Source organism: Spinacia oleracea, chromosome 6 (assembly GCF_020520425.1).
Source record: "Spinacia oleracea cultivar Varoflay chromosome 6, BTI_SOV_V1, whole genome shotgun sequence".
NCBI classification, from domain to species: Eukaryota; Viridiplantae; Streptophyta; class Magnoliopsida; order Caryophyllales; family Amaranthaceae; genus Spinacia; species Spinacia oleracea.
Window position 1 is genome coordinate 39,394,572 of NC_079492.1, and position 72,089 is coordinate 39,466,660.

Consider the following 72,089-nt stretch of genomic DNA (forward strand, 5'->3'; position numbering starts at 1 on the left):
TTCCGGCAATATTTCCGATTCCGGCAATATTTCTATTTCCGATAATATTTTCCGATACGAACCATGTTTCCGTTTCCGGCAACATCTATGACTTGGATAATATTTATATTTCCGTCATGAACATATTTCCGTTTCCCGCAATATCATCATTTCCGGAGTATTCTTTATTTTGCCTTTTGACGATTTCAGCTCCCACTAGAACCGAGATCCGTCGTTTCTGAATGTTCATAAATGGAGTACTTAATGAATAATATATTCACTTAAATACTTGATTCGTTCACGTACTATTTGTGTGACCTTACGGGTTCAGTCTAGAGTAAGTTGTGGATTAATATTATTAATTCCACTTGAACTGAAGCGGCCTCTAGCTAGGCATTCAGTTCACTTGATCTCACTGAATTACTAACTAGATAATTAATACTGAACCACATTTATTAGACTTAGCATTAAATGCATACTTGGACCAAGGGCATTATTTCCTTCAAATACAACATTCTTATTTAACTGAATAATACATTTATTGGAGCACATAAGGCAAAAGGTATTATAAATTACAAATGAATTGAGGGCGGTGGGATTTAAACCTGAGACCTTGTATACAAGGTTTGACTCTCAGTATTAACTAATAGGATAAGACACTATTGGTAACTCAATAAACATTCATTTCATTAATTGAATTTAAATATTAGATTGAAAATGCAATCTAGTTGAGTTAATTGGATACCCATAAATATTTAAAAAGAAAAACCATGGATAATTATATTGTTAGGTTATGAATAATCTAATTCATGCGGAAAAATCATAAATATCCAATATCCAAATTAATTGTCACATAACCAATTAATATAAATTTGAATATTAAATATTGAATATTGAATTCAAGTTGTGTGTTGTATATAAATTACAATCATTGATCATATATTTATTGGGGAATAGAATAGTCATATCCTACTAGGATTAGATTTACCAAAAGCTTTAGAATTAGGTATCTAGTTAATCTCAAATACTTAGTCTTTATGAAAATCCAAAACACTTAAGTATAAGGATGTTCCTAAAACTCTAAGTTATATAGGATAAGGAAAACAAATAACTTGTGGCCCAAGTTACTTGTCAAGCAAGTAAACTTGGCGCCTAAGACTTCGACTTGTGCACGCGAGTTGGGCCTTGGCACTCGCTGCCCCACGCTGGGAGCTACTGCTCGCTTCCTTTCCGCCCACGCTTGGCTTGCAACCCATGCGTTGGGTCTTGCGCTCGGTGCTGGCGCTGGGCCTCGTGCCTGGCGCTGGCCTGTCGAGCCTTGCGGGCTTGCTCGTCGAGCGATGGGCTGACTCACCTTCCGGTCTTTCACTCGTTGTGCTTCTGATTCGTTTTTCGATTCCGGAATTTATTTTCGATTCAAACAGTATTTAGGTTTTCGATAATATTTCCGATTCCGACAATATTTTCCTATTCCGACAATATTTTCCGATTTCGACAATATTTCCTATTCCGATAACATTTCAGTTTCCGGCAATATTTCAGATTCTGGCAATATTTCTATTTGCGTTAATAATTTCCGAAACGAACCATATTTCCGTTCCGGCACTATCTTCGACTTCGATAGTATTGATATTTCCGTTAAGGACCACATTTCCGTTTCCGGCAATATCTTCATTTCCGACAAATATTCTTTCTTTGCCTTTTGATGGTTTTAGCTCCCACTGGAACTAAGATCCATCATTTCGAAATATAATAATTAGAGTATTTAGTGAATATTATATTCACCTAAATATTTGATCCAGTCACGTAGTATTTGTGTGACCCTACGGGTTCAGTTTTGTTAATTAATAATTAACCGCATTTATTAGACTTAGAATTAAACGCATTACATGCAAACTTGGACCAAGGGCATTATTTTCTTCAGTATCCCACTTGTCCTTCGGGACAAGTGTGCATTTTTTAATTCCTTTGTCGTTGGATGTCTGCTCATGAACATAAGGTAAGCGCGCAGGTCCATAGCCTCGCCTGCCTTGCTTGCTGCTTCATCTCGCCTTCTCTCTTGGCAGCACTGGTACACACACACACACACCACACGAGCAAGCTCGTTACTTGTGCGCGCACCAATGCTGGTCGCACACTGCCTGGGCGTTGCATAGGCACGAGCTCCCTTGCTCGTATGCCATGTGCCCGCACAAGCCGCACCCGAGGGTGCTTCGTGCCTCGAACTCGTTGTTTGGGTGTCTTGAACGTTTTATATAAAAATTTAAAATTTTCATATTTAAAATATTATGAAAAATTAATAAAACATATTAATTTTCAGAAAATTTGCATAAAATTTGGCAAAAATTCGGAAATTTATTAATTAAAATAATTTCTGAATACATGATTTCTAGGGATTAAAATCTAGGTTATTAGATTTTAAAGGTCCAAACTTTAAAAAAAAATTGGTGGTTTTTAATCGTAGGATCCTAATCAAATTATCAATTAATTATGAGAAACGAAAGGAAATCTAATTTATTCGTAATTCAACAAATTAATTACAATTAGAAATTAGCTAGGTTGCATAATTAACAAATTTAGACCTTAAAATAGTTAAACATATGCATTAGGTCAATTATTAATTCAAGACTTACATACAGGATTCGCAAATATTTATTTTAACATCATAAAAACTATAAATTTTTACATTCGAAAAAGTAAAACTTCTGGAAAATCATAGTTAGGCTTCGAATTTGGGAATTCTGCGTTCGGCCAAAAAATATTCTTTTTGTAAAAAATTTAAAATGCCGTTTACATGTGGAATTCACTATAACAACATAAGTTTTTGATCAAAATTGACAAAACTGCCGAAAATCTTACGAATATATAATTAAATAATCACACGAATTTGCAATTAATTACACGAAACTAATTCACCCCTTTAATTCTTTGCACATTTATTAAATTTAATCCATGTTAATGTAATTGATTCAAAAATTAATTAGAGGCTCATGATACTACTGTTAGGTTATGAATAATCTAATTCATGCAGAAAAATCATTAATAGACAGAAGCCTTCGACTTGTGCACGAGGGCTGGGCCTTGGCGCTCGCTGCCCCACCCGTGGCTTGCTGCCCATGCCGGAAGCTGTTTCTCGCTTCCTTGTCGCCCACGCTTGGCTTGTAGCCCAAGCGCTGGGCGCATCGCCTGGCGCTGGCACTAGGCCTTGCGCTCGGTGCTGGCACTGGGCCTCGTGCCTGGCGCTGGCCTGTCGAGCCTTGTGGGCTTTCTCGTCGAGCGATGGGTTGGTTCGTTAGCCGGCCTGTCGTATACTTGTATTTCCGATTCGTTTTCCGATTCCCAAATTTATTTCCGATTCGAACAATATTTACGTTTCCCATAATATTTGATTCCGGCAATATTTTCTAATTTCGACAATATTTCCGATTCCGATAATATTTTTCATTTCCGGCAATATTTCCGATTTCGTTAATAATTTCCGAAACAAACCATATTTCCGTTTCCGGCAATATCTTCGACTTCGATAATATTTATATTTCCGTTATGAACCATATTGCCGTTTCCGGCATATCTTCATTTCCGACAAATATTCTTTCTTTGCCTTTTAATGGTTTTCGCTCCCAGTGGAAACAAGATCCATCATTTTCCAATATCATAATTAGAGTATTTACTGAATATTATATGCACCTAAATATTTGATCTATTCACGTACTATTTGTGTGACCTTACGGGTTCAGTCAAGAATAAGCTGTAGAATTAATATTATTAATTCCACTTGAACTGAAGCGGCCTCTAGCTAGGAATTCAGATCACTTGATCTCACTTAATTATTAACTTGTCAATTAATACAAATATTCTTTCTTTTCGTTTTAATGGTTTTAGCTCCCTCTTGAACCAAGATCCATCATTTCTGAATATTATAATTAGAGTATTTACTGAATATTATATTCATCTAAATATTTGATCCGTTCACGTACTATTTGTGTGACCTTACAGGTTCAGTCAAGAGTAAGCTGTAGAATTAATATTATTAATTCCACTTGAACTGAAGCGGCTTCTAATTAGGCATTCAGATCACTTGATCTCACTGAATTATTAACTTGTTAATTAATACTGAACTGCATTTAATAGACTTAACATTAAATGCATTAAATGCAAATTTGGACCAAAGGCATTATTTCTTTCATAAATGATACGTGTCAGCTCATATTTTTATCCCATCATTGTTATTATTATTATTTTTAATTTTTCATGTGGTTGTTTCTTAGTCGAATTATTTTAAAGTTTCAACATCTCTTCCACTTCATCTTGCTCATTTAACATTAATTCACCATTAAATTCATTTATATTCATTTAACCTTTTCCCACTCCGGTCCCATCTCCCTTTTTAATCAATATTAATTTACCATCTAATTTAGATATTTTTCAACTTTTAAATTTCATCTCTATATAAATCATACATTCTCACTAAACGACAAGCTCTCAATAAAATTAGCATCTTAAAGGACGGCTTAACAACCACTAGATAATTTCCCGTTCATTGAACGCGCTCAAAATCTAGTTATTATTTTAAAGACGCAAACAAGAACATTTGATAGATCACTTTCCGAAAGTCCTTTCCCTTCGCTGAAAGGAGCGTAAGGCTTGGAGGAACTCAACTTCTCCAAACTCAGGTGCACAAAGCTCAGTGAAGTATAATTCAGACTGGGCCAATTGCCACATCAAGTAATCACTTACACGTAGGCGACCACCAGTCCGAATAAGCAGGTCAGGGTGAGGTGCACCACGAGTCCATAACTCTTGATCAAACAAGACCTGGTTGAAGGAATAGGGTTCAATCAACCCAGCCTTGACCTTTTCACAAATGATCCTTGTAGCTTCCACTATATCTCTTGTCCCAGAATAACATACTGCTAACATCAACTCTAACTGCCTTGTGTGCTTTGTTATCATTGTTTCATCTTCCACTTGTTTTATCGTGTTTTGCAATGATTTTGGGAGTAGCCACCTTTCTCATATAATTCTCACTCTTATACCTTTCCTGCACTTTCATCATTTGGAAGGAAATATAGTAAGAATCATGATGGATATGGAGGTAACAACAATTTTGAGGATAGCATGAGTGAAGCTATGAAGCTGCTTGGGACATTTTTTTTGGGGAGATTTTGTACCCGGTCTTAGTTGGATAGACCGACTGACCGGTTTGGAAGGTCGATTGGAGAAAGTTGCACAATAGTTAGACGCATTTCTTGAAAAGGAAATACAAGAAGAACAAATTCATCTAAACACTAAGACAAATATTGAGGATAAAAGTTTTGTGGACATTTGTTTCCTTTGGGTAGCTGTAGACAGGATTTAGGTGTCTACAGCTACCCAAAGGAAACAAATGGGTATTCCTTCTACAATACATTTGAGAACAAGGTGTTTGTTGCTCGAGATGGTATCTTTTTGGAAAGAAATCATATTTCCAAAATGACAAATGGGAGACAAGTAGACCTCAAAGAAATTCGAGTCGAACAACAAACTCTAGAGAATGATCAAGATGACATTCAGGTTGAAACTCAGAGATTTTTAGAAGTATCTGGTGAGAATCAAGAACCAACAAGAAATGTAACCCCGCGTAGATCGCAGAGATATAGGTCTCAAACAGAAAGATACGTAGGTATTTTGATGAATGAGAGCCATGAAGTTCTATTGCTGGAAAGCGATGAACCTGCGACTTACAAACAAGCTATGACGAGCCCTAGCTCCAAGCAGTGGAAAGAAGCCATGGAATCTAAATTAGACTCCATGTCTAAAAACCAAGTTTGGGATTTGGTCGATTTGCCAGATGGCTACCAAGCCATAGGAAGAAAATAGGTTTTCAAGGTGAAAAAGGAAAAGGACGGAAAATTAGAAGTTTTCAAAGATAGATTGGTTGCAAAAGGATACAGGGAAGTCCACTATGTGGACATTATGATGAAAACTTTTCACCAGTTGCAATGCTAAAGTCTATTCGGATAATGTTAGCAATCGCTGCATATTACGATTACGAAAAATATGGCAAATGGATGTCAAAATCGCTTTCTTAAACGGCGTTTTTACATAAACTGTGTTTATGACACCGTCCAAGGGTTTTGAGGATCCAAAGAATGCTAAAAAGGTATTCAAGCTTAAGAAATCTATTTATGGATTAAAGCAAGCATCAAGGAGCTGGAATATACGTTTTGATGAAGTAGTTAGTGACTTTGGCTTCGTCAAGAACGGGGACGAATCTTGTGTATACAAGAAAGTAAGTGGGACATATTACTTATCGGAATTGACATTCCTATGTTAAACTCTGTCAAGATTTGGCTTGGGAAATGTTTTTCGATGAGGGATCTAGGCGAAGCACAGTACATATTGGAAATCAAGATTTAAAGAAATAGATCTAAAAAGATGATTGGACTTAGTCAAAACACTTATATAAATAAGGTGCTTGATACGTTCAAAACGGAGGACTCTAAGGGAGGCTACCTACCCATGTCTCATGGAATGACTCTAAGCAAGAATTAGTGTCCAAAAACACTAGATGAGCGAAGACGAATAAGTGGGATTCCATATGCATCATTGATTGGTTCAATAATGTATGCTTTGATATGTACACGCCCGGATGTTACATACGCACTAAGTGCTACGAGTAGATACTAGTCAGACCCAGGAGACGCACATTGGACTGCTGCCAAAAACATTCTGAAGTAGCTGAAAAGGCACAAAGATGATTTCCTGGTCTACGATAGAGATAATGAATTAATTGTTAACGGCTATACGCATGCAAGTTTCCAAACCGACAAAGATGATTTCAGGTCACAGTCTGTGTTTGTCTTTTGCCTCAACGGAGGTGCAGTAAGCTGGAAATGTGATAAGCAGAGCACCATTGCAGATTCTACAACTGAAGCAGAGTACATTGTTGCACATGAAGCAGCAAAGGCAGCTATTTGGCTAAGGAAGTTCATAGGTGAACTTGGTGTAGTCCCCTCCATTAAAGGACTAATAGCTCTATATTGTGACAATAACGGAGCTATTGCACAGGCAAAAGAGCCTAGACACCACCAAAGATTCAAAGATGTACTTCGTAGATTTCACCTTCTATGAGAATTCGTGGAGAGAAAAGAAGTCGAGATAAGCAAGATTGGAACCGATGACAACATCTTAGATCTATTAACTAAACCTCTACAGCAAGCGAAGCACAACTCGCACACTACATCTATGGGAATCAAGCATGTTGGAGAATGGCTTTGATGTCCTTATTGAATGTTTTAAAGTTTTAGAGCTTAATAATTTATAAAACATTTTGGTTAACCATTCATAAAAATGAATAAAATTTATTTTTCCATTTAATTTTGTGGTTTATTAAATGATGAGTCCTTTCAAATTGACAAATATTCAACATAGACTGTCAAGAGCAGTCTTGTGACTAAGAAATGTCTATCAAGTGAACGTGAATGTCAAAAGTTGAAAATGGTCCCTGGTCGGAAGTTTTCTATATAGGTGGACGCATAGAAAACGCTAGATGACTAGAATACAAGTTGACTAGTAGTTCTGTTTCTTGAACTACGTGGACATGGAAATGTCTTAATCATTTGCATAGATACTTACTTGATAAGATTATTATCTGACAGAACTATGAAACTTTACTGTAAGAGATGAAGATCTGTCATAAGTGAATTTCATTATATATTAGACACTAATCCTCAATACCTGAGTGATTTGAGATTACTTGTTTGAGAACTGGTTACTTTGACGTTGTCAAGCGTCGCACCATAAAAGGAGACTATAACGGCAACGCTCAGTAATCACGTATCAAACGAAGTCTAACCTCAAGATCACAAGATTGGGATTGTCCTCCCACAAATCGGGATGAGATGCCGAAAGTTGTACACAGGCCATTCGGAGAGCTAGAAACTGTAAAATGCATAGCCCTGCTCAGATGAATCCTAGGATATGATTATTTGTTTATTTGATCAATTGAACTTTGACACCGACAAATACCTTTGGACATAATAAGAATTAGCAGGCATCAAGCGACAAAGGAATTAGGAAATGCACACTTGTCCTTGGTCAAAGTTTGCATTTAATGAACTTAATGCTAAGTCTAATAAATGCGGTTCAGTATTTATTAACAAGTTAATAAATCAGTGAGATCAAGTGATCTTAATGCCTGGCTAGAGGCCGCTTCAGTTCAAGTGGAATTAATAACATTAATCTACATCTTACTCTTGAATGAACCTGTAGGGTCACACAAATAGTGCGTAAACGGATCAAGTATTTAAGTGAATATAATATTCTTTAAGTACTCTATTTATGGTCTTTCGGAAATGATGGATCTTAGTTCCAGTGGGAGCTAAAATCATCACAAGTCAAAGAAAGGGTATTACCAGAAATGAAGATATTACCGAAATGGAAATATGGTTCATGACGGAAATATAAATATCATCCAAGTCGAAGATATTGCCGGAAACGGAAATATGGTTCGTATCGGAAATATTACTCCCTCCGTCCCAATTTAGTCGTTACACTTACCTTTGCACAAAGTTTTAGGTGATAAGTGGTTGTTTGGTTATCAATTCTTATTTTATTGAAAAAAATGATGTGATAGGAGTTAGTGGGGTATTTTTTTTAATTGAATGAGAGAGGGTGTGGGGACAAATCAAATTTAGTGGGAAGAGAGAGACAACATAATAATTATGGGGTCATTCCTAATTTAGAAATGTAACAACTAATCTGGGACGGACGAAAAAGGAAAGTGTAACAACTAATCTGGGACGGAGGGAGTATCGAAATAGAAATATTGCCAGAATCGGAAATATTGTCGGAAACGAAAATATTACCGGAATTAGAAATATTGTCGAAATCAGAAAATATTATCGGAATCGGAAATATTTTCGGAAACGTGGATCGGAAATAAATTCTGGAATCGGAAAACGAATCAAAATCACGATGAGCGAATGCTCGACGAACGAGCTCGCGAGACGCACGGCCCAGCGCAAGCGCCAGGACCAGCGCCTAGCATTCCCGTACGAAGCAGCTCGCTTGGGGCGAGCAAGTGCAGCAGCGCCCAACAAGTGGGCCGCGTGTTGTGTACTTTGACGCCAGGCCTCGAGCGGCAACATGGGCTTCAAGCCAAACGCCGCAAGGGGCTGGGTCGTCGGTTGCTTGTACGCTAAGTAAAGCTTAGGCGACAAGTTACTTGCGCGGCAAGTAGTTTGGGCCTCAAGTTATTGTTTTCCTAATCATACTGTAATTAGATATTAAGGGTAGATCTGAAATACTTTGTATTTGATTATCCCTAGAATTCTATTATTATTAATTAACTAGAGTCCTAATAAATTTAGTTAATTGATTCCTAATAGGATTACAATTATCTATTTCCCACCCTATAAATATGTGGTTCATGGTCAAAGTTTATACATTACATACAATACAATATATTCAAAGGAGAGTTTAATATTTTCCTATCACATTTGTGAGTTTCCCGAGTGCACAAAAACCTTAGAGAATATTCCAGTCGGTTGAATTTAAGGCGGATCCGGACGTGCCGTGGGCTTGCTACGGAGGGACGACACTTGGAGTCCTTTACTTGTTCTTGTTCTTGTTTGGTTCAGGAGCAGCTAGGGAAGACACGCATCACATAGTATGTATACTAAATTATGCTAATTGACTATGTGGCAATTAATTTGGATTCCTGACTTTTATGGTTTTACCGCATGAATTATATTGTTCATAACCTTACAATTCTATGGCTACATAGCAAACATTTTACACTTTTTTCACTTTTCCATCACACATCAACTTTTATTTGTACTTTATTAATAAACAATTATCTACTTTATCTTTTCTCAAAAACAAAAAAAAACATTCTCAATCATTGTTTTTCTCACACACATCTCATTTTTCTTAATTCCCGCTCTTTCATCCAAATATGACACTTATTTAGGAAAAGAAGGAGTATCTTATTCTTTGGATAAATTGTTCTTACCACCTAAAAATATCAAAAAAATATTTTTTACCACCCAAAAAATTAAATCTTTAATTTTACCACCTAAAAAAAATTAAAACTTTTTTTTGACCACATGAAAATTAAAAAAAATAGATGAAAATGTTATGCGCGGGGCCACAACAACGGTAATACTTTTCATATGTTATCTTCTTTCACGATTTCATGTATTTAACTCTCTGCTCCCTTCCCCTGCTTCCTTATCTTCCATGAATTCAAGTAATTTTTCACTACCTTAATTCATGAAATTGACAAAATTTAATGGTAGTAAAGCGAGAATGGTGAAAGAGTTATAGAAAATCACACAAGAGGTGTAAAAAATGGAGGGAAATCTATACCTAGTCTATAAAAAGGAACACCATAGATTATTAGAAGTCATGTGGCATCTCATTATTAGAAGCCATGTGGCACTCTCATTTCATCCATCATTTTGTTTTGTTTTTTTTCAAATTTTCTTTATTGTTTCTATGATTTACAACTTTTAATGCCTCTTCAACTCCATTTTCCTGATTCAACATCACATTATTGAATTGATAGTCTAATATGCTCATTAGTGTCTTCCACTCCACCCATTTAGCATCCAATATTTATTCAACATGTAATTTTTATATTTTTCCAACCTTCAAATATATTACACCTCTATTTAATTCATATATTACAAAAAAAACACAAGTCTAATTAAAACTTCAAAAGACATTTGAACAACTACTATATAACCGTCCATTCTATTAACGGGCTCAAAAGCTAGTTTGTTGTTCCTATGTTTTGGTTGATGACACACGCATATTGCAAACTTCCTGATTATGGTTGCTAATGACTTTGGACAGGTAAATGCCCAAGTTTCTATTAGGATAGGAACTTGAATCGGATGGTGAAGTTCCTGATGTACACTTGGGACAGTCACTAGAGTTCCAGAGCTGGAAGTTGTATCTGTTCCAGTTTGAAGTCACAAGAGGAGCAACACAGTTACATATCAAGAGTTCCGAATACTCACAAGAACTATTACAGACTCATGGCCACGAGTTCCTATTTAAACATAAGAGGAACTCATTAATGTTCCTGAGCTGGAACAAGTGAAGCTTCAGAGTTGAATGCCTCACCAAAGGAAAGACATATATGTCTAGGTAGTTTATCTTGCTTAGATTATATGTAATATATTAATATGTTAAGTAGTATATAAGGAACTAGAGGAACTTGGATTACTCGTGTGTTTTTGTCAAAATATCAAGCAACACAGTTTTAAGGAAAATACTTTAAATAAAATATCTTTTCATGTTTAATAAAAATAAGATTTTCATCACATTCTGTTAATTAAATAAAAACAGTTTTTATCTTCCTAAAACTTCTCCTAAATATTTTGACAAAATAAATAAACATTTTTTTAGAAAACAACAGTGATTGACATAGTCTTAAACACGTCCAGCAGTTGAGGAAGTTGTGTGGGAAGTGGTCTCCCCTTGTTCCTCAAGTCTAGGGACGTGACAATCAAAGTGTCAGTTGTTGGCAGTTGAGTTTTTGAAGGAAACAAACCCTAAGGACAAAACTCTATATAAGGCCAAGAAGTTTTCTGGAAAAGATACACAAACATTCTAAGAGTTCTTGCTTTCCTAAAAACGTATTGTCAAAGATTTTCTAAAAAACAGTTTGTGTCCTAGTTAATCCAAAGTTTCTAAGTTCCCTATATCCACACTAAAGCATCATTAATATCTAGAGTTATCCAAACACGAATTGTATTTTGTATTAGTGAGGATAGAGTTATCTTGTTTAGACTTAGAGTTTAAGTCTGAGAGAGAGAAGTAAAAGAGTTGTAATCAGAGTAGATTACTGTGAGGAACACAAGTTTGAGAGGAACTTGTGTTTGGGAGATTATTGTAATCGAGGTATTACTATAATAAAAGGAATTCTCTTCTTGATTAGTGTCAAGAAGTTTTCACAATTATTGTTATTGTCTTTTCTATTCTCAGTTCCTTGATTGTTTCTAAGTTCCGCAAGAAACTTTACCAAAGTTCCAATTACAATTCACCCCCCCTCTTGTGCGTGTTCCTACTGGAATAACGTAGTTGAATTAGGTAGCCACACATAAAGATTTAATCTATTTTTTTGTTTTTAGTTTATTATGTCGCGTAATGCAAACTTGAAAAGCATGTTATTTTTGGCAGAAAAAGTTGGCTTAAAGTTTGCATGATGCGACGTAATAAACATAACTTCTTGGTAATGGGCCCAGCACGAACCTAACCCGCCTTTTTTCTGTTCACCTTATTTCCACTTATTTCAGGAAAAAAAATTATGTTCAGATAAGTTCAGTTAAGTTCAGTTAAGTTAAGATAAGTTCAGATAACATAAAATCATGAAAAATAAGGGATGTCTCTGTTTAATGTTTTAAAGTTTTAGAGTTTAAATCTTTGTAAAACATTATTGGTTAATCATTCACAATAAATGAAAAGAATTCATTTTTCCATTTAATTTGTGGTTTATTAAATGATGAGTCCCTTCAATTTGACGATATATTCAAGATAGACTGTCAGGACCAGTCCTGTGACTAAGAAATGTCTATCAAGTGAACTTGAATGTCAAAGGTTGAAAATGGTCCCTAGTCGGAGTTTTCTATAAAATTGGACGCATAAAAAATGTTAGACGACTAGAATGCAAGATGACTAGTAGTTCTGTTTCTTGAACTATGTGGACATGGCAATGTCATAATCATTTGCACAGATACTTACTTTGTGAAGACTAGTATCGGACAAGACCTATGAAACTTTACTGTAAGAGATGAAAATCTGTCATAAGTAAATTTCATTAAAATTATTAGACACTAAATCCTTAATACCTGAGTGATTTGAGATTACTTGTTTGAGAACTGGTTGCTTTGACGTTGACCAACCGTCGCACCGTAAAAGGAGGCTATAAAGGCAACGCTCAGGTAATCACCTATCAAACGAAGTCTAATCTCAAGATCGCAAGATTGGGATTGTCCTCCCATAAATCGGGATGAGATGCATAAAAGTTGTACAAGGCCACTCGGAGAGCTAGAAACTGTGAAATGCATGGCCGTGCTCGGATGAATCATAGGCTATGATTATCTGTTTATTTGATCAGTTGAACTCTGAAACCGAGGAACACCTCTGGACATAATAAGGATGACAACTCTTACCTTATGTTCAAGAGCAAGCATCGAGCGACAAAGGAATTAGGAAATGCACACTTGTCCCTAAGGACAAGTGGGAGACTGAAGGAAATAATGCCCTTGGTCCAAGTATGCATTCAATGTTAAGTCTAATAAATGCGGTTCAGTATTAATTAACAAGTTAATAATTCAGTGAGATCAAGTGAGCTGAATGCCTAGCTAGAGGCCGCTTCAGTTCAAGTGGAATTAATGATATTAATCCACAGCTTACTCTTGACTGAACCCGTAGGGTCACACAAATAGTACGTAAACGGATCAAGTATTTAATGGCATTAAATACTCCATCTATGGATATTCGGAATCGACGGATCTTGGTTTCAGTGGGAGCTGAGATCGTCACAGGCAAGAAATGAATACTCCGGAAACGATGATATTGCCGGAAACGGAAATATGGATCGTATCGGAAATATAAATATTATCCAAGTCGTAGATGTTGCCGGAAACGGAAACATGGTACGTATCGGAAAATATTATCGGAAATAGAAATATTGCCGGAATCGGAAATATTGCCGGAAACGGAAATATTGTCTGAATCGGAAATATTATCGGAATCGGAAAATAATTCCGAAAACGGAAATATTAAATATTTGTTCGAAACGGAAATTAATTCCGGAATCGGAAATGTTAAATATTGTTCGTATCGGAAATGAATTCCGGAATCGGAAAATTAATCGGAAGCGCGTCGTACGAATTAGCATCGGACGAGCTTGCTAGACGAAGGCCCAGCACGAAGCCAGGCCCACGTCCAGCAAGGGAAACGCGCGCCACAACACGTCAGCCCAAGGCTGCGCCAGGCCCACCGCAAGGCAGGCCCAGCGCGCGCCCAAGGCTGCGGCAGTCATGGGCTGCGTTGCTCGGGCTGTGCGCGCGCGCATGGGGCCCCTCGTGGGCTGCTGTGCGTGCGTGTGTGTTTGTGTTCACATACGAAACCTAAAACGTACAGGATTCGTTTAATGATTAAATTCCTAATCCTATTTTGATAAATTAATTAAATAAGAGTTTCATTAGGATTCTAATTTAATTAATTCGTATCCTAATAGGATTCTAATTCTCTTTCCATACCCCTATAAATATGTGGCCTGGGTTCACAATTCATAACGAGTTTTCAAGTATTCAAAGTGAGCTTTTGAGAGAAAAATTCAGTCACATATCTTGTCTAAAAGTGCCGAAATTATTAGTACCTTAAGGGCGATTCTAGTTGGTCAATCTTAAGGCGGATCCGGACGTGCTGTGGACTATCTACGGAGGGACGACACTTGGAGTCCTAAAGACTTGTTCTTGTTCGGTTCGGGCGCAGCTAGGGAAGGCACAACAAAGAGTATGCGTCTAAACTATGCTATATGATTATGTGTAAATAATATGTATTCCTGGATAAATGGTTTTTTCGCATGATTTATGAATTGTCATATGTATCATAACCTAACAACAAAGACCAATGCTGAAAACGAGGTAGTTCCTAAACCAATGTCTGAATTTTCTAAAGAAGACTTTGATAAATATGAAATGAATGCCATGGTTGTCAAAATCTTGCATTGTGGGCTTGGACCTCATGAACACAACAGGGTCATGGGGTGCAATAACGCAAAACAGATTTGGGAATTACTAAAAGTAACCCACGAAGGAACTAATGAAGTTAAGCGTTCCAAAATTGACCTTTTGATGTCTAAATATGAAAGATTTGAAATGCTTCCAAAAGAAACTATTCAAGAAATGTTCACTAGATTTACTAACATAACCAATGAATTAGTTTCTCTTGGTAGAATCATTCCCACAGATGAACAGGTAAGAAAAATACTAAGAAGTATGCCACAAGATGATCGTTGGAGAACAAAGGTCACTGCATTTTTTGAGACCAAGGACTTTACCAAGTTCAACATTGAACAACTTGCTGGTTCCTTGATGACACACGAATTGCATCTTGGAGCTGCTGTTCCTGAGAGCTCTAGAAATCGAGGACTTGCTCTAAAAGCTGAGGAACTCGACGAATCTGAACTAGATGAAGAAGAGGCTGCCATGCTGGTTAGAAGAATGAGAAAGCTCTACAGGAACTTCAAACCAGGAAACCAGAAAGGAAGGAACTTTGCTAAGAAAAACACTAGTTCCAAAACTGAGCAAGGCTGCTTCAAATGTGGAGAAACTGATCATCAAATTCGTGAATGCCCTCTGTGGGAGAACGACAAAACCAGAGGAAAAGGGAAGGAACAGGTCAAGGATTGCTTTAACAAGTCTACCTTCAACAGGCCAAACTTCAAGAAGGCCATGATAGCTGCATGGGGCGAAGCAACAGACTCAGAAGACGATGAGGAACAACCAAATGAAGAAACTGCAAATCTCTGCCTTATGGCTAGAACAGAAGGAACTGATCAAGCTCCATCAGAAGAAGTAAGTTCCTCCACTCTTCAGTGCCTTTCAAAGTCGAAACTAATTGAGCTGTTGCTAGAAACTCTAGATGATTACAAAAAGCTAAGTATGTTAAAAGCACAAAGTGATAGAGCCTTGGAACTCAGTAAAAACCATATAAATTATCTGAACAATACTAGATCTGATGTTCAAGGCAGGTTCTTTGAATTGCTAGATAGAAATACCTCTATTAATGAGTCATTCGAGAAAATTAGAAATGAAAACATCCTTCTACAAGTACAACTCAGTCAATATAAGATGTTTAATCTAAGTTTAGATCCTACAAAATCCTTGGAGATCAACATGGGAGTTTTTAACATCGACTTAGAAAATTTAAACAAAGATCTGATCACCACAAAGGAACAGAAAGAGAAACTAGAAAGGGAACTAGCCATGGCCGGGGCACAGAGACAACCACCTAAAGTTCATCCCAAATGGATTGAGAATGCTCAATCTAAGAGAACAGAAGGATTGGGCTTTAATCATAAAACTAGTCATAAGAAAAAGTATGTGGATCTTCCTAGTGTGAAAGTCTGTTTCTCATGTGGAAGTGGAAGTCATGTAAGTACTGAGTGTTCCAAAATGAAGGAGCAGGATCAAAGAAACATAAATTATGTAAAGCAAAAATGGGTCAAGAAGTCATAAGTTGTAGTTGAAAAGGAACTCGAGGAAACCCGAGTTCCTGTAACTAACCTTTGATCTCTTTACAGATTCTAGTGAAGGGGAACAGCTCGTGGTATCTCGACAGCGGGTGTTCCAAACACATGACAGGAGACAAATCTAAATTCCTCTCACTAGAAGCCTACAATGGAGGAACTGTGACCTTTGGAGACAACATGAAAGGAGAAATTGTTGGAATTGGGAAAGTTGGAAGGTCAAGTTCCTATGCCATTGAAAATGTATTTTTAGTCGAGGGTTTAATGCACAGTCTACTAAGCATTTCTCAATTTTGTGACAAAGGAAACTCTGTAAGTTTTACTTCTGAAAATTGTCAAATCATCAATAATAACACTGGGAAGGTTATTTTGGAAGGAACTCGTAAAGGGAACACGTATTCTGTGGATCTCAATACAGTTCCCAGGAACAATTTAACCTGCCTCAGTGCCTTTGAAGAAGATACCCTACTATGGCACAGGAGGTTTGGACATGCTAGTTCCTCTCTGCTTGACAAACTAAGATCAAAGGAACTGGTTCGAGGACTTCCCTCAATCAAGTTCCTAACTGATAAAGTGTGTGATGCATGTGCAAAAGGCAAGCATGTCCGAAGTTCCTTTAAGTCTAAGAAATTGGTAAGCACCACAAAACCATTGGAACTCATCCATATGGACTTATGTGACCCAATGAGAATTCAAAGCAGAAGTGGGAAAAAATATGTATTAGTTATTGTTGATGATTACTCTCGCTTTACTTGGGTCATATTTCTAACAAGCAAGGATGAAACGTTTGATGAGTTTGTTGCATTTTCAAAGAAAATTCAGAAAACCACAGGTCATCAACTGATCCATATAAGATCAGATCATGGAACAGAATTTGAAAATTACAAATTCGATGAATACTGCAAGGAACAAGGTATGGACCACAATTTCTCAGCTCCCAGAACTCCACAACAAAATGGAGTTGTTGAGAGGAAAAATAGAACCTTAGAGGACATGGCAAGAACCATGTTAATAGCCAGTTCCCTGCCTAGGAACTTTTGGGCTGAAGCAGTCAATACTGCTTGTTATATTATAAATAGAGTTATGATTCGAGCAATCCTAAACAAAACCCCCTATGGGCTACTAAAAGGTATAAAACCCAACATCTCTTACTTTAGAGCCTTTGGTAGCAAATGTTTTGTCCACAACAATGGAAAAAGGAACTTGGGGAAGTTTGATGAAAGAAGCGATGAGGCAGTGTTCCTAGGATATGCCTTAAATAGCAAAGCTTACAGAGTTTATAACAAAAGGTCTATGTGTTTTGAGGAAAGTGTACATATAATATTTGATGAATCTAACAAAACTGATATAGTACAGGAACAAGAACTTTTCGAGATTGGTTTATCTCGTGCTGCAGAAAATGATGAGGAGTTCCAACCAAGCAAACACACAGCCAGAGGAACTGCTCAACAAAATCAAGAAGTTCCCCCGTACTAGTGGAACAAGAAGAAAACCAAGAAGATCCAGAAACAACACCAGAGGAACCCCACAATGACCAACAGGGAACTCAGGTCATAGAAGGAACTGACGAAAATGCCACAACACTAGTAGCTCAGTTTCAACCTAAACCTTGGAAGCATTAAAAGTCTCACCCAATGGAACTCATTATGAGTGACATCAGAAAAGGAACTCAGACAAGGTCACAACTAAGGAACTTTTGTGCATTCCACGCGTTCCTCTCCATATTTGAGCCAAGAAATCACATTGAGGCTCTGGAGGACGCTGACTGGATCATAGCCATGCAAGAAGAATTAAATGAATTCAAAAGAAACAAGGTATGGCACTTGGAACCCAAACCAAAGCACCAGAAGGTGATAGGGCTGAAATGGGTGTTCCGGAACAAGAAAGATGAACATGCAACAATCATAAGGAACAAAGCAAGGTTAGTGGTCAAAGGTTATAACCAACAGGAAGGTATTGACTTTGAAGAAACATTTGCACCTGTTGCTAGATTAGAAGCCATTAGAATCTTAATTGCTTTTGCTGCTTTCATGGGTTTTAAACTTTATCAAATGGATGTTAAATGTGCTTTCTTCAACGGTTTCTTAGAGGAAGATGTTTATGTGGAACAGCCCCCTGGATTTGAAAATCCCGAATTTCCAAATCATATTTACAAATTAGATAAGGCTCTCTATGGACTAAAACAAGCCCCTAGATCTTGGTACGAGAGATTATCAAAGTTCCTCCTTCAAAATGATTTTAAAAGAGGTAGAATAGACAAAACTTTATTCTTAAAATCTAGAGGAACTGACTTGTTAGTAGTTCAAATTTATGTTGATGATATATTATTTGGAGCAACTAATGAGAATTTGTGCAAGGATTTTGCAAACTTGATGAGCAGTGAATTCGAAATGAGCATGATGGGGGAACTCATTTTCTTCCTTGGTTTACAAATCAAGCAAACCGAGGAAGGAATCATGATACACCAACAAAAGTATGTGAAGGAACTCCTAAAGAAATATAAGCTAGAATCAGCCAAAGTAAACCACACTCCCATGGGAACAGCTACCAGATTAGACACTGATCCAAATGGGAAAAGTGTGAATCAAACGAAATACAGAGGTATGATTGGATCACTATTATATTTAACAGCCAGTAGACCTGACATTTCTTTTAGTGTAGGACTATGTGCAAGATTTCAATCCAATCCAAAGGAGTCCCATCTAACTGCGGTGAAAAGAATACTAAGATATCTCAAAGGAACTGATGACCTATGCCTATACTATCCAAGAAGTGGATCATTCGAGCTAAAAGGATATGCTGATGCTGATTATGCAGGTGACTTAGTGAATAGAAAAAGCACATCAGGTATGGTACAGTTCCTAGGTCCATGCATGGTTTCTTGGGGTTCCAAGAAACAGAACACTGTTGCTCTATCCACAGCTGAAGCTGAGTATGTAGCTGCTGCAGCTTGTTGCTCACAAATTCTATGGATAAAACAACAGCTAAGAGATTTTGGTATTATCTATGATTGTGTTCCTATCTATTGTGATAACACTAGTGCTATTTGTATTTCAAAAGATCCGGTTCATCATTCCCGGGTCAAACACATCCACATTAGACACCATTTCCTTAAAGATAATGTTGAGAAAGGTTTGATCAAATTAGATTTTTGCCAAACTGATCACCAAATTGATGATATTTTAACTAAGCCCTTGAACAGAGAGAAACATGAGAAAATGAGGATGGAACTCGGAATGATCAAGCTAAGGTAATTGCTAAATTGAAGTTCCTCTAAGGCAAAAGCAAAAATCATGGTACATATAGACTATTACAAACACAAAATCTTGTGTGCAAACATAGTTGAAGCTTACCATCGTGGCAAATACACTCACACTCCAAATGAGCAAGGTAAGCAGTTCCTTTCAAACTAGTTAAGTCAGAGATACGAAATTAAGCAAGTCAAAGTCAAACACAGTTTTAATTTAATTTATTTCTACATTTTCCTTTTATTTTTTTTATTTATTTTTTAAAATTCAAAACCGAATACCCATATTCAAAGAATGTTTGGAACGGTTCCATTGGCAATAAATAGGAGAAACTCTTCCCTTTCCACATTCAATCCATGCAACCCCCTTTCTCTCTCTCCCACACGCCTTCTCCACTGACACCACCTCTCCTTTCACCTATAAAAACCTTCACCATGGTTCTCACAAGCAACAACACTGATCTCACTTCCCTCAAACGAAAAAGAAATCCTTCATCTCCAGTTCCCATGGATACCTCACCCATTCAATCGCCAATTCCTCTTCGATCCCACAATCCAATACTCGCAATTACTCAGGGGGAACCAATCGACACTGACATCGAAATGAAATCCCCAATTTCAAACCCTAGATCTTCCACAAGGAAATCCAAAAAGCGTAGGGTAGAAACTTTGGGTGAACAACTCGAAGAAACTGAAGAACACCGGGAGGGTGCTCACACCCAGGGGGAAGGAAAAAGCGTCAAGAAACTCGCTGCTAAGGAGAGCAATCTGGTGGAAGGGTTTGCGATCAATTCAACATGGTGTGAAGCTACGAAGTTCAATGAATTGATGGAAATCCTCGAACACCAAAAGTGGGTAAGCTTGTTAAGTACTTATGCCAAATCACCCCTAATTCCCGAAGCCATGAAAGAATTCTGCAAAAACTTTACTTGTGTTGATGATGTGTGCTCAAGTAAAGTAAATGGAACTCGCATAGAATTTGATGCCTCCTATTTGGAACAGCTGTTTGGTACACCCAATAGGGGTTTTGATATGTGGTTGAAAGGTCAGATTACAGTGACCATTGATAGTGTCAATGAGGATGACATTGTTGGTTCAATTGGAGGAAACTCCAAAGTGTCCACCTCCACAACACATAACTGTTTCTCACCCCTTCAAAAACTGGTATTCAATATAGTGTGGAGAGGTATAGTTCCTCGAACCCAGAAGAGAAACATAGCCAGTTTGTTTGATGCATGCCTCATGTATTGTCTGGAAAGAAAAATTCCCATCAATTTTCCAGCTATTATGATCAAACATCTATCCACCTGCATCCCAAAATTCAAAATCCCTTACTCTTCGCTTCTCACTGAAATCTTCAAAAGTTTCTCAGTTGACCTCACTCCCTACTACGTCATCCCTCTAAAATCAACCCAAATCCTACAAAATGAAATGCTCACTCTGCTCAACCTTAAAGTAGTTCAAGGGAAAGTTATTAAGGCTGGAAAAATTGAAAAGAAGGATGAAGAAGAACAAGAAGGTCCAGAAGTTAAAGAAGAAGTGGAGGAGGAGGAGGAACTCGAACAAATAGAGGTAACTTTATCTCGAGGGAAAAGGAAGAGTGTAGGATCCCAAGGGAAAAGAAAGAGCTTGAGGGTGGCAATGAAGGAGAACAAGAAAAGAGGGCCTGTCTTTATGGAAATAAATGAAGAAGGGGAAGTCAAGGAGATGCCCATAGAGGAGGATGTTGTTCCACTCAAACAAGAGAAACTGCCAGAAACTGTCGTGCCAAGGAATAGGACACCCAGATCCTCCCAAAAGTCCAAAGCCCGTCGTTTTCCTTCTGAACAGGAACATGTTCCAGACCATGGAGGTGCCTGGAACACAAAGGACGACCAGATATTGGAGCTGAAGGCAACAGTTGCCCATCTGGTGGAACTGCAGGAGGGAACAGATCACAGGATCAGCTCAATGCAGGCTCACATAGGTGCATTGGTTACCAGTGTCAAGACTCTCCAAACCACTCTTCACCACTACTCAGAACAAGCCAATGCAACTCGTGCCACAATCCTCACCAAGATCAATAATCTGGAATCTTTTGAGGAGACTGTGATAGAAGAAACTGCTGGTTCTGGTTCCCCATCTCAAGCCTAATCACCATGTTTCTTTTATCTTTTGCCATGGAACAATCTTTTTAATTTGCTTTTGGTTTGTATAATTTTCAAACTTGGGTATTTGTTCCATCTTATTTTGACTTGCTTGGTTACACCTATCTGTGTTTTCTAGTTTTGATCATTACTGCTTGCTTTTAATTTATTGTGTGAGTTGGTTTAATACTTTGAGGCTAGCTTAACTTGCCAAACGTTGATCGTGGGGCACTGTGTTTGGAATGGCTATATTTCGTGCTAGGCTTTTTGTTGATGTCAACAGGGGGAAGTCAAGGTGCAAACTTCCAAGGTACACTCAATCCCAGTTCCTGCATCAATCTCTTGTGTGTACTCTCTCTGTATCTCTCTGTAAGTTTTTTTTTTTTCTTTCTCTTTTGTTTTTCAATTTTTGTGTTCTGTTTCACAGTAGTCTGCATAAGTTCCTGTTTGTGCTTACTCTCATTTGTAAAAAGTTTGCAAGTGTTGTCATCACCAAAAAGGGGGAATATTGTTGTTCCTATGTTTTGGTTGATGACACACACATATTGCAAACTTCCTGATTATGGTTGCTAATGACTTTGGACAGGTAAATGCCCAAGTTTCTATTAGGATAGGAACTTGAATCAGATGGTGAAGTTCCTGATGTACACTTGGGACAGTCACTAGAGTTCCAGAGCTGGAAGTTGTATCTGTTCCAGTTTGAAGTCACAAGAGGAGCAACACAGTTACATATCAAGAGTTCCGAATACTCACAAGAACTATTACAGACTCATGGCCACGAGTTCCTATTTAAACATAAGAGGAACTCATTAATGTTCCTGAGCTGGAACAAGTGAAGCTTCAGAGTTGAATGTCTCACCAAAGGAAAGACATATATGTCTAGGTAGTTTATCTTGCTTAGATTATATGTAATATATTAATATGTTAAGTAGTATATAAGGAACTAGAGGAACTTGGATTACTCGTGTGTTTTTGTCAAAATATCAAGCAACACAGTTTTAAGGAAAATACTTTAAATAAAATATCTTTTCATGTTTAATAAAAATAAGATTTTCATCACATTCTGTTAATTAAATAAAAACAGTTTTTATCTTCCTAAAACTTCTCCTAAATATTTTGACAAAATAAATAAACATTTTTTTAGAAAACAACAGTGATTGACATAGTCTTAAACACGTCCAGCAGTTGAGGAAGTTGTGTGGGAAGTGGTCTCCCCTTGTTCCTCAAGTCTAGGGACGTGACAATCAAAGTGTCAGTTGTTGGCAGTTGAGTTTTTGAAGGAAACAAACCCTAAGGACAAAACTCAATATAAGGCCAAGAAGTTTTCTGGAAAAGATACACAAACATTCTAAGAGTTCTTGCTTTCCTAAAAACGTATTGTCAAAGATTTTCTAAAAAACAGTTTGTGTCCTCGTTAATCCAAAGTTCCTAAGTGCCCTATATCCACACTAAAGCATCATTAATATCTAGAGTTATCCAAACACGAATTGTATTTTGTATTAGTGAGGATAGAGTTATCTTGTTTAGACTTAGAGTTTAAGTATGAGAGAGAGAAGTAAAAGAGTTGTAATCAGAGTAGATTACTGTGAGGAACACAAGTTTGAGAGGAACTTGTGTTTGAGAGATTATTGTAATCGAGGTATTACTATAATAAAAGGAATTCTCTTCTTGATTAGTGTCAAGAAGTTTTCACAATTATTGTTATTTTCTTTTCTATTCTCAGTTCCTTGATTGTTTCTAAGTTCCGCAAGAAACTTTACCAAAGTTCCAATTACAATTCACCCTCCCCCCCCTCTTGTGCGTGTTCCTACTGGAATAACATAGTTGAATTAGGTAGCCACACATAAAGATTTAATCTATTTTTTTGTTTTTAGTTTATTATGTCGCGTAATGCAAACTTGAAAAGCATGTTATTTTTGGCAGAAAAAGTTGACTTAAAGTTTGCATGATGCGACGTAATAAACATAACTTCTTGGTAATGGGCCCAGCACGAACCTAACCCGCCTTTTTTCTGTTCACCTTATTTCCACTTATTTCAGGAAAAAAAATTATGTTCAGATAAGTTCAGTTAAGTTAAGATAAGTTCAGATAACATAAAATCATGAAAAATAAGGGATGACCAACAGACCAAGTATAATTTATAACTAAAATAAGTTTTGATAAGTTGTAAATAAGTTCTGACAAGTTCATGTTAGATAAGTTTAGTTCAAATAAGTTCAGTAAAATAAGTGAAAATCATGTGAATAGAACGCAACGTTAATCAGATCTTGTATTAAACCAGTAGGGTAGTCGGTAAAAGTCAAGAATATATGTGTGTTTCTTGTTTTCAATTCCGGCACTCAAATTCTCGCAGAAACACAAACACATGGTAACAATGTTTAGTCTGTATCTACCATATGTTGATAAACTTGTTTTCCATCCTTTCTTCCTCCCTGCAATCTTACTCTTTGTAATCTTGTACTATAAGAGTTTCTCTTCAAATTCCGGCAGCAGCAAAAATAATGCCAAAATCTTACCACCCTCACCACCGAAACTGCCAATCATAGGGAACCTCCACCAGGTAGGTCTGTTACCACACCGTTCTCTTCAATCACTGTCTCAGAAATACGGCAAGCTGATGTTGCTCAAAATGGGCAGCAAACCAACCCTTGTGGTATCATCTGTAGATGCAGCCAGAGAAATCATGAGGACCAATGATGTTGTTCCGGGTGTGGAACTGGGAGGACGTTCCGGAGTGCCTTGGCCCTGTCAAGCAGAGCAAACGTGAGCTAACCTCGGGGGTTTAACCGAGGAAACCCCCTCCGATGCCTAAGTCAGCAAATAGGTAAGAAGTCTTTAGAGAGGGAATATAGAGAGAAGGTGGAGCAAGTACCGTGTGTAAGAATCTGTCCCATCATGAATGATGTGGGTGCTATTTATAGGCGTACTATTCTGTACTTTGGCCTACTCAGATGCCGCCACGTGTATGACGGCGATGTACTTTATTCCTTGTCGTTGTCGTTTAGCCTGCAGGTCCCTTCTTGGACTGATGCAGCTTTGCCTAGCTCTGCTCTGTGTCTTTACACGTGATCTGGGGAGGTTTGATCTGCCTGGGCTGCATATACTTGGCTTGGGGTTTAGAGTCTTTCTTTGACTTGGGTGTGCCCTGGGTGTCAGGGTTTGCTCTGTCATTGATGTTCTGCCCTCTCTGGATATGATCCCGTACAACTAGTCCCTCAAGAGTAGAGCTGACCTTTTAAGTCAGGTCTGCTCTTCTGTCCTTGATCTGGATATGACCCCGTACAACTAGTCCCTCAAGAGTAGAGTTGACCTTTTAAGTCAGGTCTGCTCTTCTGTCCTTGATCTGGACTCTTTGGGGCTGCAATGCTTGTTTTGTTGGTTTTTTGCTTTTGTCCTGGCTGTGTATTTTCTTCCTACCAGTCCCTCCAGAGTAGATCTATTTTTTTTTTTTTTTTTTTTTTTTTTTTTTTTTTTTTTTTTTTTTTTTTTGGGCGGGCTTTCTGAATGGTAAGAAATTTTGGGGATTTTAACCGGCTTTTCCTCGTGCCACGCGTTGCCCATTTGAAGAGTCAATTGGAATCGTCGCTCAATCTGGACCGTCCTTCATCATGATTAAGTTTGGTTGTATTGAGGTCTACACGTGTCCTTCATCCTGCTTGTGCAACTGTATCGTTGCTCGCATCCTAGCCGTTCTTCTTTGGCTTTTAAAGAGAAAAAAGTAACTTCCTTCCTTCTTCATCTTCATTTCTTACCTTCTCTCTCCTTGGTGTTTCTGAGAAAAACATTCGAGTGCTCTCATTTTCCGTTGCTTGTTATTTGCAAAAGTCTTCTCAAAATTCGATCTTTTGCACATTTTTGTGTTTGCCGTCACTTTTCCGGTCGATTGCTAGTGTTCTTGTTGCTTGTGGTGGTCATTTGCCCCTCGTGTTTTCGTTTGCCATTTCGCGAAGGGAGGTTTTCGTTGCTGTGTTTCTTTTGATTCTAACTCTATCTTCTTTTTCCGGTAAGTTTCTATTTTTTGCTGTTTTTTCGATTCTTTTGCACGACTTTTGTTTGTTGTTCGCTTGATTTTAGTGTCTTTCTTTGGGGTTTCAATTTCTGGTATTTTTCGCCATTGTTAAGTCGTTTTTGAACTTCCGCCATTGTTGAGTAGCTTTTCCCCTTTTTTTTTTTTGTTATTTACTTTTGTGCCCTTTTCCCTTGTCCTGTGACTTTCAGTTCATAATGTCTGATGCATCTGATAGCCAAAACCTTAGTAGCTCGGGCGCTAAAAGCGTTTCCTCTGCTTCCTATGTTACCTCTTCTCCCTCCTCTGTCTCTTTATCTTCTGATGAGGAGACTCGGGCTTCTGCTGAGCACAGAACCAAATCAATGCATGATGTTTTGTCTCGCTCTGTGCCTGTTGTGATTCCTTTGTCCTCTGACGATGAATCCTCTGGGGAGGAGCCGCCCCCCCCAGATGCGGGTGATTCTGGGTGTCCTGACTCTACGGCCGACCTGTCCCCATCTTTACGTCAAACTCTTAGGGAGATGCGCCATGATTATCTGTCGCGGATAGTTAGGATAAATCCGCCGTCCAATGTCCCCCCAGGGCTTGATGTTCAGCCTCTGTCTGAACAGGCCTGGTTAGATGATTTTGAACAGCTTGCTGGAGCTAATGAGTCTGAACTGTCTTTGCGTGTTTACAGACGCCGGGAATCTATTTTTCGTTCTATGATGGCCAACCATGTCACTATTTCCGTGGGTGGGCAAGCTGGTGGGGAGGATATTTTGGCCCAGGTGAATGAGATGAGGCCTTTTCCCAACTACGTGGAAGAGAATGTCGTTCCTGGGGATTCGACACCCTACCTTTCTGAAGCCTCTGCTTTTGGTCCCTTACACGCGAAGCTGAACACTAAGTGGACTGATGATGCGCGAAAAGAGAATCACGCTGTTGTTGGTAAAGAGTTTTATGGTCTGCCTGATGGTTATCGACTCATCGTGCCAGACGATGATGCTCGGATTACTCATCCACCAGAGGGGTGCATAGGCGTTTATGCCTATAGTCTGGATTTTGGTCTGCGCTTTCCTCTGGATCCTACCCTGGTGAAGATTCTTCGTGCCTTCAACGTTTGCTTAGCTCAGCTCCATCCCTTCGCTGTTCGTACTTTGATCAGCTATATTTGGGTCTGCCGGTTTTTGGAGTTTCCTGAGACCCTTTCTCTCTGCAAGCGAGTCCATCATCTGCGCAACAGCGGTACTGGGAACAAGATTGGCTGGTTTTCCATCTATTGCAATCGTGGAAGATTGACCTGCCATGGGATGCCTACTGGCCAAAAGGAGTGGAAGGATAGGTTTTACTGGCTCGCTGTCCCTGCTGACTTTCCTGTTGCTCGGGGCTTTGTTAGACCTCGGACTCGGCTAGAGGGAGTCGAGATTTTGGATGGTGCTGTCTTGGAGGAGAGGGCTTTTGAGCATTTTTCATCTGAGCCCAAGTTTAATGCTGCTGGTAAAGAGGTTGGGCGGTTGCCTCGTGTTTGGCTTCCGCATTCAAGTTATGTTCTGCGGAATGACGTGCTGTCCGCTATGTTTCTTTGTTCTACTCACCCTCAAGGTTAGTTCTGTGTTACTTTTTCACTTCACGTTTTCTTTTCTCTTTGTGCGAGTTTTTTTTTTTTTTTTTTTTTTTTTTTTTTTTTTTTTTTTTTTTTTGCTTACTCCTTTTTTTTTTTTTTTGTTTTAGGTCGTCAATTCTTGAATCTTGAGGAATTGGGTGTTCGGGCTGATGGCTCTTTCATCTGCGCTGCTCCCCCCGATCCTGCTGCGAATGGGTATCAAATTTTGGCTGACCAAATAGAGGGCAGCAGGAGAAGTTCTACACGCCGTTCTGGTCGGGGTGGCGGTTCTGGGATCGTTCCCCGAGTGTCTCGAGTGGTTTCCTCTACAAACACTGGTTCTGCGAGCACTCCTATTCGTCGAGGGCAGACCTCTCGCGGAGCTTCCCATCGTGGTGCTCTGTCAGGCTCTCGTCGTGACCGAGCCGATTTCGAGGCTGGGCTCGCAGCTCCGACAGAGGATGCAGGCCATGATTTTGGGGAGGTGGCTGGTGAGGTATGTGACCAGCCAGGTTGTTCGGGCTCTGCGTCGGAGCCTGTGGATATCGAAGCTGAGGAGCCACCTTTTGTTCAGCGTCCTGGGAAACAACCTAGGTTTGATAGCGGAGCTGAGCAACTTCGAGCCTCCCCTTCTGCGGCTGATCCCCATCGTAGCAACACTTCTGGTAGCTCTCTTCGACAGTTTTTGGAGCACGAGCTTCAAGGAAGTGATCTGGCTGCTGATGATCTTGACCTGCATATCACGGGTCGGCATAAGGAGTTTGTTGAGAAAGAATTTCTCGACATTCGTCCCCAGGCCGACCCCGAGCTGGCTGCTATCTTCTCTGGTCCTGCTGCTTTGGATCGTACTTTTGTCCCGCGCTGGGATGTGTCCGAGTCAGAAAGCTTATATGGGAACTACCCTGAGAAAGGCGGGACGCTTGCCCTGAGGATGTTAAGAGGTCTGCAGTTGCCCAGCGACCTGCCGAAAGAGCGTTTGTATACTCCTGGGGCGAATGCCTGCCAGAAGGTCATGGAGGTATACTTGGTTTACTTCTCTTCTCCTTTGGTACATTGGTTCGTTTCTTTTGTTATGCACCAACTTATAATGCTTGTCTCTTTTTCTGTGTTCTTAGTGTGGCAACGCTGTTCGTGAGTTGACAGAAGTCTTCATAGTCTACCAGAAACGACTTGCTGCCAACGTTGCTCACATAGAGGCCCAAAAGAAGAGAATTGAGGAGCTCACTGCTGATCTGGAGTTATCTTCGACTTGTCTTACTTCGGCTAATGATCAATTGAAGCTTGTTACTGAAGAGCGTGATCAGCTGCAGGCTAGCTTTTCTCAGGCCCAAATTGATCTGGTCACCGGACAGCAGAAAATTGAGGCTCTCCAGCAAGACTTTCTCTCTGTTGAGCAGTCTCATGACAATGAGATGGCCCAACTGCAGAACTCCATCGAAGATCAGCTTGCGGCTGCCGTTCGCGACTTCCGTCGGTCAGATGAGCAGTATGCTCTGCGCACTCAGAGCTATGATGGCGGGTGGAAGGCTGCTTCGCTAATAGTGCAAGAGAAGCATCCTGATCTTGACTGGTCTCCAATCGAAGCTGCTTGGTTGGCTGGGCTCCATGTTGAGCTTTTGAGAAAGAAGAGGGAGGCCGAGCAAGCGTCTCTAGCTGCGGGCGGTGCGGTGCCAGAAGATGATGGGGTGCCTGATCATTGTGTTGAGAATGTTCACCCTGGGGAATTGCCTCTGTCTGATGCTGAAGATGATGTTGGGCAATAATGGCACAGGCGGCTGTCCCCATGTTCATCTTGCACTACCTCAGCCAATGCGTAGTTTATTTTCTGGTTGTTTTTGTCCTTTTAAGTTTGAGAGGAACTTGTGTTTGAGAGATTATTGTAATCGAGGTATTACTATAATAAAAGGAATTCTCTTCTTGATTAGTGTCAAGAAGTTTTCACAATTATTGTTATTTTCTTTTCTATTCTCAGTTCCTTGATTGTTTCTAAGTTCCGCAAGAAACTTTACCAAAGTTCCAATTACAATTCACCCTCCCCCCCCTCTTGTGCGTGTTCCTACTGGAATAACATAGTTGAATTAGGTAGCCACACATAAAGATTTAATCTATTTTTTTGTTTTTAGTTTATTATGTCGCGTAATGCAAACTTGAAAAGCATGTTATTTTTGGCAGAAAAAGTTGACTTAAAGTTTGCATGATGCGACGTAATAAACATAACTTCTTGGTAATGGGCCCAGCACGAACCTAACCCGCCTTTTTTCTGTTCACCTTATTTCCACTTATTTCAGGAAAAAAAATTATGTTCAGATAAGTTCAGTTAAGTTAAGATAAGTTCAGATAACATAAAATCATGAAAAATAAGGGATGACCAACAGACCAAGTATAATTTATAACTAAAATAAGTTTTGATAAGTTGTAAATAAGTTCTGACAAGTTCATGTTAGATAAGTTTAGTTCAAATAAGTTCAGTAAAATAAGTGAAAATCATGTGAATAGAACGCAACGTTAATCAGATCTTGTATTAAACCAGTAGGGTAGTCGGTAAAAGTCAAGAATATATGTGTGTTTCTTGTTTTCAATTCCGGCACTCAAATTCTCGCAGAAACACAAACACATGGTAACAATGTTTAGTCTGTATCTACCATATGTTGATAAACTTGTTTTCCATCCTTTCTTCCTCCCTGCAATCTTACTCTTTGTAATCTTGTACTATAAGAGTTTCTCTTCAAATTCCGGCAGCAGCAAAAATAATGCCAAAATCTTACCACCCTCACCACCGAAACTGCCAATCATAGGGAACCTCCACCAGGTAGGTCTGTTACCACACCGTTCTCTTCAATCACTGTCTCAGAAATACGGCAAGCTGATGTTGCTCAAAATGGGCAGCAAACCAACCCTTGTGGTATCATCTGTAGATGCAGCCAGAGAAATCATGAGGACCAATGATGTGAACTTCAGTAACAGGCCTAAATTACGCGTTGCTAGTAGGCTCTTCAGCAACGGTAAAGACGTGGCTTTTGCTCCTTACGGAGATTATTGGAGACAGATGAAGAGTATGTGTGTTATGCAGCTCTTAAGTAACAAAAAAGTTGAATCGTTTCGAAGAATAAGAGAAGAAGTGACTCTTCTAGTGGTTGAAAAGTTGAACAGATCATCTTCTTCAGTGGTTAATCTGACGGAAATAGTTATGTCATATACATTTGATGTGATTTGCAGGGCATCATTTGGAAGGAAATATAGTAAGAATCATGATGGATATGGAGGTAACAACAATTTTGAGGATAGCATGAGTGAAGCTATGAAGCTGCTTGGGACATTTTTTTTGGGAGATTTTGTACCCGGTCTTAGTTGGATAGACCGACTGACCGGTTTGGAAGGTCGATTGGAGAAAGTTGCACAACAGTTAGACTCATTTCTTGAAAAGGCAATACATGAAGAACAAATTCATCTAAACACTAAGACAAATATTGAGGATAAAAGTTTTGTGGACATTTTACTTGAAGTTGGTATGAATAACAGAGATGGTCTTTCACTTGACAGTATCAAAGCTGTTGTATTGGTAAGTGGTTATAATTTATAAACATATACTATGGATCGTTTACCTCCGTTTCATTTTAATTAATTCGCTTTATAATGTTGTTTACATTGTGCAGGATATGTTTGCTGCAGGGATTGACACAATTTACACACTTGTAGAATGGGTGATATTGGAGCTACTTAGGCATCCAGAAAAAATGAGACAAGTAGAGGAAGAGGTAAGAAAACAAATGAAGGGGAAAGGTCGGAGGGTAAATGATGATGATTTGAAGGATCTAATTTATTTAAAAGCTGTGATTAAGGAAGCACTTAGGATGCACCCTGCTGTTCCTTTACTGGTGTTTCGAGAGGCATTGCAGGACACCAAAGTAAATGGTTTCGATATCGATGCAGGAACACTAGTGATCATCAATGCATGGGCAATCCAGAACGATCCTATATTTTGGGAAGAACCAGGGGAGTTTCGTCCAGAAAGGTTCCTGAATGATGGAAGTTCATCATCATTTGATTTCAAAGGACAAGATTTTCAATATATTCCTTTTGGATCAGGAAGAAGAAGTTGTCCAGGGATATCATTTGGCATAGCTAATGCTGAGCTTATGATCGCGACTCTCTTGTTCGAGTTTGACTTGAAATTGCCTGATTGTGAAATGTTAAACATGACTGAAATCGCTGGCATCACAGTTCGGAGGCGGGACCCTCTTATGATCATTGCAGCTCCTCGTGCTTTCTGAATAGACATTCATTTTCAACTCCATTATCATCCTCCTTAATTTTATATTTCCATCAGGGTTATTTTATAATAAGACGTACGATGTATTTTTTAAGTCGCTATGTATTTTGTTGCTTTTTAGCCTATCATGGATTCATGGTGATTTCATCGTACTACGTATTTTGTTTTTGTCTGTTGTACGTTACTTTCTTCAAATAACATTTTATTTGTCTTATAATATTGTTGATGTTGTCATTATCACGACCAATATTCCTTACTGTTTTTATTAATTTGTTACGGAGTACTATTGTAATTTTTATAGTCTATGTATTAATTTGCAGCTATATATCCTGATGGTGGTTATGGTTTCATCGTACTACTCCATGTGTTTTTTATTGTTGTTATTTTCTTCAATTAATATTTTATTTAAGTGTTTTATAGTATTATTGATGTTGTCATCATCATGATCACTACAGGTTTGTCATGTACTCCTTCCGTTTTATAATATTCCTACTTTTTTTTATTATTATTATTATATACTGTCTCCAAACAATACCCCTTCATTTTTAAATATTAGTCCTAACTCGTTTCAACTCAATATTTAAATGTTAACTAGTGTGTGGCCCGGACGATGCCCCGATTGCTACATTGAATAGCTAAAATTTTAGAATTTTCTTAAACCTGATATTTGATAAAATACATGTATACCATAAAGTGAAAAGCCTCCATCCAGTTCGTCAAATACATAAACACACTAAGTCGTTTATCATGGGAAATAATTTTTCAATTACATCTTACAATTTGTATAATTTGTTTTCTAGTGGAACTAAGTGATTCAAATTAATAAACACCAAATTAGATGTATACAGCCATGCAAAGCATTTATGTAGTTGATGCTTATGAGACTTAAGACATCATGTTTATTCATGGTTGTCCTAATTCTTTAATATTGTTTTTTTCCCAAAATAGTCGATAGAAAATAAAAAGTTACATAAAAATTTAGTTGTTTTAGACTTCATTTTAACATTCATTTATAAATTAATGTGAAGAGATAAACCACAATTAGTTATTGGTAAAGATGGTAATGAGAGTTATCATCCACACTTGAGGTCTAGAGTTCGAACCTTGTTGTACGTGTTGATTTTTGGTTGTTTATGATATGCCATTCATTTGGTGAGTGAATGATGTGGCGCAAAGGAAAGAGTACTACGTGGCACATAGACATTTTTCTCAACGCCTTTTAAACATTAAGACGAACAACATAAGATCTCACATGAATATGTTTTGAAGTATATATATATTGGAAATAAATTAGAAGATTCTCTTCAATTGTGAATAGTGTCAAGATTACAAAATGGACTAATATTCGAGAATAAAGGGAGTATTTTAATCATTTAGTTTTAATTTTGCAAAAAATTTAAAAATGTGATATTTATAAATTTTACACTAAAAGAAATCAATGATATCCCACAAGTTCGTATTTTAATTTTGTATACTACTAATTACGATTGTTTTTAAACTTTAACAATATAAATAGTAAATACGAAAACATTATAGAATGGACGAAGTACTCCACATTCCATCGTTCGTAAAGTCTGCAAGTGTTTATGGTTTAGGACCTACCGTAGGTAGTTTAGTTTTCAATTCATTGTTAATTTTCGGATATTCATATAATATTTTTGATTATTTAGTACGCACATTATTTACAAAAAATTTGTACTTCCCTTGCACTGAAGAATACTAGGAAAATAAAATTGAGAGTACAATTTAAATAAGTTGTTAAAAAAAAAAAAAACAATCCATTAAGTTAGGAAATTAATTTTACAAGTAGTAATAGATCGAGCTTCATTAAAATTATAGGTAATAAATTTCACCAAAATCTTTTAGTGGGAAAATTTAATATATGTTAGATCATAGAAATAAGGAAAAGTTATTTTCACTACAAGAATTTGTATCTTTAACGACAACCTAATTACGACGGGTCAAAAATCCCGTCGCAAAAGCCTTTTGCGACGGGGCTAACAACCAAACAATGATGGGAATAACCGTCGCAAATGTCTTTTACGACGGGTTTACGCCGAATTTACGACGGGATTACTATTAACGACGGCCCCCTTTTATAACGGGTTCGCGACAGGAAATCCCGTCGCTAATTAACGATTATTGGCCTTTCGGGACGGGATTTCCCGTTGTTAATAGTACAATTTCTTGTAGTGTTTTTACACCTAAACAAATATAATATTTTTTTACTACCTAAACTAAAACTTTTATTTTAAAACCTAATAAAAAATTAAAACTTATTTTTTACCACCCGAAATTGAAAAATAGATGAAACCGTTGTGTGGAGGGCCACAATAATGGTTATATTTCTGATATTTTTTTCTTCTTTCACGATTTCATGTATTTAACTTCCATCTCTTGCCATGCTTCCTTCTCTTCTATGAATTCACAAAAATTTTCATCTTATTAATTCACAAGGCTGACTAATTCAATTTCAATAAAGAGAGGAGGGTGAAGAAGTTAACGAAAATCGCAGAGAAATTGAAGTAGTGAGCTACACATAACGATTTTATATATATTTCCGTTTTCAGGTGGTAAAAAACAAGTTTTAATTCTTATTTACTCCGTAGGTGGTAAAATACAAGTTTTAGTATTTTATGTGATACAAAACCATTTTTCTATTTATCTAGGTGGTAAAAATAATTTTGGTGAAAAATATTAATCCCTGTGTCCCAAAACATTTGAATCTTTGACCGGCACATAATTTAATATAAAGTAATTAACTTATTATTAAATAGATGGTAGTTGATAATATGGTATTTTTTTTTTAATACAGATAGGGGGTATTTGTCAACTTTTTAAAGGGGGTAAGGGCCGGGGTAGGGTGCATGGGACCACAAAATAACATGTGAAGGGAGTAGTTGATATAATATTAATAAAAGTTTACCATTAATAGAAATGGTCTAAGTAACCCGAGACGATTTTATAAGGAAAGTGGTGCAAGTATTCAGGGACAGAGGGAGTAGAATAAAATCAACCAAAACACAACCTTCTTATTTAACTGGATAAATCATTTATTGGTGTGAATAAGGTACAAGAGCAATATAAATTACAAATGAGCTAAAAGAGGAGGTATTCTAATAATGAGTCTACAGCGAATGTCATGTACCGATATGTACCGGAAGTGATATGCACCGTTATGTATTATAAAATAATAATTAATTACTCCGTAATAATATAGATTGATTATTAAATGAACCTCCTTTCTAAAAAGCATGTATGCGTCTCTTTCCTTCAACTCCCCAACCTTTTCTCCCATTCTGCCTCATTTTCTCTACTAGTTTAAATGGCTGCCTCTCTCTTTCACTTCTTTTTCTTCTCTTCGGCAAGATTTTGGTTCCAATTAGGTCATATTCAATCTTTGACGCTTCACCCTAGACTAGATTTCAAAATATGAAAATTTGATTCCTAGCCTTGATATTTCTTCTGCGGATTGTTTGATCTCTATTCTATGCAATTAATTGGATTTTAGTTATGAAATTAGGCTTTTTATTTAATTATATCATTTCAATAAGGGTCTGCTTATATTATTATGCTAATGGGGATTTTTTGCTGGTTGACGAGATTCCGATTCAGGCAAACGCCTAATTTGCTTGGTATGTTATGATTTGCTACTATAATTGCAAAATTGCCATGATATGTTATGATTTGCTTGGTATTGATTTTTTAGTTGTTCAAAATACAAATGCAAAAGCGGCCTAATTTTCTGATGTTCTACTATAATCGCCATTTTTAGTTGTATAAAATGAGTAGATAACACAGTATGCCGTAAATATGTATGATGTTAGGTTTCATCCCGGAACCTCCAACTATAACATTGATTTAAAAAGCTGCATAAATTTAATTAAATTAATAAATTGATGTAGTACTTAGCGGTGCACGTCATTTATTTAACTAGTGGTAAATAGCGGTGCACGTCATTTATTGTAGAATTTTCGGTATTCATAACTGAGATCTTCTACACAGATTTGACTCTCAGTCTTAACCACTGGCCCATGACATTATTGGTAACTGAATAAAACATTCATTGCATTGAATTTAAATATTAGAATGAAAAGGCAATCTAGTTAAGCTAAATTGGATTCCCATAAATGGACGTTATCATCATCATTATTATTATTATTTTTATTATTAAATAATAATAATAATAATAACGTTACAAGCTTAACAAGCTATAAAGATCAAGTGAACTACAAGAAGTTGGAGGGGAGCCGAGATACAATCTGGGCTATTATTATAATTATCTTTATTATTATTATTATTATTATTATTATTATTATTATTATTATTATTTTATTATTATTATTATTATTATTATTATTTTATTATTATTATTTTATTATTATTATTATTATTATTAAACTAGAACAATTGATAGATCACTTTCCGAATGTCCTTTCCCTTTGCTGAAAGGAGCGTAAGGCTTGGAGGAACTCAACTTCTCCAAAGTCAGGTGCACAAAGTTGGGTGAAATACAACTCAGACTGGGCCAGTTGCCACATCAAGTAATCACTGACACGTAGGCGACCACCGGTACGGATAAGCAGGTCAGGGTGAGATGCACCACGAGTCCATAGCTCTTGATCAAACAAGACCTCGTCGATGGAATTGGGTTCAATCAACCCAGCCTTGACCTTTTCACAAATGCTCCTTGTAGCTTCCAATATATCTCTTGTCCCAGAATAACATACTGCTAACATCAACTCTAACTGCCTTGTGTCCTTTTTTATCATCGTTTCATCTTCCACTTGTTTTATTATGTTTTGCAATGATTTTGGTAGTAGCCACCTTTCTCCTATAATTCTCACTCTTATACCTTTCCTGTAGTTTCATAACCATCATGTACGTATATGTTAATGAATTTGCATAGCAAAATGATAAAAGTCACAACTTGCTACAAAATATTAATGTGGTAAATACGACATGTCATACTGACGTGCCATGTATTTAAATTGCAAAGTAAAGAATTTTAACATTTACAATATTATTAAAATTAATGAGAAGGGGAAGAAATCTTTAATATCTAATTAATGTGCAAATTGCATATGTACATAATTATTACTTTTCTGAAAAATATGTATATGGGAAGTGAAAAAAAATTCCTTTACATAATTTTTATAGGAAATAAAAAATAAATAAATTACATTCACATAATTTTTATACTTTATAGGGGAAAATAATTAAAAGAAAAAAGGTACACCCTCTATTTACTTTTTTTAAGTACACATACAAAAGTATATTACGAAATATTATATTATAATTCTATTTTCAGTTTTTGATTTACGAGATAAAAGAAAAAAAAATATTTACTATAAGCATAATAAAAATATTTACTATAAGCATAATAAAAATATATAGACTATTACAAACACAAAATCTTGTGTGCAAACATAGTTGAAGCTTACCATCGTGGCAAATACACTCACACTCCAAATGAGCAAGGTAAGCAGTTCCTTTCAAACTAGTTAAGTCAGAGATACGAAATTAAGCAAGTCAAAGTCAAACACAGTTTTAATTTAATTTATTTCTACATTTTCCTTTTATTTTTTTTATTTATTTTTTAAAATTCAAAACCGAATACCCATATTCAAAGAATGTTTGGAACGGTTCCATTGGCAATAAATAGGAGAAACTCTTCCCTTTCCACATTCAATCCATGCAACCCCCTTTCTCTCTCTCCCACACGCCTTCTCCACTGACACCACCTCTCCTTTCACCTATAAAAACCTTCACCATGGTTCTCACAAGCAACAACACTGATCTCACTTCCCTCAAACGAAAAAGAAATCCTTCATCTCCAGTTCCCATGGATACCTCACCCATTCAATCGCCAATTCCTCTTCGATCCCACAATCCAATACTCGCAATTACTCAGGGGGAACCAATCGACACTGACATCGAAATGAAATCCCCAATTTCAAACCCTAGATCTTCCACAAGGAAATCCAAAAAGCGTAGGGTAGAAACTTTGGGTGAACAACTCGAAGAAACTGAAGAACACCGGGAGGGTGCTCACACCCAGGGGGAAGGAAAAAGCGTCAAGAAACTCGCTGCTAAGGAGAGCAATCTGGTGGAAGGGTTTGCGATCTATTCAACATGGTGTGAAGCTACGAAGTTCAATGAATTGATGGAAATCCTCGAACACCAAAAGTGGGTAAGCTTGTTAAGTACTTATGCCAAATCACCCCTAATTCCCGAAGCCATGAAAGAATTCTGCAAAAACTTTACTTGTGTTGATGATGTGTGCTCAAGTAAAGTAAATGGAACTCGCATAGAATTTGATGCCTCCTATTTGGAACAGCTGTTTGGTACACCCAATAGGGGTTTTGATATGTGGTTGAAAGGTCAGATTACAGTGACCATTGATAGTGTCAATGAGGATGACATTGTTGGTTCAATTGGAGGAAACTCCAAAGTGTCCACCTCCACAACACATAACTGTTTCTCACCCCTTCAAAAACTGGTATTCAATATAGTGTGGAGAGGTATAGTTCCTCGAACCCAGAAGAGAAACATAGCCAGTTTGTTTGATGCATGCCTCATGTATTGTCTGGAAAGAAAAATTCCCATCAATTTTCCAGCTATTATGATCAAACATCTATCCACCTGCATCCCAAAATTCAAAATCCCTTACTCTTCGCTTCTCACTGAAATCTTAAAAAGTTTCTCAGTTGACCTCACTCCCTACTACGTCATCCCTCTAAAATCAACCCAAATCCTACAAAATGAAATGCTCACTCTGCTCAACCTTAAAGTAGTTCAAGGGAAAGTTATTAAGGCTGGAAAAATTGAAAAGAAGGATGAAGAAGAACAAGAAGGTCCAGAAGTTAAAGAAGAAGTGGAGGAGGAGGAGGAACTCGAACAAATAGAGGTAACTTTATCTCGAGGGAAAAGGAAGAGTGTAGGATCCCAAGGGAAAAGAAAGAGCTTGAGGGTGGCAATGAAGGAGAACAAGAAAAGAGGGCCTGTCTTTATGGAAATAAATGAAGAAGGGGAAGTCAAGGAGATGCCCATAGAGGAGGATGCTGTTCCACTCAAACAAGAGAAACTGCCAGAAACTGTCGTGCCAAGGAATAGGACACCCAGATCCTCCCAAAAGTCCAAAGCCCGTCGTTTTCCTTCTGAACAGGAACATGTTCCAGACCATGGAGGTGCCTGGAACACAAAGGACGACCAGATATTGGAGCTGAAGGCAACAGTTGCCCATCTGGTGGAACTGCAGGAGGGAACAGATCACAGGATCAGCTCAATGCAGGCTCACATAGGTGCATTGGTTACCAGTGTCAAGACTCTCCAAACCACTCTTCACCACTACTCAGAACAAGCCAATGCAACTCGTGCCACAATCCTCACCAAGATCAATAATCTGGAATCTTTTGAGGAGACTGTGATAGAAGAAACTGCTGGTTCTGGTTCCCCATCTCAAGCCTAATCACCATGTTTCTTTTATCTTTTGCCATGGAACAATCTTTTTAATTTGCTACTATAATTGCAAAATTGCCATGATATGTTATGATTTGCTTGGTATTGATTTTTTAGTTGTTCAAAATACAAATGCAAAAGCGGCCTAATTTTCTGATGTTCTACTATAATCGCCATTTTTAGTTGTATAAAATGAGTAGATAACACAGTATGCCGTAAATATGTATGATGTTAGGTTTCATCCCGGAACCTCCAACTATAACATTGATTTAAAAAGCTGCATAAATTTAATTAAATTAATAAATTGATGTAGTACTTAGCGGTGCACGTCATTTATTTAATTAGTGGTAAATAGCGGTGCACGTCATTTATTGTAGAATTTTCGGTATTCATAACTGAGATCTTCTACACAGATTTGACTCTCAGTCTTAACCACTGGCCCATGACATTATTGGTAACTGAATAAAACATTCATTGCATTGAATTTAAATATTAGAATGAAAAGGCAATCTAGTTAAGCTAAATTGGATTCCCATAAATGGACGTTATCATCATCATTATTATTATTATTTTTATTATTAAATAATAATAATAATAACGTTACAAGCTTAACAAGCTATAAAGATCAAGTGAACTACAAGAAGTTGGAGGGGAGCCGAGATACAATCTGGGCTATTATTATAATTATCTTTATTATTATTATTATTATTATTATTATTATTATTATTATTATTATTTTATTATTATTATTATTATTATTTTATTATTATTATTTTATTATTATTATTATTATTATTATTAAACTAGAACAATTGATAGATCACTTTCCGAATGTCCTTTCCCTTTGCTGAAAGGAGCGTAAGGCTTGGAGGAACTCAACTTCTCCAAAGTCAGGTGCACAAAGTTGGGTGGAATACAACTCAGACTGGGCCAGTTGCCACATCAAGTAATCACTGACACGTAGGCGACCACCGGTACGGATAAGCAGGTCAGGGTGAGATGCACCACGAGTCCATAGCTCTTGATCAAACAAGACCTCGTCGATGGAATTGGGTTCAATCAACCCAGCCTTGACCTTTTCACAAATGCTCCTTGTAGCTTCCAATATATCTCTTGTCCCAGAATAACATACTGCTAACATCAACTCTAACTGCCTTGTGTCCTTTTTTATCATCGTTTCATCTTCCACTTGTTTTATTATGTTTTGCAATGATTTTGGTAGTAGCCACCTTTCTCCTATAATTCTCACTCTTATACCTTTCCTGTAGTTTCATAACCATCATGTACGTATATGTTAATGAATTTGCATAGCAAAATGATAAAAGTCACAACTTGCTACAAAATATTAAGTGGTAAATACGACATGTCATACTGACGTGCCATTTATTTAAATTGCAAAGTAAAGAATTTTAACATTTACAATATTATTAAAATTAATGAGAAGGGGAAGAAATCTTTAATATCTAATTAATGTGCAAATTGCATATGTACATAATTATTACTTTTCTGAAAAATATGTATATGGGAAGTGAAAAAAAATTCCTTTACATAATTTTTATAGGAAATAAAAAATAAATAAATTACATTCACATAATTTTTATACTTTATAGGGGAAAATAATTAAAAGAAAAAAGGTACACCCTCTATTTACTTTTTTTAAGTACACATACAAAAGTATATTACGAAATATTATATTATAATTCTATTTTCAGTTTTTGATTTACGAGATAAAAGAAAAAAAAATATTTACTATAAGCATAATAAAAATATTTAGGGTTGCGGTTGTGCTCCCCTTACTGTTTGTTTCTTTGCTTTTGGGTTTGTATCTTAACTGGTTTCTACCATTTTGGTAATAAAATTTGCCTTATTTACCAAAAAAAAAAGACTTTCATAGTAAAAATATGACGTTGATAGAAAAAATATTTAGTTTTTTTTGATATCAAAGAAAAATAATTAGTTGGTAGAGCCTATGTGACACCCTTGTATAGTAGCACTATCAAAAGAGTGACAAATATAATTGTAACACATTTTATAATTGCATAACTTATAATCAGCTTAAGGTATGTACTGCGTAATGTTAGATGATCACCTGATAAAATCTCCCAGATTATTCTCTAGATATCTTTCGAGCTGCCCAAACAGTAGATCATTGGAATCCTACAATTGGATCCCATGCAAATTTCAGTACATTCAACAAGGTTCATTCAGTCATTGAGCTTTTCGCCTTACTCGCATGTACGTAGTTTTTGTTGTTATATACGAAGTACGTACTACTACGTAGTTAGCTACTCGAAGATAGGGTTGTGATTTAGACAAGTGCAAATAACTAAACGTGACAAGCAAGAAGCTATATGAAATAATTAAAACAAGCACGTTCTAATTCGGAAAGAGGAAAGACAAAGATGATCATGCGGACTTTCCTTCACTTACCTTGTGGCTCCAAAGACGATCATGCTTAACACCAAGTAACAACCTATAGCCCTCATTGATCCTCATTTAACCCAACAAATAGTTGTTAGAGCGTACTGCATACTTCCTCCAATTCTTATTAGATTGATACAATTTTATTTTCAATACTATTCACACAAACTTATTTGATTTCTTTTGTGATATATATTTAATAAAAAATATTGTCATGTGGGGTTTTATTATATTCATCTTAATGAACATTTTTTAATTATCAATTTTTTCTAATCCATAATTGAAGATATTAATATTTGATTTCATACTTAAGCAAACGTGGCTAAATAGTTGTGTCGTCTTAATAAAAAAATTAAATTAGAAAGTATTATCTATCTATCAAAAGTCTGAAAACAATTAAAAGGTTCGATCATGTAATCTTGGGCGAAAATAAATCTTTGATTAGTTCCATGAATTAAAGTTATTTTTTTTGTTCTTCTACATACATAAATTTGTAGCATTTCATAACCCAATTTGATCTCAAAAAATCTTATTTTATACTCCCTATGTCCCATAATACTCGCACCGTTTTGACTTTTTACACAATTCACATAATTCATTTTGATCCTATTTTATTTCTAGTATATAAAAACAAATGTTAGTATATAATATATTGTTGGCTTCATCTTAACATATATTTTCAAAATATTAATATTTCTATAAGTTTTTATAATATGAAGTTAAAGATATTGGTAGTCAAAGTTGTGCATTGACAAACGTGTCCAGTCAACACAGTGCGAGTATTAAAGGACGGGGGATATATCTTATTCTAATTACGTACTGAAACTCTAATATATTAAGCTAAATTAATCGATTTAATTTGGCTGAAGTTGGGATGAAGACGATCTAGGATAAACAAGGAATTAAGATGATAATTAAAAATGACTCACTTGGCCTCGTTGTAAGTTTTTGTAAGAATATACAAAAGTGGTGGCGGTTGAAACTCCCCATTTGAGACAAAGGTCAGCAAAGAGGGAATTAGATTGAAAGAAAGGCTCATAAGTTAGAGGTTTATCATGAGCCTTAAGCCACCTCCTACTTCCATCTAATATTATTGCAACATGTTTTGGAATCAATTCTTTTTCCAGACCCAAATTCGAGTATTGATATTCTTCCTCAACTTTGTAGTTCACATTATTAGGAACCACGACACATTGTACTGAGGAGTATCTGTTTGACAAATACAAGCAATTGCTATACATTTTTAGGTTTGGCTTGTTGTGAGGGAAAACAGTACAACGGCTAACCAAGCTCTGCATTTTTTGACAAATGAATGGAATGGGGCATGGTTCAATAAACAAGGCTACAACCTATATTTAAACTCCTCGCTCAAGTACGCCTTCATGCTCCCTCAAAAAATTAAAAATTAAAAATTAAAAATTAAAAACTAAAAGTAAAAAGAAAAAGATGAGTACGCCCTCGTGCTATTTTAATTGTGTGTAAATGTGTATGTCACCCAAAAAGGTTTTGGACTAATGCGTATTACCTCCGTTTTAAAATGACCTTTTATGCTTTACATTTTAGTCCGTTTATAATGCTATTTATTTTATGTTTTATTTTATTTTATTTTATTTTTTGGACATAAACTTATTACCCCTCTTACCCCAACAACATTTATCACTTTTCATTTACTTTATCTTATTTTATTCATTTTTTTTACATCTATCCAACTTTTATGGGAGATGATACACATACCCCAGGGGTAATTAAGTAGGACCTCCATACCCTGATCTCTAGTTTGTTCATGTCAGCAGATGAAAATTTCATTTTCGGGGGGAAAGGGTTTTATTTGGGGGAAAATTTTTGGGTAATTGCGCCTTAAGGGTCTGCTTCAATGGGACAATTTCCGCCCATTCTCTCCAAATTTGTTCCCGCTCATCCCATAAAAAAAAAATAACAAATATGTGCTGAATCTTCACTATTGTTGGTAATTTCTTGAACTTCTAGTATTATTTGAGACGAAACTCATCAGATACAAGGTAATTTCTTGAACTTCTAGTACTCTCTCCGTCCCAGATTAGTTGTAACACTTTTCTCTTCCGTCCGTCCCACATTAGTTGTTACACTTCTAAATTATAATTGACCCCACAATTAATATATTGTCTCTCTCTTCCCACTAAATTTTTTTGTCCTCACACCCCCTCTCATACAACTAAAAAAAACACCCCACTAACTCCTATGCATCTACTTTTTCAATAAAATAACAGTTGATAATCAAATATACACTTATCACCTAAACTTTGTGCAAAGGTAATCACCTAAACTTTGTGCAAAGGTAAGTGTAACAACACACTACTAGAAATGACACCTACAACGACAAATGAATAACGACCAACCAAATAAAGTTATCGTTAAAATAAACTTTGAAAGACTATTAGGAGAAAGTCTTAAATGGCTAAGCAAGCTTTATAGAAGACTCCTGCTTTGCTCAAATCTAAGCGCGGGTCATTGAATAATTTAAAATAAAAAATTGAACCGCATTTTCTCAAAAAGAAGTCGTCGTTAATGCTCAACCTTAGCTTCTGATTGCAGCCGATTCCAAAACCTAGGTCATACCTCAAAACCCCTAAAATTCTTTCAATTTTCTCTCCTCTCAAATTCCAGTTATGGCGGTGGTTACCAATTTACCATTGATAGTTTTTGGAAAACTTAGTCTTAATCAGACTGTTGTCTTGCAAGGATTAGGCGACTCAGCGACAATGGCAACAGGCCACAATGATAGCGGCACCAGCACCACCACAGCGGCGACACGACCAGTTGACACTCTTGCTACAAGTACCGACGTAAGTAACTCAATTTTTTACCCTATCATCCTTTTTTATATTTCTTTGAATCACGATTTTTTTACATTGCAATTTCAAAATTTCTCAACTATATTTCAATTAATTTCTCTATTTATGTAAATGTGATGGATAATTGGTAATTACAATTCAATTACTCTTTCCAATAATTTGATTATCTGAGAAAGAAATTGTGATAACTTTTTTTAATGTGAATGAATAACGGAGTATTAATCTATCTGTAATTTATTTTGTTTCAATTTCATAATTAATAGTCATGTGTGTAGATTGGTATAGGATATTCGTACTAGTTAAGTTGTTGGATGATCAATATGCGTAGAACCTTTGAGTTTAGTCATAACACAAAGTCTATAGGTTTATGTTTTCTGGTTGGTGAGTGAGCGTGTGTGGTATGTGTACAAGACTGGCAGAGGCATGCCTATGTTTATACAAGATACTATGACGGCAAGAAGCTTAATGGGTGTGTGTATGTGTGAGGCTTGCAGGGGCTGCAGAAACAACCATCAGTTGTTTGACTAAGCATGGGTGCGCGGGCAGAGGTAACATGTGCTTGTATGGGACATTCTGCAGGTCTGTAAGGGTGTGATTATATATGGAATATAATCTTACTAATATATGGGTCTGTAAGGATAATGGATTCAGGATTGATAAGATATTATTTAGCAAATGTAGCAGTTTGCTTTAGAAGATAATGAACCACAAACACGGGTGGGTATTCGGTTGGAAGGAAGCTTGTTCCAAAGAAGCCTAAAGCCAAGGATCTCCACAAAAGGGACATGACCGTTGAAGAAAAGCAAAAGCTTAGCACTCATCTTCCGAGTGTTCCTTCAGAGAAGCTTGATGCTATAGTGCAAATCATTCAGAAGAGGAATTCAGCTTTATCACAACATGATGATGAGATTGAAGTGGATATTGACAATGTTGATGCTGATACACTTTGGGAGCAAGATAGATTTGTAACAAATTACAAAAAAAAGCCTGAGCAAACATAAGAGGAGAGCCGAGCTTGCTCAAGCTAGAGCAGCAGCTGTCCATGCTGCTCAAGTAACAGTGAGTTTCTATTCTTAGATTCCAGGTGTATGTAGTCCTTTATTGAATTTCTTTCTTCTTGCTTATTCAACTGTATGTGCATTTGTTGCAGATTCAAGCTCCTGCAACTGTTGAAGCGCCTAGAGAAACCATAGCAGGTAAATGCGTAATAAATGAGTCTGATTCACCAAATTGATTTATTTCTCTATTGTACTATTTGATTGAATGAATTGTCTGCTCGATAAAGGAAATCTTTCCACTCCACCTCGTGTTCAAAAGAGAGGCATAGTGATAATGAAAGTGGTTCAAGTGGCTCAAGAAATTCTAGCAGTGATTCTGGATCTTCTAGTGGTAAGCTTCTAGTACCGAATCGTCCTGCCCTTTTCTTGAGATAGAAAATACATTGGAGCTTACCTTGATTATTTTCTTGCAGATTCAGATAGAGATAGCTCTTCTGGTTTGGAGTCAGATGGAGGCCATTAACGTAGGATCTAAGTATGTTTGTTAAGGTGGGTAACAACTAGCCTTAATTTTTACTTTCTTTTTAGGACCCTGTGGATTTATTCAAGTTTTCAGCAATTTGAGATGCTGATTGGTTGGCTAGCTGGTAAAATATCCTTTTCTTGTTGCATTAGTTTGATGATGTATATGTGAAATTTGTTTCGGACCCACCACAAAAATATAAACCTGGTCTAACCATTCATGTCTAGGGAACGATGTGTAAAGGCCAGCCTAATTTGCATTCGTATTTTAATTACATATATACACTTTGGTATCTCTGTTGTAAATCACATTTTTTGTTATCCCTATGTTCAATCTTGCATCTTTAATTTTGATCTGGACCCAATTTATTTGAATGCATATCTGAGCTGTGCCCAAGGCACTACTGGGGAGCTTTGAAGCACTTCATAAACAAGCCTTTTGAAGTTTGTTTCTCACCTTTCCTCTTCCCCTCTACTCTGATATATGATTGGTAATGGAAGAAAATTATCGTTTGGAAGCAGCGAAGCTATTGTACCACTTTCTTTACACGTCTATATTGCTTGAAGTTCTTATCCTCTATCTCTGCGTTCTTTTCCATGGAACCATTCATTGTTTTAGGAATATTCAATCCAGAAGAAACCTACTAGATTGGTAATTGGACATTGTCTTCTGTACTTCCTTGAGTGTAGCTGCTTGTTTCCAACGCAAAATTTTACTGATTCTTGTAGCGGAATCCTGTTAAAATCTATAGAAATAGGGGAGTGAAAAATAAATATTGTGAAGTGGGCAAATGTATTGAAGGAGAGAGAAAGAATAAAATATTAGAGGAAGTTGTCAAAAACAGAAGTGTTACATTTATTCAGGAACGGCCGTTTAGGGAAAGTGTCGCACTTAAATAGGAACAAGATGAGTAATTCTTTTAAATGATGAGTTGACTTTTGACCATTATCAGGTGGAAACTGTTGAGGGTTCAAAGGAACTGTATATTCCTTCTGGAATTCAGCCTGGAGATGTCGTAAAATTACCATCAATGGGAGTTCCAAAACCTAATGAACGCTCTGGAAGAGGTGACCATGTTTTTATTGTGGACATCCAAATCCCCAAAAGAATCAGGTTTTGCAATTCATCCTTTCGTTTCCTTTCCTTTCCTTGTCCAGACCTTGAAATCTGATCCTAAGTGTTCAACAGGTTAGGGGAAGATATTGTTAAAATAGAAAGGAATATTTTCTCTGAAATGTTGAGTGAGCATTGACAACATATGAAACTGTTCCCATCTTTTTTGTGCTAACCAAGGCTAAAGAATTTTGATTTTACAATGTTATAAGTTGATGGTCAAAAGCTATACCGTCATATTCTTAAATTTATTTAAAGATCTTTTTAGTGAAACATATTTAGCTTCTTTGCTATAATTTATCCGTTCCAATTGTATTTATTGCGTAACTTTCTGAATATGAGATTTCAGCACGGATGGTAGAACCGTAGAACTCCTCCTAAGGTCTAATTTCAGCTGTGGGCATCTAATGGTGCAATTGAAGGAAATAATGCCCTTGGTCCAAGTATGCATTCTATGTTAAGTCTAATAAATGCGGTTCAGTATTAATTAAACAAGTTAATAATTCAGTGAGATCAAGTGAGCTGAATGCCTAGCTAGAGGCCGCTTCAGTTCAAGTGGAATTAATGATATTAATCCACAGCTTACTCTTGACTGAACCCGTAGGGTCACACAAATAGTACGTAAACGGATCAAGTATTTAATGGCATTAAATACTCCATCTATGAATATTCTGAATCGACCGATCTTGATTTCAGTGGGAGCTGAGATCGTCACATGCAAGAAATGAATACTCCGGAAACGATGATATTACCGGAAACGGAAATATGGATCGTATCGGAAATATAAATATTATCCAAGTCGTAGATGTTGCCGGAAACGGAAACATGGTACGTATCGGAAAATATTATCGGAAATGGAAATATTGCCAGAATCGGAAATATTGCCGGAAACGGAAATATTGTCAGAATCGGAAATATTATCGGAATCGGAAAATAATTCCGGAAACGGAAATATTAAATATTTGTTCGAAACGGAAATTAATTCCGGAATCGGAAATATTAAATATTGTTCGTATCGGAAATGAATTCCGGAATCGGAAATTTAATCGGAAGCGTATCGTACGAATAAGCATCGGACGAGGCCTGCCGGACGAGGGCCCAGCACGAAGCCAGGCCATCGCCCAGCAAGCCAAGCGCGCCACACGAACAGCCAAGGCCACGCAAGGCCCAGCGCAAGGCCAGGCCCAGCAGGCCGTGGCAGCGCGCACAGCGCGCGCAGCTCGCGTAGGCCTCGCTGCGTGGGCTGCTGCTCGCACGCACGCGCATGGGCGGCCCATCGTGGCTGCCGTGTGTGTGTGCGTAAGTGTTTGTGTTCATGCACGATTCCTAAAACATGCAGAGTTCGGTTAATGATTAAATTCCTAATTCTATTTGATAAATTAATTAATTAGAGTTCTTGTAGGATTCTAGGTTTAATTAATTTGTATCTGAATAGGATTCCAATTCCCTTTCCATACCCCTATAAATATGTGGCCTGGGTTCACAATTTATAACGAGTTTCAAAGTATTCAAAGTGAGTTTTTGAGAGAAAAATTCAATCACACATCTTGCTCAAAAGTGCCGAAAATTCTAGTACCTTAAGGGCGATTCTAGTTGGTCAATCTTAAGGCGGATCCGGACGTGCTGTGGACTATCTACGGAGGGACGACACTTGGAGTCCTAAAGACTTGTTCTTGTTCGGTTCGGGCGCAGCTAGGGAGGGCACGCAACAAAGAGTATGCATCTAAATTATGCTATATGATTATGTGTAAATAATATGTAATCCTGGGTTAATGGTTCTTTCCGCATGATTTATGTAATATCATATGTATCATAACCTAACAGTGGTATCACGAGCCCCTTATTGTTTTCATAATCTAATTTGCATAAACATGGTTAAATATTACAAATTTGCAAGAATTAAAAGGGGTGATTAATTTTCGTAATTGTTAATTAATTGCAAATTGCGTTTATTTAATTATACGTACGCAGTTTTTCGGCAGTTTCTTCGTTACTCATCCAAATTGAGTGATTTTTGTGTCAATTCCGCATGCCGAACCCATAATTCTCAAATTCGAAGCCTAACTATGACTTTTCGAAGGTTTTAGTTTTTCGAATGCAAAATTTCGTAAATTTAAGATGTTAAATTAAATATTTGCGATTCTTGTTGATAAATCTTGAATTTTTGATTGACCTACTGTATATGTTTAACAAGTTTGAATGCCTAGCCTTGTTAATTATGCAATCTAATTTGTAATTATGATTAATTTGTTGAAAATTAGAATAATTTAGAATTAATTTGATTTTCATAATTAATTATAATTTAATTAGAAACCTATGATTAAAAACCACCATAAAAATTGTAAATTTATGATAAATTTTAAATTTTTATGACCTAGACTTGAATCCATGTAAATCGGAAATCAATTGAATAATAAATTTTCGATTTTTCGCCCTAAAATTATGAAATTAATATTATTTATTAATTTGTCATTAATTTTAAATATAAATTTTAAATTTTTATGCGATTCGTTCATAAAACTTGCACGCACAAAGCAATGGACGCTTCGTGTTACCCTTAAGGGGTGTTGTATAGTGCCTTGCGGTAGGCCTGGGCGCTGCCTTGGCTGGGCTTGTGGCGCGCGTGCTTGCTGGGCGATGGCCCGGCTTCGTGCTGGGCCTTCGTCCGGCAGGCCTCGTCCGATGCTAATTCGTACGATACGCTTCCGATTAAATTTCCAGTTCCGGAATTTATTTCCGATACGAACAATATTTAATATTTCCGATTCCGGAATTAATTTCCGTTTCGAACAAATATTTAATATTTCCGTTTCCGGAATTATTTTCCGATTCCGGTAATATTTCCGATTCTGACAATATTTCCGTTTCCGGCAATATTTCCGATTCTGGTAATATTTCCATTTCCAATAATATTTTCCGATACGTACCATGTTTCCGTTTCCGGCAACATCTACGACTTGGATAATATTCATATTTCCGATACGATCCATATTTCCGTTTCCGGCAATATCATCGTTTCCGGAGTATTCATTTCTTGCCTGTGACGATCTTAGCTCCCACTGAAACCAAGATCCGTCGGTTCCGAATATTCATAGATGGAGTATTTAATGCCATTAAATACTTGATCCGTTTACGTACTATTTGTGTGACCCTACGGGTTCAGTCAAGAGTAAGCTGTGGATTAATATCATTAATTCCACTTGAACTGAAGCGGCCTCTAGCTAGGCATTCAGCTCACTTGATCTCACTGAATTATTAACTTGTTAATTAATACTGAACCGCATTTATTAGACTTAACATAGAATGCATACTTGGACCAAGGGCATTATTTCCTTCAGTCTCCCACTTGTCCTTAGGGACAAGTGTGCATTTCCTAATTCCTTTGTCGCTCGATGCTTGCTCTTGAACATAAGGTAAGAGTTGTCATCCTTATTATGTCCAGAGGTGTTCCTCGGTTTCAGAGTTCAACTGATCAAATAAACAGATAATCATAGCCTATGATTCATCCGAGCACGGCCATGCATTTCACAGTTTCTAGCTCTCCGAGTGGCCTTGTACAACTTTTAAGCATCTCATCCCGATTTATGGGAGGACAATCCCAATCTTGCGATCTTGAGATTAGACTTCGTTTGATAGGTGATTACCTGAGCGTTGCCTTTATAGCCTCCTTTTACGGTGCGACGGTTGGTCAACGTCAAAGCAACCAGTTCTCAAACAAGTAATCTCAAATCACTCAGGTATTGAGGATTTAGTGTCTAATAATTTAATGAAATTTACTTATGACAGACTTTCATCTCTTACAGTAAAGTTTCATAGGTCTTGTCCGATACTAGTCTTCCCAAAGTAAGTATCTATGCAAATGATTATGACATTGCCATGTCCACATAGTTCAAGAAACAGAACTACTAGTCATCTTGCATTCTAATCGTCTAACGTTTTCTATGCGTCCAATTTTATAGAAAACTCCGATTAGGGACCATTTTCAACCTTTGACATTCAAGTTCACTTGATAGACATTTCTTAGTCACAGGACTGGTCCTGACAGTCTATCTTGAATATATCGTCAAGTTGAAGGGACTCATCATTTAATAAACCACAAATTAAATGGAAAAATGAATTCCTTTCATTTATTGTGAATGATTAACCAATAATGTTTTACAAAGATTTAAACTCTAAAACTTTAAAACATTAAACAGAGACATCAAAGCCATTCTCCAATATGCTTGATTCCCATAGCTGCAGTGTGCGAGTTGTGCTTCGCTTGCGGCAGAGGTTTAGTTAATGGATCTGATATGTTGTCATCAGTTCCAATTTTGCTTATCTCGACTTCTTTTCTTTCAACGAACTCTCGTAGAAGGTGAAATCTACGAAGTACATGCTTGACTCTCTGGTGGTGTCTAGGCTCTTTTGCCTGTGCAATAGCTCCGTTATTATCACAATACAGGGCTATTGGTCCTTTAATGGAGGGGACTACACCAAGTTCTCCTATGAACTTCCTTAGCCATATAGCTTCCTTTGCTGCTTCATGTGCAGTAATGTACTCCGCTTCAGTTGTAGAATCCGCAATGGTGCTTTGCTTAGCACTTTTCCAGCTTACTGCTCCTCCGTTGAGGCAGAAGACAAACCCAGACTGTGATCTGAAATCATCTTTGTCGGTTTGGAAACTTGCGTCCGTATAGCCTTTAACAATTAATTCATCATCTCCACCATAGACCAGGAAGTCATCTTTGTGCCTTTTCAGGTACTTCAGAATGTTCTTGGCAGCAGTCCAATGCGCCTCTCCTGGGTCTGACTGGTATCTGCTCGTAGCACTGAGTGCGTACGCAACATCCGGGCGTGTACATATCATAGCATACATTATTGAACCAATCAATGATGCATATGGAATCCCATTCATTCGTCTACGCTCATCAAGTGTTTTTGGGCACTGAGTCTTGCTTAGAGTCATTCCATGAGACATGGGTAGGTAGCCTCGCTTGGAGTCCGCCATCTTGAACCTATCAAGCACCTTATTGATATAAGTGCTTTGACTAAGTCCAATCATCTTTTTAGATCTATCTCTGTAAATCTTGATGCCCAATATGTACTGTGCTTCTCCTAGATCCTTCATCGAAAAACATTTCCCAAGCCAAATCTTGACAGAGTTCAACATAGGAATGTCATTTCCGATAAGCAATATGTCGTCGACATATAATACTAGGAAAGCAATTTTGCTCCCACTGACCTTCTTGTATACACAAGATTCGTCCGCGTTCTTGATGAAACCAAAGTCACTGACTGCTTCATCAAAACGTATATTCCAGCTCCTGGATGCCTGCTTCAATCCGTAGATTGACTTCTTTAGCTTGCATACCTTTTTAGCATTCTTTGGATCCTCAAAACCTTCAGGCTGTGTCATAAACACAGTTTCTGTTAAAACGCCGTTTAAGAAAGCAGTTTTGACATCCATCTGCCATATTTCGTAATCGTAATATGCAGCGATTGCTAACATTATTCGAATAGACTTTAGCATTGCAACTGGTGAAAAGGTTTCATCGTAATCCACACCGTGGACTTGCCTGTAACCTTTTGCAACCAATCTAGCTTTGAAAACTTCAAGTTTCCCATCCTTGTCCTTTTTCAGTTTGAAAACCCATTTGCTTCCAATGGCTTGGTAGCCATCTGGCAAATCGACCAAATCCCATACTTGGTTTTCAGACATGGAGTCTAATTCAGATTGCATGGCTTCTTGCCATTGCTTGGAGCTAGGGCTCGTCATAGCTTGCTTGTAAGTCGCAGGTTCATCACTTTCAAGTAATAGAACGTCATAGCTCTCGTTCGTCAAAATACCTAAGTACCTTTCCGGTTGAGATCTATATCTTTGCGATCTACGCGGGGTAACATTTCTAGATTGACCATGATTCTCACCAGATTCTTCTAAAGATCTCTGAGTTTCATCTTGAATGTCATCTTGAGCATTCTCTAGAGTTTGTTGTTCGACTCGAATTTCTTCGAGGTCTACTTTTCTCCCACTTGTCATTTTGGAAATGTGATCCTTCTCCAAAAAGACACCATCTCGAGCAACAAACACTTTGTTCTCAGATGTATTGTAGAAGTAATACCCCTTTGTTTCCTTTGGATAGCCCACAAGGATACATTTGTCAGATTTTGGATGAAGTTTGTCTGAAATTAATCGTTTGACGTATACTTCACATCCCCAAATCTTAAGAAAAGACACATTTGGAGGCTTTCCAAACCATAATTCGTATGGAGTCTTTTCGACAGCTTTAGACGGAGCTCTATTTATAGTGAGTGCAGCTGTATTTAGTGCATGTCCCCAAAATTCTAATGGAAGTTCGGCCTGACCCATCATTGACCTGACCATGTCTAGCAAGGTTCTGTTCCTCCGTTCTGACACACCGTTCCATTGTGGTGTTCCAGGAGGAGTCAATTCTGATAGAATTCCACATTCTTTCAGATGGTCATCAAATTCATAGCTCAGATATTCACCGCCTCTATCAGACCGCAGTGCCTTAATCTTCTTGCCTAATTGATTCTCTACTTCACTCTGAAATTCCTTGAATTTGTCAAAGGATTCAGACTTATGCTTCATTAGGTAGACATAACCATACCTACTGAAGTCATCAGTGAAAGTGATAAAGTAGCTGAAACCACCTCTAGCATTTGTACTCATTGGTCCACATACATCTGTATGGATTAAACCCAATAGTTCATTTGCTCTTTCTCCAACTTTAGAGAAAGGTTGCTTTGTCATTTTGCCAAGTAAACATGATTCGCATTTACCATAATCCTCTAAGTCAAATGGTTCTAGAATTCCTTCCCTTTGAAGTCTTTCTAAGCGTTTCAAGTTTATATGGCCTAATCGACAATGCCACAGATAGGTGAGATCTGAATCATCCTTTTTGGCCTTTTTGGTATTTATGTTATATACTTGTTTGTCGTAATCTAATAAATAAAGTCCATTGACTAATCTAGCAGATCCATAAAACATCTCTTTAAAATAAAACGAACAACTATTGTCTTTTATTATAAAGGAAAATCCCTTAGCATCTAAGCAAGAAACTGAAATGATGTTTTTAGTAAGACTTGGAACATGGAAACATTCTTCCAGTTCCAAAACTAGCCCGGAGGGCAACGACAAATAGTAAGTTCCTACAGCTAATGCAGCAATCCGTGCTCCATTTCCCACTCGTAGGTCGACTTCACCCTTGCTTAACTTTCTACTTCTTCTTAGTCCCTGTGGATTGGAACATAAGTGTGAGCCACAACCTGTATCTAATACCCAAGAAGTTGAATTAGCAAGTATACAGTCTATAACGAAAATACCTGAAGATGGAACGACTGTTCCGTTCTTCTGATCTTCCTTTAGCTTCAAGCAATCTCTCTTCCAATGCCCCTTCTTCTTGCAGTAGAAGCATTCGGATTCATAAGTGGGTTGACTGACCTTCCTCTTTGCAGATTTGGCGCCAGTTTGCTTAGTTGGGCTGGCCTTGTTGCCACCTTTCTTAGCATTCCTCTTCTTTCCAGATTTCTTGAACTTGCCCCCACGCACCATAAGCACATCCTGCTTATCACTTTTGAGCGTCTTTTCAGCGGTCTTCAGCATACCGTGAAGCTCAGTGAGCGTTTTGTCCAGACTATTCATACTGTAGTTCAGTTTGAACTGATCATATCCGCTATGAAGAGAATGGAGGATGGTGTCTATAGCCATTTCCTGAGAAAATTGCTGATCCAGCCGACTCATATTCTCAATGAGTCCAATCATTTTGAGAACATGTGGACTTACGGGCTCGCCTTTCTTAAGCTTGGTCTAAAGAATTTGCCTATGAGTCTCGAATCTTTCGACTCGAGCCAGATCTTGGAACATGTTCTTCAACTCACTGATGATTGTGAAAGCATCTGAGTTGATGAACGTTTTCTGCATATCTGCACTCATGGTGGCGAGCATTAGACATTTCACATCCTTGTTGGCATCAATCCAACGATTGAGGGCTGCCTGAGTGACCCCGTCGCCTGGAGCTTCGGGCATCGCCTCATCTAGGACATACTCCTTTTCTTCCTGCATAAGAACTATTTGCAAGTTCCTTTGCCAGTCAAGGAAGTTTTTCCCGTTCAACTTCTCCTTTTCGAGAATTGATCGAATGTTGAATGAATTGTTGTTTGCCATATTAAAAACTATAATTGAAAAGAATAAACAAATAAATAACCATTCACAGTTTCTCTTAATAAACTTAAATTCTAGCATACATGCATAATTCAATGTTTATTAAGCATTTTATTCAAGTTATGTGTTCCGGCAGGTGTGAATAAAATGATTCCAAGATCCTAAAATCATTGAAGAACTAAGCACAGTTTGTCGACTTAATCCTAGAACATCTTAGGTAAGCAAAAGCCTTTTGCTAATAGTCTAGAAACTATTCTTGGTTGATAGGTACGTCTAAGAACTTATTAGGTAAACCTATCGAATTTGCCACGACATAAAAGGACTCCTTACTTATATCGTTGAGTTTCACCAAAACTAACATGTACTCACAATTATTTGTGTACCTTGCCCCTTTAGGACCAATAAGTAACACCTCGCTGAGCGAAAACTATTACTAGATTGATGTAAAGGATATCCAAGCAAGTGTATATTTTGGCATGGCACCTTTTAACTCAATTTTTAAGTTTGGAACTTAAGGCTCTTACTATGTTGGTTAGATTTTAAGTGAACTAAAATCCTTAATCATGCAACATAATCAAGCTTTTGATCTCATGCATTTTAAGACATATTTAAAGCAATAAATAACTTAAAACATGCATAAGATATTTGTGATCTAGTATGGCCCGACTTCATCTTGAAGCTTTGACTTCAAAGTCCATCTTGAAAATCTCCGTGGGAGGCACCATTTTCTTCAAATAGGATAAGCTATAACTAATTACAACTATTTGATGGTTCGCAGACCATATTTGAATTGAAAAATAACTTTGGTACTTTAGACCAATTACATTCAAATTAATGGTACGCAGACCATATTTTCTATCCTATTTGGGCCATACTAGTCACTTCATAACCTGCAAAACAGTACATATACAATATATACCATTCACCCATTCATTATCATGAATGGCCCACATAGCTGGTTAGTAAAACACATTATGCATCACGTAAACATTTGCAGCAATTAATCAAGGGCACCAATAATCTACCAATTATTCAGTCCTTATTAATTCTAATCAAGTTGTTTTAACCTTAAGGATTTGTAGACCTAATCAAGAGTTTATGACTAAAAAGCGCTCCCACTTAAACCAATAAATTCATATGCTTTACCAATTTTAAACATAAAAATGTATTTCTAGTCCAACCGGAAACATACAAATTTAATTAAAATTTAAAGCTCATATCAATTTATAATTGAATCCAAAAATTTAATTTAATTTCAGTCGTATTTAAATTAATTCATGATTTTAATTTTAGTAAAATAATTAGAATAAATAACATTTATTATAATTATAATATTCAAAATTAAAATCCAAGAAAATAATTCAAATTATTAATTTTAAAATCAATTAAAATTACGTGAACTGAAATTTTCAAATTAAACATTCAAAACGATCTAATCGTAACGCAAACACCCTACGCGTTGCACGCCCATGGACCGTACGCACACAGCCATTGCTGGCCATGTGCGCGCAGCCCATGCGCTCGTCGCATAGCTGCTGCTTCCCTATCGCAAGCCTCCGCACACATTGTGCTCGCTGCGCGCGCCAGCGCTCATCGCACGCGAGCTATCGCTCGCAGTGCGTGCGCGCGACATCGCTCGCTGGGCGCGCGAGATCGCTCGCTGGGCGCGCGAGCCATCGCTCGCTGGGCGCGCGACATCGCTCGCTGGGCGCGCGACATCGCTCGCTGTGCGCGCGAGCCATCGCTCGCTGGCGCGAGCCATCGCTCGCTGGGGCGCGACATCGCTCGCTGGGCGGGCGACATCGCGCGCTGTGCGCGCGAGTAATGCTGGGCGCAGCGCTCGTGGCACGCGAGCTTGCGCTCGCTGCGCGCGAGGCTGCGCGCTCTTGTGCGAGGCAGCGCGCGCTGTGGCGCAGCTCGCTTGCTGCCCACACGCGACTGCCTTGGCTCGCCCTTCGCCCATGCCCATTCGTTCATTGCTCGTGGCACACGACACAAGGCAGGGCTGCTGCCTTGTGCTCGTGCACTACGCCCTTGCTCATTGCATTCGTGCCGCACGGGCGACGAGCTCCCTTGCTCGTCGTCGCATGCCCGCATTATACAACACCCCTTAAGGGTAACACGAAGCGTCCATTGCTTCGTGCGTGCAAGTTATATGAACGAATCGCATAAAAAATTTAAAATTTATATTTAAAATTAATGACAAATTAATAAATATTATTAATTTCATAATTTTAGGGCGAAAAAATCGAAAATTTATTATCCAATTGATTTCCGATTGTTATGGATTCAAGTCTAGGTCATAAAAAATTTAAAATTTATCGTAAATTTACAATTTTTATGGTGGTTTTTAATCATAGGTTTCTAATTAAATTACAATTAATTATGAAAATCAAATTAATTCTAAATTATTCTAATTTTCAACAAATTAATCATAATTACAAATTAGATTGCATAATTAACAAGACTAGGCATTCAAACTTGTTAAACATATGCAGTAGGTCAATCAAAAATTCAAGATTTATCAACAAGAATCGCAAATATTTAATTTAACATCTTAAATTTACGAAATTTTGCATTCGAAAAACTAAATCCTTCGAAAAGTCATAGTTAGGCTTCGAATTTGAGAATTCTGGGTTCGGCAGAAAAATATTATTTTTGTCAAAATTTTAGAATGCCTTTTACATGCGGAATTGACACAAAAATCACTCGATTTGGATGAGTAACGAAGAAACTGCCGAAAAACTGCGTACGTATAATTAAATAAACGCAATTTGCAATTAATTAACAATTACGAAAATTAATCACCCCTTTTAATTCTTGCAAATTTGTAATATTTAACCATGTTCATGCAATTTAGATTATGAAAATAATAAGGGGCTCTGATACCACTGTTAGGTTATGATTCATATGACAGTTCATAAATCATGCGGAAAAACCATAAAGCCAGGAAACATATTATTTACACATAATCATTTAGCATAGTTTAGATGCATACTCTTTGTTGCGTGCCTTCCCTAGCTGCGCCCGAACCGAACAAGAACAAGTCTTTAGGACTCCAAGTGTCGTCCCTCCGTAGATAGTCCACAGCACGTCCGGATCCGCCTTAAGATTGACCAACTAGAATCGCCCTTAAGGTTCTAATATTTTCGGTTAGGTAGGCAAGAATATTGGCTGATTTTTCTGCTTAAAAATCTTAGTTTTGAATACTTAAAACTTGTGTATAAATAATGACCCCTAGGCCTTTATTTATAGAGTTATGGAAAAGGAATCGTAATCCTAGTAGGATACGAATTAATTGAAATTAGAATCCTACATGAATTCTATTAATTAATTTATCCAATTAGGAATAGAAATTTAATCATACACTAACTCTTGTAGATTTAGGAATCACGCATGAGCACAGACTCACACACACACGGCAGCCACAAGGGCTGCCCATGCGCGTGCGAGCAGCAGCCCATGCAGCGCGGCCCACGCATCCGTGGCCTTGGCGCGCGCTGGGCCTGCCTTGCGGTAGGCCTGGGCGCTGCCTTGGCTGGGCTTGTGGCGCGCGTGCTTGCTGGGCGATGGCCCGGCTTCGTGCTGGGCCTTCGTCCGGCAGGCCTCGTCCGATGCTAATTCGTACGATACGCTTCCGATTAAATTTCCAGTTCCGGAATTTATTTCCGATACGAACAATATTTAATATTTCCGATTCCGGAATTAATTTCCGTTTCGAACAAATATTTAATATTTCCGTTTCCGGAATTATTTTCCGATTCCGGTAATATTTCCGATTCTGACAATATTTCCGTTTCCGGCAATATTTTCGATTCTGGTAATATTTCCATTTCCAATAATATTTTCCGATACGTACCATGTTTCCGTTTCCGGCAACATCTACGACTTGGATAATATTCATATTTCCGATACGATCCATATTTCCGTTTCCGGCAATATCATCGTTTCCGGAGTATTCATTTCTTGCCTGTGACGATCTTAGCTCCCACTGAAACCAAGATCCGTCGGTTCCGAATATTCATAGATGGAGTATTTAATGCCATTAAATACTTGATCCGTTTACGTACTATTTGTGTGACCCTACGGGTTCAGTCAAGAGTAAGCTGTGGATTAATATCATTAATTCCACTTGAACTGAAGCGGCCTCTAGCTAGGCATTCAGCTCACTTGATCTCACTGAATTATTAACTTGTTAATTAATACTGAACCGCATTTATTAGACTTAACATAGAATGCATACTTGGACCAAGGGCATTATTTCCTTCACTGAGAACGCAGCATCCATCTCAACACCTAAGAAAAGTGATATAAAGTTGAAGATTTCCTTGCTTCAGGTACTATGGATGTGTTCTGATGAAGTATACTAGCTCCTTTTGCTTGTTCTCCATATCCATGACCTAAGAAAAGTGATATAAAGTTGATGTACATAGGCTGCATCAGGACAGATCAAAAGAAATGACTCTTGAAACTGTTTAAATTTTATTTTGTTATTTTAGATTGAACAAGAGTTACTTATCTATTAGCTTTTTAGAATTTAAAGACAAGGGATTTGATTGTTGGGTTGAGTAACTTGAAATTCTATTGTCAAAATTCTCTTGAGTAATAAAATTTTTATTTGTTTAAATGATTGGTTGATAGGTTTTTATATTGTTTCATAGAGAAAATGTAGGTGTTTTGAAAACGCAAATATTCATATTATGACTGCACTATCAACGACAAAATAGTTCGTTGTTATTGCAAAAAATTCAATTTTTTTTACCGTTGAATGACATTTTAAGAGATTTTTTTTGGTCGTTATTGCTTAACTGTTCATCATGAATAAGTATTTAACGACGGATAACTATTTCGTCATTAACAATTAACGACGGATTACCGTTTCGTTGTTAACTTTTAACGATGAAATTGTAACTTCGTCGTTAATAATTAACAACGAAATATTATTTCGTCGTTAATTGTTAACGACGAAACGGTAAATTCGTCGTTAATGCTTAACGACGAAATCATAATTCGTCGTTATTAACGTTAATTATTAACGACGAACATCGTCGTTAAAGCCAATAACGACGGAACCTGTTACAACAAACATTTTTTCCGTCGTTAAAGGTTTTAACGACGAAAATTGAGGCTTTTAACGACGAAATTGTTCGTCGTTAAATGTCATTTTTCTAGTAGTGACAATTGATAATCAAATAATATGGAGGGAGTATTATTTTTCTATCTATGTTTTGATTATGTATCTAGTGCATGAAATTGGTAATGGTCAATTCATTTTATAAGTGAGTAACCATTATTGAATGTAGTTATCTCCTTGCAAATCCATATTCGATCCGAGTTCTTTAATGTGATGGGTATAGGAAATGATGTTGTGTATTTAATATGTGTATATAGTTACGTTGTATTAAAACATCCAACATGTTGTTTGTTTTTATAATATTAGATCTTGATCAAGGTTTGAAGCTTTTTGGGAAATATTCAACAATGGAGGCAAAAGAGAATTAGGGTTCTCGGGTTTTTGGGTCCTTAGAATATGAGGTTTGTAGACGACGACATTTGTCCATAGGCCCGAGACACCGCTTGACTAAGCTTTCCTGAATATGCCACGAACGATCCATGACTGACTGATGATCCCGTAAACCATATTTCCATTTTTAGAAATTACTATTTATAGTAACTCTTATGCCCGAACGCTGCCCAGAATAACAACTGTATAAGATAAAATATCTAAGTGTTTAAGTCGCATTACAATTTATCGTTGGATAAAGGCTAAGAGTTGCATCCCAACTCGTACTCCTAAGGATAGAAACCGTGAGTGAGATTCCGTAAAAAACCTATAAGACTGGAAAAGTGAAGTAAAACACCAGCGCAATCCAAGCGTCACTATTTTCCAGCGCACAAACCCTAAGCGTTGTTTTATTCAAGCGTTGTAGTTTGCTTCTCACACAATCACGCAAAGATAGAATTGATCCAGCTGGCACCAGAACAGATCTGGTGTACAAATTCCAAGCGCTAGAAATAAATAGCGCTCTTGATCCAAGCGCTGAACATATCTCAGTTGGAAAATTCACATTTCGAAGATTTATCTTATTCTAACCTATTTTACTATAAATAGGGCATATGAAAACCGGAAAATAACACACATACCTAACCCTAAACCCTTAAGCTTGAGATTGATCGAAGCTTTTCTCTATCCCATATTCGTGTGTCTGCCGCATTTAACACACTATTAAGAACACCCTGCCCACACGACCGCCTGATTGCCTGAATACTGTCGAAGTGCTGTTGAAACCTAAACACAATCCCTAAGCCTAAAATACTAAAAAATCTGGAAGAATCTCGTCCCGCAGTTAGTCAGTCATAGAAAAGTTCTAAAACCAAACGAAAAGCTAGCAAAGTCAAGTGGTAGGTGTTCCTGAGAACCGCAGTAAAGCCTACGCTTTGCTGTAACTTGAATCTATATTATATTGCTTTCGTCACCATATAAATCTATTAACTTTAATCTGCTATATTGTTCACGCATAAATCAGAAAACTCTTGGACAAATCAGTTTATTGCTAAGTACCTTGAATAAAACCTAAATTAGCGTTTTGACATCTGCTTAGTAATATCTATGCATTAAAATCAATCCAGAGTAGTAATGTAGCATAATGCATCTCACATCGTCGTCACAATTGAACTAGTAAGGACCGCGCCGCGTGGGCTAATGCTGGGCACTCCCCGTATTAGTAAACGTCCCCCGAATTCTCAATTTCTGCTCTGTTGGATGTATGTTGAGGGATCTCCACACCAGGGATCACAAGGGAACCTATGGTCATTGTGAGTCAAATATGTTTTCTCTCCAGGCATATCACGATAATCGGGTTTTGTTAGTTTTCTTAAATTGAATGGCGACTCCTACAAAATAGTAAAAAGAGGCTAACGCTTACAGTTAGTTCCTATTTACTTACTCCCTCCGTCCCTTAATACTCGACCTGTTTTGACTTTTTGCACTATTCACATAATTCACTTTGACCGTATTTTATTTCTAGTATATGAAAACAAATGTTAGTATATAATATATTGTTAGATTCATCTTAATATATACTTTAAAAATATTTATATTTTTATAAGTTTTTATAATACGTAGTTAAAGAAATTGGTGGTCAAAAGTTGTTCATTGGCAAGCGTGTCCGGTCAAAACAGGTCGAGTATTAAGGGATAGAGGGAGTAATATGCTTGCCACATCCAGAGGGAAAACGTCGTGCGGGCCGCATACTCTTTCTAGAGGCGCCCTGTCGTGTTTTTCGACCCCCTCACAGTGGCGACTCAACTGGGGCAATTAATATTGAAATAATTTATGCAAGTAGTGCGTCGGTGAGGAAGCCGTATAGCAGAAATCGAACGCTACTCCTTATTAAGTTGGGACGACATGGATATTCAATGTGAAGAATGATCGCGACAGAACCGCATAAACGAATCTCGACTTCCTTGGCATGTTTCATCTCGGAAGTCCAGACTAAAGACACCTATCAGCCCGGGGGTGCATGCGCTTCAGATGTTATCTATTCGATGCATTCGCAATGTAACACATCCACCAAAACCGAACCATTTATCTCCTAGGTCCATTCACGCTATATGCCACTCCAGCACATGGTCAACCAGGTGGTGCGCGTATTCAACCGGCTAAAGGCCGCGTTGTCCACAGCTCGGGCGCCTCTCTCTTGTAGAAACCCGAACTCGACGCAAGTGTGATTCCTGACAATTTAGTCTTAGTTTGTCATTTGATTATGCATGTGCTGACTTATATATGGATTTTTCAGACTGATGTTTCGCAGGTCCGTTTGCCAGAGCCGATGCCGACTCCTCGGAGGGATCGTCACTCTTTCGAGGGCGGTCGTGGTGCCTCCGAGTCACATACTAGGCCGCGCTTTTTGGACTTTGGTTTGGGTCAGAGGCCCATGCGGCTGCCGACTGGGCCTAGGATGAGGTATGGTGGACCGTTCGGGGTGCCTCAGTCTTAGATGGGTTGGCAGGCCCCTTCGTTCCAGTCGTTTCAGACCGGTTGACAGCCTCAACCGTTTTAGCCGCCTTTGGGTGCCGAGTGGGTGCCGGCGCCGAAGACGGAGAGTTGGGACTCGTCTTAGTTCGAGACCCTGTTTGATGATATGCATGGTTCGCAAGGTGCTGGTGAAGGAAATTTGTCCTTCACCCAAGGTGCATTAATCTAATACCAAGGTTCAGATTAATTATGAACAATTAATTCAGTGAGATCAAGTGATCGGAACAGCTAGCTGGAGCAATGCTTTCGATCAGTGACTTCTAATCTATATTAGGCTAACAGCTTACTCTTAACTGAACCTATAAGGTCACACTAATGGCATGTAACAGATCACCGGATCAAATGAATCGAAAATTCATTTAATAGCTTTTCGGGAATTAGTTCGGAAAAACATAATATACTATATGATGTTGGATCAGAATCGTATATCGTATCGCGAATATTCGTAAGCTAGGCGAAACGATTAATCCTATCGTACGATGGTGATTCGTCAAGTACGATACGATAAATAATAGCCGTAATTCGTTGGTCGCGAATACGAACCTCAACGAAGCTGCCGGCCCATCGAGCCAAGTGCGCATGCGCGCAAGGCCCAACGAGCCAGCAGCTCGCGTGCAGCAAGCAGGCAGCCCACAAGCCTCGGCGTGTGCGCGCAGCAAGAGCAACAATGGAGCGAGCAAAGCAGCGAGGCCCACGTTCCACGGCTGCGATGCTCGGCTGCTGCTGGGCTTCGGTGAGTGAGTGTGTGTGGCCATTTGAGGCCTTGTGCCTTGGCCGGTCACATTATAACCTAAGGGTTATAACACACAAAAAAAACACTTATGTTTTTCCAACCCTAACCTAATTCTAAATTACGTACGTTCATTTTTTTTGCCTCCGCTTTAAACTGTTCTTCCCAAAAAGCATGAGCATTGTCTAAGATACGAATCTCAAGACGGATCTGAACGTGTCGGTGAACCAAATAGAGGAATGACTCTTGGAGTTCTTTTTTCGTGTTCGTGAATCGATATACTAGGGAAAACACGCTTTGAATGTAAGTTTGCTTCATCTGTGCTTTATACATGTTTCCTGGGTTTGGGGATTGTTCCGCACATGTTAATATATATTTAACTGTATTCCCCTACAGTGGTATCAGAGCCTTATGTATTAAATTATTTTTTAGCATGATCTATATGTTTTTGTATGCTGTCGAAAATTTTCGGATTTTTTTATTGAATTTACGAAATATTTGGATTATTGGATGAATCGCATAATATGTCCTGAATTCAAAAAGCGTCGAAATTTCGATTTTTCTGACCCTAATCTGATTGAAAATGATTTTCTTAGATCAACTCAATAGAACAAAATCGAAAAAACAGGCCTCGAAGTATGAGTTTTTGGGTGTTTTTGTTAATTAACGAATTAAATTAACAATTTCGGAGAGTATTTCAATTAATTGCATGACCTAAACTACTCGAAATTGATTGAAATTCTGGCCTACTGTTCTTGGGTATATTTTAAAATTATGATAAAATTGTCGGCCATAAATATTTAGTATAAACCCTAATTTTACTTTCCCCAAAATTATAATTTTAAGATGGCAAATTGATTTTTTAAATAGTTTAGATCTGGATATTTGGTTAATTGGGAAAGGGAATATAATTTCATATAAAGTGCCAGCTTTTAAAAAATTTTGGATTAAAATTTTGATTAGATTCGTTATTTTTAATCGTCATTTAAACCAAGTTGGTAAAAATCTGAAATTTAAATGTTTAGAACGATTTAAAATTTTGGATTCGATTATCAAAATGTTCAAAATTTTGTTGACATTGTTCGTTCTTTAAATTTGAATATTGTTAGCCAAGATTTAATAAATTTTGCAAAACTGGATTGTTGTAAAAATTAATTAAATTGCACTTTGTTATTTTTCGAAAATAAAAACGATTGATTTTGTTAAATTCCAGAAAAACAACTAATGCAAATATGGTTTCGTGAAATTGAATTTTTTTTTATTAGTTAGCTCGTATGGAACGAGCCAAAGGCACGAGAGGAGGGGTGTGTGGTGCGTGTGGCTCGTCGTAGCACATGCGCGCTGCCTCCCCGCAAGCTTGGCGCAGCAACGCGGGCATCCTGCAGCAAGCTGGGCGTGGCAGCGCGCGCTGGGCAGCAGCGAGAAAGGTCGGCGCTACCTTGGAGTGCGAGCAGCGAGTAAGCAAGAAGCGACGCTGCGTTGCCTTGCGCGCAACGACGAGCACACGAGCAGCCTGCCAGCAGTGATGGGCTGCGGTACGAGTGCGATGGGCTTGCGAGTGAGGGGCTTTGCTCCTCGTGGCCTCGTACGGCCACAACGTACTTGGCAGTGCTGGGCTGGGCGCAAGCCTAACCCGTATTGCACAAAATTTATTATTTTTGTTCGTTTGGGCTTTAAATTTAATATTTGCATTAAATGGCTAACGGTGGACAATTATTTAATTATTTTATTTAACTTGGGCCGGGCTGTGAGTTTAATTAAATATTTAATATTAAATTATCCGAAATAAAATATTGGGTTGAGTGGGAGCCGCTTACTGAAATTAAAATGAAATAATTGTTTTCGTAGGGAACTTTTATTTTAATTAAATTAAATTTTGAATTAGAATAAATTCTAAGGATTAATAATTCGGAATTGATTAATCTTTTAGGACGCGTTTTATGTGAATGTGATTTTTAAATAAATCATGTAAATACTTGCATATTTAATTAGGCCAGTCGTTTTAGGATACGAATGGATGAATGTATAGAATATATATATATATATATATATATTATGTAATGCATGTACTCAAAGTGACTAGTATGGCCAATCTAGGATAGTTAAATACGGTATGCGAACCGTTTTATCTTTGAATGTAAAGTTTTTAAATATGGTTTGTGTAGCATTGAAATTTTGATGTATATATAATTATTTCAAGTATTTCTAGTTTAGAACTTTAAGTTAGCATTGAATGAAGCTCAAGACGGTGCCAAGCCAACAAGATGGTGAAGAAGATTGGATGCTTCAAGACAAAGTTTTGGGCCATACTAGTTCGATCACCAAGTTTATTTATGCACTATATATATTGTGAATGAATGTATATTATGCATGAATGTTGTATGTATGCTCGATTAGATTTAGTTCACTAAATAATCGAACCAACATAGAAACAACTTGGTCCAATGTAATATTGAGTTCAAAATTGCCTTCGAAATCAAGCACTTACAAAAATCTAAGGATCTAATGTAGTAGGTTTCCGCCTAAGCGAGGTGCTATTTTAGTTGACTTAGATGGTACGGTATCCCAAAGGAACACGTTGATTGTGGTTTTAACTCAAACAACAATGGCATATGTTGTGGCAATGGGATAAATTATGATATTAAATTATTAACCAAGAGTAATTTGGAGATTACTAGCAATAGGTTTTCCTCACCTAGAATCTTAAAAGGCTTAAGACATGCCAAAGCTGCTTAAGGATTTAGGACTTTTAGGGTCTTGGAATCGTTCCATTCATTTTTGGACAATGTTTTGTTGTTGCATGAATGAAATGTTTAATAGCTTTAATGATTGCATGTTAGCATTTATTTCAAAGTTATTAAGGATTATGAATGGTTATTTTTTACAAATTAATTTCAAATGTAGTAATTAATCAAATGGCCGCAAACAAAACAACAATCAAATCATCGGAAATTCTGGATGTCGAGTTAAACTTGACTGAATTTCTTTAATGGGAAATGAAACTTATCGAAGTTTTAAATGTTAAGGACATGCACTATGTCGTCGAACAACCTTTTCCTAGCTATTATGCGCGGGGTATGACTCCAGAAAGGTACAGAAATTGGGCACTTCACAAGTACCTTGTCTCGGAGTTTATCCTAAAGTTTATTCCCGAAAATGGGAGAGGGAGGTTCATTAGCTTTGAGCCTCATGCTCTCCTAAGTCAACTAAGGGATAGATGTCGTGTGAGGTATCAACCCAAGGTCCAAATTGGTGGCAATAGGGTCGATAAATTGGCTAATTCAATGAGCAATCTCAAACTCATTACCCCACATAGATCGTGTCTAGAGAACGAGCTTCTAGAGGCAAAAAAGCGCATTTACTCAACTAAGATGGACAGAAACACACCAATTCGGTCTCATGTGAATATGATGACTGGATTATTCTTCAAATTTAGAGACTTGGTGGTTCCATCAGAGAGCCAATAGCTATTGCACTTGTGCTGAATTCTCTTCATAGGGATGATGAGGGGTTGAAGATGCAATATCTCTTTAATCAGAAAGAGAAGACGTTCAGTGAACTTATGGAATTGCTCGAGAAATTCGAGAGAATCCTTATGTTCAAGCAAGACCCTTTGAATGTGAAGTGCACTAAATTCAAGAAAGTGTGAAAGGGGAAGAAAAGCAAGGCTGCATCTTCATCCACTCCCGGAGGGCAACTGACGCCTTCCAAGAGCAAGATGAGGAAGAATGCTTCTCCTTTAACATCGCAATGCTTCAATTGTAATGAAATTGGTCATTACAAAAAGAGATTGCCCTAAACTAAAGGAAGAAAAGAAGGACGAAAACGTCGCTTCTCCTCCAGGTATGTATGTTATACATTGTAATCTTACAAATTCTACTTCTTGGGTATTAGATACTAGTTGAGGCTCACACTTATGTTCCAATTCGCAGGGACTAAGGAGAAGTAGAAAGCTTGATAAAGGCGAGATGGATCTACGCGTGGGAAATGGAGCACGGATTGCTGCATTAGCCGTAGGATCTTATTTTATTTATTTGCCTAGTGGTTTTGTTTTGGAACTAAAAAACTGTTACTATGTTCCTAGTATCACCAGAAACATTATTTCCGTTTCAAGTTTGGATTCTAAAGGTTTTAATTTTCAATTTAAAGACAATAGTTGTTCTTTTTCTTTGAATGGAATGTTTTATGGTTTAGCACAACAAGAAAATGGTCTATATGTGCTACATACGAGCAAACACATTTATAACATAAATACCCAAAAGGCTAAAACTGGTGATTCCGATCTCACATATCTGTGGCATTGTCGATTAGGCCATATAAACAGAAAACGCATGGAAAGACTTTAAAGGAAGGGCATTCTAGAATCATTTGACTTAGAGAAGATTGATCAATGCGAATCTTGTTTACTTGGCAAAATGACAAAGTTACCTTTCTCAAAGGTGGGAGAAAGAGCAAGCGAACTACTAGGGCTAATACATACGGACGTATGTGGGCCTATGAGTATGAAAGCTAGAGGTGATTTCAGCTATTTTATAACGTTTACGGACGATTCCAGTAGATATGGCTATATTTACTTAATGAAACACAAGTCTGAATCGTTTGAGAAATTCCAAGAATTTCAAAATGAAGTAGAGAATCAACATGGAAAGAAAATCAAAGCTCTAAGATCAGATCGAGGAGGTAAATATCTTAGCCACGAGTTTGATGACCATCTAAAAGAATGAGGTATTCTTTCTGAATTGACTGCTCCGGGGACACCTCAACGGAATGGAGTGTCGGAACGAAGATACAGGACCTTACTCGATATGGTCAGGTCAATGATGGGTCAAGCCAAACTTCCTTTATAATTTTTGGGACATGCGTTGCAAACAGAAGTACTCACACTGAATCGTGCTTCATCAAAAGCTGTTGAAAAGAATCCATACGAATTATGGATTGGGAAACTTCCAAAGTTGTATTTTCTAAATATTTGGGCTTGCGAAGCATATGTCAAGCGATTAATTTTGGATAAGCTCGAACTAAAATCTGACAAATGTTTCTTCGTTCGGTATCCAAAACAAACAAAGGGGTATTACTTCTACAACAAGTCAGAGAACAAAGTATTCGTTGCTCGTGACGGTGTCCTTTTGGAAAGAAATCATATTTCCAAATTGACAAGTGGGAGAATATTAGTCCTCGAAGAGATTCGAGACGAATAACGAACCAAGAACTCTTTGGAAGAAATTCAAGGTGAAGAACCTCCAAGGCCTTTAGAAGAGCCAGTGGGAGTAGTTCCTCAAGACGTTGTTGCCCCTCGCAGGTCACATAGAACTAAGGTTCAGCCGGACAAATGGACAAGCGTCCTCTTGACTGAAAACTTAGATGTTCTCATATTAGATAGTGATGAACCTATGACATACAAGCAAGCTATAACGAGCCCAAGCTCCACTAAATGGTTAGAGGCCATGAAATCCGAGATAGACTCCATGTCTGAAAATCAAGTCTGGAATTTGGTAGATTTTCCGAGTGGGTTTACACCTATCGGATGCAAATGGGTCTTCAAATTGAAGAAAGACAAGGATGGAATTGTATACATATACAAGGCTAGATTGATAGCAAAAGGTTACAGGCAAGTTCATGACGTTGACTACGATGAAACCTTTTCTCCAGTCGCTATGCTTAAGTCTATTCGGATAATCCTTGCGATTGCCGCGTTTCATGACTATGAAATATGGCAAATGGATGTCAAAACTTCCTTTTTGAATGGTGTTCTTGAAGAGACTGTGTTTATGACACAGCCCGAGGGTTTTGTCGATCAAAAGAATCAAGGAAAGGTATGCAAGCTTAAGAAATCCATTTATGGATTAAATCAGGCATTAAGGAGCTGGAATAAACGATTTGATGAAGCAGTCAATAAGTTTGGATTCATCAAGAATCAGGACAAATCTTATGTATACAAGAAGGTCAGTGGGAGTAAAATTGCATTCCTAGTCTTCTATGTAGATGACATACTACTTATTGGAAACGACATTCCTATGATGGAGTCTGTAAAGACTTGGCTTGGAAAGTGTTTCTCAATGAAAGACTTAGGAGAGGCACAGTACATATTGGGCACCAAGATCTATAGGGATAGATCTAAGAGGATGATTGGACTAAGCTAGAGCACTTACATTGACAAAGTGCTAGCTAGGTTCAATATGATGGAAGCCAAGAGAGGCCATATACCCATGACACATGGCATATATCTAAGCAAGACTCAGTGTCCCAAGACATCTGATGAGCATAGAAAGATGACTGGAATTCCATACGCTTCGGCTATTGGATCCATCATGTATGCTATGATTTGTACAAGGCCGAATGTTTCATTCGTACTCATTGCAACGAGCAGGTACCAGTCAGAACCTGGTGAGGCGCATTGGACTGCTGCCAAAAATATCCTAAAGTACCTGAAAAGGACTAAGGATCAGTTTCTGGTATATGGTGCTACAGATGAGTTGATTGTTAAAGTCTATACGGACGCAAGCTTTCAAACTAACAGAGATGATTTCAGATCACAGTCTGGTTTTGTGTTCTGCCTCAATGGCCGAGCAATAAGCTAGAAAAGTGCTAAGCAAAGCACTATTGCGGATTCTACAACTTAAGCCGAGTACATTGCTGCCTCAAAAGCAGTAAAGGAAGTTGTTTGGATTCGGAAGTTCATCGAAGAACTTGTGGTTGTCCCCTCCATTAAAGGACCAATGGCTTTGTATTGCCACAATAGCAGAGCCATTGCCCAGGAAAAGGAGCCTAGGAGCCACCAGAAGTTCAAGCACGTACTGCGGCGATTTCACATACTTCGAGAAATCGTTGAAAGGAAAGAAATCAAGATTTGCAAGGTTGGAACTGACGATAACGTCGCAGATCCGTTGACTAAACCTTTGCCACAAGTGAAGCGCAACGCAAATGTAGCAACCATGGGAATCAAGCATATTGGAGAATGACTTTGATTTTCTAAGTTTTGTTTTAGAACATCTGTTAGATCTGTGTTTCAAACAATTAGTTTAACCGTTTAGTATTAAATGAAAAGTCCATGTGATTCAAAACATTCAAATGGGATGTCAAGATGGATTTTTCGACAAAGAAACACCCATAAGTGAACTTGAATATTGAAGTCACAAAGGATCCCTAATCCAAGTTATTGAAAGGTGGACGACCAATGACCAATGAAGATTATATTGCAAGTGGATTTGTAGTTCGGTTTCTTGAACTATATTGACTGGATGTCAGAATATTTTGCATAGATACTTCTTTGATCTTGTATCGGATTGACCATGAGAACACTTTAAGAGATTAAAGTCATGTCATAAGAAGTTCTCATTAATGGTGATTAGAACCATTCCTCAGAACAAGAGTAATTATGATTGCTTGTTTGAGAATTAGTTCGCTCTAATGCTTGCAAAACGTCGCACCGTAAAAGGAGGCTATAAAAGCAGTTATTGGGAGTACTATGAATCAAAGTGAGTTTTCATAGATTGAAAGAATGGATTGTCCTCCTATCTTTTATAGGATATGGTGTTGTTGTGTAACAAGGCCTCTCGGAGAGTTAGAAACTGTGAAAATGCATAGCCGTGCTCAGAGTGGTTAAGGCTTAACCTTCTGTAAAAGTTTAACAGTTGAACTCAGTAATCCGAGACACACTTCTGGACCTAATAAGGATGGCTTGGATATTACCTTATGTTCAGCAAGTAACACTAAGCGACAAAGGAATGTGAATGCACACTTGTCTGAATGACAAGTGGGAGACTGAAGGAAATGTGTCCTTCACCCAAGGTGCATTAATCTAATACCAAGGTTCAGATTAATTACGAACAATTAATTCAGTGAGATCAAGTGATCGGAACAGCTAGCTGGAGCAATGCTTCCGATCAGTGAATTCTAATCTATATTAGGCTCACAACTTACTCTTGACTGAACCTATAAGGTCACACCAATGGTATGTAACAGATCACCGGATTAATAGCTTTTCGGGAATTAGTTCTGAAAAATATAATATACGATATGACGTTGGATCGGACTCGTATACCGTATCGCGAATATTCGTAAGCTAGGCGAAATGAATAATCGTATCGTACGACGGTGATTCGTCAAGTACGATACGATAAATAATAGCTGTAAGGTGTTGGTCGCGAATACGGGCTGCGACGAAGCTGCCGGCCCATCGAGCCAAGCGCGCATGCGCGCAAGGCCCAACGAGCTAGAAACTCGCGTGCAACAAGCAGCCAGGCCGCAAGGCTCGGCGTGTGCGTGCAGCAAGGGCAACGATGCAGCGAGCAAAGCAGCGAGGCCCACGGCCCACGGCTGCGATGCTCGGCTGCTGCCAG

The 72,089-nt window shown here is 37.7% G+C and overlaps 3 protein-coding genes across 3 annotated transcripts; 1 reads left to right on the top strand and 2 right to left on the bottom strand.

Moving 5' to 3' along the window:
- Positions 1 to 29,753: 29,753 nt before the first annotated feature.
- On the top strand, positions 29,754 to 31,685 carry LOC110798442 (cytochrome P450 736A117). The gene is made up of 2 exons (XM_022003617.2): positions 29,754 to 30,760; positions 30,855 to 31,685. The coding sequence occupies exons 1-2, from the start codon at positions 29,816 to 29,818 to the stop codon at positions 31,470 to 31,472; spliced, it is 1,563 nt and encodes a 520-aa protein (XP_021859309.2). The 5' UTR covers positions 29,754 to 29,815; the 3' UTR covers positions 31,473 to 31,685.
- A 4,204-nt stretch (positions 31,686 to 35,889) lies between these two features.
- LOC130463082 (uncharacterized) lies at positions 35,890 to 36,243 on the bottom strand. The gene has a single exon (XM_056832119.1). It carries the CDS (start codon positions 36,241 to 36,243, stop codon positions 35,890 to 35,892), a length of 354 nt encoding a protein of 117 aa, XP_056688097.1.
- Positions 36,244 to 39,453: 3,210 nt separating this feature from the next.
- On the bottom strand, positions 39,454 to 42,661 carry LOC110798443 (uncharacterized). The gene is made up of 3 exons (XM_022003618.2): positions 42,283 to 42,661; positions 41,022 to 41,089; positions 39,454 to 40,194 (listed from the first exon to the last, which is right to left on the bottom strand). Exons 1-3 carry the CDS (start codon positions 42,649 to 42,651, stop codon positions 39,753 to 39,755), a joined length of 879 nt encoding a protein of 292 aa, XP_021859310.2. The 5' UTR covers positions 42,652 to 42,661; the 3' UTR covers positions 39,454 to 39,752.
- Positions 42,662 to 72,089: the final 29,428 nt, after the last annotated feature.

Excerpts from the sequence above, each read along its gene's own strand:
- LOC110798442 (XM_022003617.2), top strand. The coding sequence starts at position 29,816 with ATGGTAACAATGTTTAGTCTGTATCTACCATATGTTGATAAACTTGTT. Across the intron at positions 30,761-30,854 it reads GTATCAAAGCTGTTGTATTG|GATATGTTTGCTGCAGGGAT; the intron begins GTAAGTGGTTAT and ends TACATTGTGCAG.
- LOC130463082 (XM_056832119.1), bottom strand. The coding sequence starts at position 36,243 with ATGATAAAAAAGGACACAAGGCAGTTAGAGTTGATGTTAGCAGTATGT.
- LOC110798443 (XM_022003618.2), bottom strand. The coding sequence starts at position 42,651 with ATGCAGAGCTTGGTTAGCCGTTGTACTGTTTTCCCTCACAACAAGCCA. Across the intron at positions 41,090-42,282 it reads AAAACTTACAACGAGGCCAA|GATTCCAATGATCTACTGTT; the intron begins GTGAGTCATTTT and ends ATCCAATTGTAG. Across the intron at positions 40,195-41,021 it reads AATCTGGGAGATTTTATCAG|GAAAGGTATAAGAGTGAGAA; the intron begins GTGATCATCTAA and ends ATGAAACTACAG.